Source organism: Panthera onca, chromosome A3 (genome assembly GCF_046562875.1).
Source record: "Panthera onca isolate mPanOnc1 chromosome A3, mPanOnc1 haplotype 2, whole genome shotgun sequence".
Lineage (NCBI taxonomy): Eukaryota > Metazoa > Chordata > Mammalia > Carnivora > Felidae > Panthera > Panthera onca.
In genome coordinates this window covers 39368450-39426785 of record NC_138341.1, presented here as the reverse complement: position 1 = coordinate 39426785, position 58336 = coordinate 39368450, and the positions used below count along the sequence as shown (strand labels likewise).

At 38.7% G+C, this 58336-nt stretch overlaps 1 protein-coding gene across 1 annotated transcript; it reads right to left on the bottom strand.

Annotated features, from left to right (window-relative positions):
- Positions 1-5615: 5615 nt before the first annotated feature.
- On the bottom strand, positions 5616-58135 carry CHMP3 (charged multivesicular body protein 3). The gene is made up of 6 exons (XM_060655883.3): positions 57950-58135; positions 38520-38580; positions 20963-21142; positions 10825-10946; positions 7572-7686; positions 5616-6209 (listed from the first exon to the last, which is right to left on the bottom strand). Exons 1-6 carry the CDS (start codon positions 57992-57994, stop codon positions 6067-6069), a joined length of 666 nt encoding a protein of 221 aa, XP_060511866.1. The 5' UTR covers positions 57995-58135; the 3' UTR covers positions 5616-6066.
- Positions 58136-58336: the final 201 nt, after the last annotated feature.

The window sequence follows — 58336 nt, the reverse complement described above, 5'->3', positions numbered from 1 at the left end:
TTGCTGAGCATGGAGCCTGATGTGGGGCTTGATCCCACAACTGTGAGATCATGACCTGAGCCAAAATCTAGAGTCATACACTTAATACACTTAACCAAATGAGTCACCAGGTGCCTTTCATCTTTTTAAAGTCTATTTTGTCAAATATAACACACTCCAAAATCAATATAAAAGAGCTCACTCTTCATTGTGTAACCTATTGCTTCTCTGTTGCCTCTTGTCAGGCTGTTCTGTCTTTAAGGGCTGGTACCCAACTATTATTCGCTCTCCCAGCTTGCCCCAGGCTGAGTTGGCTGACTTTTAAAGTCCCAAGTCACACTCCACAAACGCATGGAATTCAGCCCCTCTGGTTTTCAAGGCCGGATGTTATGGGGATTTGTTTTCCCTGTGTGGGCTCCTTGGTGCTTTCTCCTCTCCATGACTACAGTTCCCTCTGCGCTGGGGGCAACTCCCAACCATTTCTGCCCTTCCTAGCCTAATGCAGCTTCTTCTCTACATTTAGTTATGGAGTTTGTTCTGCCAGTCTTCGAATTGCTGTCTGGTTTACTGACTTGGATAGGTTGCACTTAGAATCCTCCATCTTCTTGGCACCTCCTCCGTTTCTTACTTCCAACCTTTTGTGCCTTTGTATCTAAAACGAGTCAGCATACAGGTGATGTTTTTTATCTGTCCTCCCAATCTCTGCCTTTTAGTTGGAGAATTTACATTTAATTACTCATAATGGACTTCTCCTGTTTATATGTTTTCTATATATGTAGTTCAATTCCTTTTTTCATAACTGAAATTTTGTACTGTACGATTTTTATTTCCTTTATATTTTTCTGTATTAGGTATATTCTTAGTAGTTATTTTTGCAATCACAGTATAACAATTGTGATTAAAACTAGATTGAAAAACTAGATTATAACAATCTAGCTTGAATAATACCTATTACATTTCAATAGTATACAAAAACTGCACTTCTGAATATATTTGTCCCTTTTTATATTGTTATTGTCACAGCTTACATCTCTATACATTGTGTGCCCATTAATATGGATTTATAATTACTTTGTACGTATTTGCCATGCAAAAAAAAAAAAAAGAGTCACAAACCAAAAGTATAATGCTGGCTTTTATTTTGAATGTGGTCACCTTTACTGGTGTTCTTTATTCATATGGCTTTAAGTTATTGTCTATTGTCCTTTCATTTCAGCCTGAAGGACTCCCAGTATCAGGGAATACCTTACTTTCTCTTTCATTCTCAAGGGATAGTTTTGCTGGATATATAATTCTTCATTGAGTTTTTTCTTTCAGTACCTTAAATAGGTCATCCCACTGCCTCTCACTTCCAGGGTTTGTGATGAGAAATTAGCTGTTAATTTTATTGAAGCGCCCCTTTTACATGAGGAGTTGCTTCTCTTCTGCTTTCATTATTATTGTCTCTACTGTTAAACAACTTGACTGTGTGTCTCAGTGTGAATCCCTTTATTGTGTTTGGAATTTGTTGAGCCTCTTGGATGTGTAGATTCATATATTTCAGATATGGAAGGAGTTTAGCCATTATTCCTTAAATATCGATTCTGTTCCTTTCTTTTTCTCTTCTTCTGGAACTCCCATAATCCATATGTTGGTGAGCTTGATGGTCTCACAAGTCCTTTAGGCTGTTCACTTTTCTTTCTGCTCTTCAAACTAGATTTCAACTATTCTATCTTCAAGTTCACCTTTTTTTCCCCCTGCCTACTCAAATCTGTTGAATCCCTCTGGTGTATTTTTGCACTTCGGTTACTATAATCTTCAGCCCCAGAATTTTTATGTGGTTCCTTTTTAATAATATCTTCTGATATTTTTGTTTTATTCATTGTCTTACTGGTTTTCTTTACCTCGAGTATATTTAAGGCAGCTGGTTTAGAGTCTCTAAGAAGTGCAGTGTCTGGACTTTCTTGGGATGGTTTCTATAAATTTAACTTTCTTTTGAATGGGCCATACTTTGCACTTTCTTTGTATGCTTTGTGATTTTTGTTGTTGAAAACTAAACATTTGAATATTCCAGCATAAATCTGGAAATCAGAATCTCCCTCTTCCCCAAGGTTTGTACTTCTTAATTATTGAAGACTTTGCTGTTTTCAGCCAGTATTTTAACAAAGATTTCTTTGAATGCCAGGACCTTTAAAAAACAAACAAAAAACACCTGTCCCAGTCTTTACGGACTGGCTCTGTGCTGGGACACTCTTAACACTTAGACTTTGACAATTCTGTCTCAGCCTTCACTTCCTGCTTGCACCCAAGTCTACAGACCAGCGAGTGGTGAAAGTGTGGGGTCTTCTCAGATCTTTTCTGATATTTCCTGTGCTAGGCATGCATGTGGCTTTCCACATGCTTTTGAATGCCCTAATATCCCAAAGAAACCCTCTCCCTCACTTTTCTTCCCAGGTTTTAAGCGATCTATTGTAGGTCTCAAGTGTAATCTGTTCCCCCATGTGGTCTCACTTTTTAAAAATTATCTCCTTAACATGTTTTCAAGCAATGCCTGCTGCTTCTCCACCCTAAGTTACAAAATAGGCAAACCAGAGATAAGCACCTTACATTGGTCCTTCAGGATGGCCCACACACAGGTAAGGGCAGACAGACAAACAGATAATTTGTGACTAAGTCTATTCTGTTCTCCCCCTGGAACTAGGGACCAGGGTCACACACAGAATGTGAGCTCCTGTCTTTAAGACTGCTGCCAAGTTAGGAGAAGGATTTTGCAAGGGCAAGTAAAATGCCACAATGTTTTCTTACTGTTTTTACATTTCTTTTTTCTTAATACAGTGTTCACTTGGTTGCTGTAAACTCTCATTTCCCAGTTCTGACAAAGTTAGTTCTGACAGTTTCTGGTACTTCTGAAAATCTGGAGGTGTGAGTGTGTGGAGCTGTCTACTCCACCGTTTTCCTGATGTCACTCTACATTTTTTAAAACTATCATTAATTATATGTAGAAGAGGGTTTCCTTAGCTTTAAAAAAAGGCATTTCCATGCTGTGATTTACACCTGCATTTCTGAAAAGATTTCAGTGATAAGGAAATATTCATTCTGGCATCTCAAAAGAAAACTGTCTTGGTCAAATAAATTTGGGAAAAGTATACGAAAAGCTCTGAAAAGTTGGAAAGGACCTTGCTTTTTATTTGAACCAAATATTTCCAGTTTTACTTAAGAGCCTTTCTTACTGATACTACAGATTAGCATCTGAAGAGCAGCTGTGTCACTATGGTAGGACAAGAAAAGTGGTCATAGTTCTTCAACTAGGTATTGGGTGTCAGGAAGAGGTGCAGAGAAAGGCATGACTAATACTCTTTGGGAACAAATATGAGTCAAAACCCCTTCTCTCCAGGAGTCCTGAGATAGATGAGGAAATACACGACAAGGAGGCCCCAGGTGATGTGAGCTGTATGAGTGGTACGTGCTCAGGAAGGCATGAAAGGCAACATGGGGAGTGTGGGGAGGGACAGAGTAAATGAGGTTACAACCTGTCTAGAGTGAAATGCTGGGTGATCACCACAAGCTGGATGGTGGTTTTTAGTGTGAGCTATATTTCCAAACAAAACAAATGGGTCAGTGTTGTGGGATGCCACTCTTGACATTGTTTGTTTGTTTGTTTGTTTAGGGCACCAAGTAGATTCAGTCTATGGTTGGGATGGAGAATGGGAGCTGGTGCTGCTAGTGCTGGACCTAAGCTGACAAGCTGAGGAAAAGAGGAAAACTTTTATTGCAGGTATTTACACCATCATTTCCCTTCCCAGATTGTGGACCCTTACAGAGCCAGGGTAGTAACTGACTCTCCTTATTTCCAATGATGCCTAGAAGAATACTGAGGGAAAATGGACTATATAACATGATAAGACAACAATGATATTTCCTTAACCTGAAAACAGGAATGGAGAAAAGAGGACCTCTTCAAACAATGAAAACAAACCAACCCTACATTTACATCATTTTATTTGAATGGGTGGAAGAGTGGTTGTAATTATTCTGTCCATCCATCCACCTGGATAAACTCTGATTATCCATATAAGACAAAAATGCTCAGGGATTCTGAGCATCCCTTAATTCCATTATCATTCTGTGAAGAAACTAGCCAGATAAATGCAATCATGAAAATATATCCTGTTAATGTCAGTTCTTCTCAAGTTAATTTATAGATTCAAAGTAATCCCAATCAAAATCACAGCTAGTTTGTAGATATTGACAAATGAGTTCTAAAGTTTATGTGGAGAGGCAAAAGGCCCAGAATAGCCAACACAACAGTGAAGAACAAAGCTTGATGGTATTATCTGACTTCAAGACTTACTATAAAGGTACAGCAATAAGACAGGGTGGTAATTAGTGAAGGAAAAGGCAAATACATCAATATAACATCAGTGAAACAGAACCGAGGGCCTGAAACAGACCCACACAAAAATGGCCAACTGATCTTTGAAAATGGAGTAAGGACAATATAATGCAGCAGAAATTGTCTTTTCAGCAAATTGTGCCAAAACTGGACATCAACATGCAAAAAAATAAATCTAGACACAGACCTTACACACGTCACAAAAATTAAATCAAAATGGATCAAAACCTAAATGTAAAACATTAAATTCCTGGAAGAATTTTGGAGAAAACCTAGGTGATCATGGGTATGATCATGACTTAAAATCTAACACCAAAGGCATGATCATGAAAGAAATCATTGGAAAGCTGGACTTCATTAAGACTGAAAACCACTCCGTGAAAGACAATGTGAAGGAGTGAGAAGACCAGCCTTAGACTGGGAGAAAATATCTATAAAAGACATATCTGAGATAGGACTGTTATGCAAAGAACTCTTCAAACTCAACAATGACAACCCAATTGAAAATGAGCAAAGACCTAAACACCTCACCCAAAAAGATACACAAATGGCAGAAAAGCACATGGAAAAATGTTTAACATCATAAATCACTAGGGAATTGCAAATTAAAACAACAGTGAGATAATACTACATACCTGATAGAATGGTCAAAATCCAAAACACTGACAACATCAACTACTCACGAGGATGTGGAGCACTAGGAACTCTCAGTCATGGCTGGTGGGAATGCAAAATGGTACAGCCAACTTTGGAAGACAGTTTGGCAGTTTCTTACAAAACCAGATATGGTCTTACCAGTGATCCAGCAATTGTGTTCCTTGGTATTTACCCAAATGAGTTGAACAACAAACAGCAGCAGCAGCAGCAGCAGCAGAGAAAAGCAGCAGAGAAAAGCAGCTGGACGGTGAAAGTCCTAATCTCACAGCTGTCTGCTCTGGGTCCAACGTGCATTGGGAAGGAAGGGAAGCAAACTACATATGCACACCTGTCAGGACATAATACAGCCATCCGGCCAACAGGACAAGGAGTCACAATTCTTGAGGATCCTTTTGGTTAAACAGATGACAAAGCAGAAGCGTCGCTCCCACACCACATCTGTGAAAGCTGGGGAGCAGCATCCACGGAGCAGAAGCCTCTTCTGCTGGGCTTCCATGTCCCATATGACTGGCTATAGCACCTTCTCTCTTTCCAAGGCCAACATATAATCTGAGACCGCAAACACCTTGAAAATTCACTGCACATGACAATCTACGATGAGACCAAGTGTTAAAGCAAAAATTTATTAAAATCCATTTTATATAGTGTTTAGAGACAAAAAAATGGAGAGTCCTCAACATTCAGGCCAACTCTATCCTCAGAAGTGCTTCGGGAGAAGACAGATTCCTTTGCCTTTCCCTCCAAAAGATACTTCTGTTTATGCTCCTGAAAATGATGCATCGCATGAAGTTCAGATTCCTTTGCCCTCCCCCCACAAAGGATGCTTCTATTTATACCCCTGAAAATGATGCATTTATAACCCCAACTCTCAAGGACAATCCCATTGAGATCCCCAAACCTCTGCAAAGTGAAGAGATATGAGCAGAGAACCTTCTCAGAATAAAAGTGCCTCAGAGGTGTAGTGCAAGAGATACATAACATGGTGACTGCTTCAGAGGAGTGTGCCCACTCCCAGTAGGTGGGCTGTGAAAGAGCCTGAGGGCCCAGCTGGGCAGCCACTAGCTGCGGAGTGTGGCCAGACGGGACTGCATGGCCTCCAGGGCCTCTTCTTCCTCCTCATCTTCTGATGCAGCCATGGCTCCTGAAGGTTCAGGCTCCGGAAGGGCGTCGGTCACTTTACTAGGTGCTTTGCCCAAGGCCCCTGAAAAGAAACAGCAAACAAATGAATAAATTATCATTTTAAAGAAGTGGTCCCTTATCCTCTCTGCCTTTCGTACCTGAAGAGCCTAACAAGAAACAGAAAAGGGGCAATAAAACAAGCTGTTCGCGGGCGGGTTTGCTCACTGTGACAAAAGTGCAAACGCCAACTTGTGATGATACCCAGGTCATAATAACGGAGGATTCGGGTTTTAAGAAATTTGGTACTGCCACTCTTGTTCTAAATTCCTAAACACTATTGAATACTTAAGTTTCAAGATTCATGAAGATGTTACATGTCTCTCAGTAAAACTAAACTGTTTTTAACCTTCCACAAAAGGTTTTCCTGGAGGAACTAGTCTTTCCCAACAATTTAAAAACAAATAATTAAATAATTTTAAAACAGATAAAAATTAAATCTCACAAATTTTTTTGTTAAACATAAAACCCAAACTCCAGAAGTAAAAATAAAGCTTAAAACTTCATTAACCATTTTTCACAGATGACTGTTTTTGTTCATCCTCTTTCCAGTCTTTTCTTATAGACATGTTTTTTACACACGAGCATATATTTCAATAACAAGGCTCTTCTCACACATTATATTGTGAATGTCTTTCCATGTCAATGAACGTATTTCCACACTATCACAGCTATAAAGTATTCCATTAAAACAGATGTAATTCAACCAGTATTCTATTAGTATCCATTTAGGTTATTTCAAACTTTTCAATATGATAAATAATGCTACAACAGACTTCCTTGAGTTAAATCTTTCAGCACATCCTTAATTACTAGTTTAAAATAAACTCCCAGAAATCAGTCTGTCAGGTTGATGGCTTTTGACAGCTACTGCCTAATTGCTTTCAAGAAAGTCTATAGAAATTTAAGCTCCCCTGGGGCGCCTGGGTGGCTCAGTCGGTTGAACGTCCGACTTCGGCTCAGGTCATGATCTCGCGGTCTGTGAGTTCGAGCCCTGCATCGGGCTCTGTGTTGATGGCTCAGAGCCTGGAGACTGCTTCGGATTCTGTGTCTCCCTCTCTCTCTGACCCTCCCCCGCTCATGCTCTGTCTCTGTCAAAAATAAATAAAACATTAAAAAAAAAAAAAAAGAAAGAAATTTAAGCTCCCAACAGCAGTGTTGTGAGAGCAGTTTCTCCTCACCATTCTGAAAACTTTAGGAATTTTTAAAACTCTTTGCATTTTTAAAAGATCTTGAAAAATAAGCACAATATCTATATAGCTAACTTGCATAAAGAGTCACTGCATTGCATTTAGAGTCATAAAGAAAAAGGTACTAGGTAATTTAGTGAATGCAAGAAGAATGACCATAAACGGAGGGGAGAAAGTCGAAGAGTCTCAGGACATACCTGCTGTGATTTCAAACAGAATTTTGTCAATTTCCATTTCTGCTGCTTCTTCCATTTCTTCCTGATCATCCATGCTTTCAAAAGTATCCTCTAACATTTCTTCTATGATGCCAGCCTAAACACAGAAAAAATCACATCACGTCCCTCAACTGGTAAAAATGTTCCTCACAGAAACATCTGTGGGTCCAGTTCCACCTGAGCTCTAGTGTCTGTAAGTCCAGACCACCCTTATGAGGGTGAACACTCAAGACAGATGGTCATGAGAAACAAGGATGCTGTCTGTCCTCTCTGAAGAAAGGCAACGGCCATAGGGAAACTTCCCAGATTCAGCACCAAGGTTGGACGGGGGCCTCTGTCAATGGAGCCTCTCACAGTAACCCAGACGGTAATGATGGCACTTGGGGAAAAACTTGTTGAAAGTGAGTGTGCCCTGAGCTGTCTTGGGAAGCATGAGCCCTAATGTTGTAAGCAGAGTCCGTGAGCACCGGACTTGAAACACAGTGTGAAAGCTGAGTGGAGTCTTAGTGGGCACTATGATAACAAGTACCAAGAGCAGAGTGGGGCTCCACGGAACCCTAAAAAGGCCTGAAGAGTACTTGAGCACGTCCAGGTCACAGCTGCTGGTGTAGGGCCAGTCCAGGGGGTCTGGCAAGGATCAATCAATTCACCAGAGCCTCATCCTCCATTCCTGACAGAATTGATCAGACAGCATTTCTGGACCCAACAAGGTAATGCCCAGACTCTACTGGAAGCCTTCTGCTTGGAAGCCTGAAGCCAGCCACTCAGCTTCCTTTGTCCTTGAGGTAGCAGGGCTCCAGTATGGCACACAAGAAAACTGTTCTCAGGGCGCCTGGCTGGCTTAGTTGGAAGAGTGTGCGACTCTTGATCTCTGGGTCGTGAGTTCGAGCCCCACACTTAAATAGATAAAACATTAAAAAAAAAAAAAAAAAAAGGAAACTGTTCTAGCTCTAGATCTTGCCAGACCAGCAGTCTTCCTTGCCAAGCACTGTCCTCAGCTCCCAACTAGGACCCTACTGACTGTTTTTTGTTTGGTTTTGAAGTAAAAGGTCAGAACAGCATCCTCCAATGTCAGAAAGAGGCCCCCTGGGGAGAAGAGGTGGGAAGGGACGGAGAGGCAGAAAGAAAGCAAGGGTTCAGGCTTCTGAGAAGCTGTCTATAGAGAAAAATCCTAACTGCTTTGCCACTTGCAACTGCTGAGCCCCTTGCTTTGTACCTAATCCAGTGATTCAAGGAGCAGAAGGTCACCTGTGACAGCTCCAGCCCTGGTTCCCTGCACTTGGCAGAGCATGACTCTCATTACCTACACTGATGCTATCAGATGTAAAAGCAAGCCCTCTCTCCTGCCTGCCTTTGTGCTGCCAGAACACTCAAGTGACTCCTAATAACATGAATCAGAATAACCATATTCTACCCATTCTCAGATCCTTTCCTCTCAACCAAAATGAATAAACAGATTCAATTCAGATTCAATTCAATGGCCTGAATGAATGGATGTCATCTCAGTGCTGGAGGCTACTACTGAAAAGAGGTGTAGTACATGCTGGTTAACTAGTTACACGAGCCTCCTGGAATCCTGACTGTAACAGCCTTCCACATCCTGGAGGCAGAAGCTGTTATTCATTCATTTATCCACCTATTCAATCAGCAACCATTCACAAAATACCTACTCTGTGCCACACAAAGGACAGGGGCTGGGACAAATGGAATAACTAATATCATGTCTTTGCCCTCGAGGAGCTGGGCCCCTACCACAGGCTTCAGTTTGTACTTGGGGATGTATATCCTGGAGTGACCTCAGTAACTATTATCTACTACATGCAGGCCTTCCTCCAAATCTATACTCCTTTCACTATTCAGAAACCACTGTGGAAAAGACCCCAGGTCCTTGAAGGGGCTTCCACTCAGATCCTAGTGGTCACAAATTTAGAATTTAGCGGGCCTAAAGTCATTCCAAGAATTACCCTGTTATCCTGTTCTAGACGGACAGTCATCACAACTTGGGAAAAAAGATCCATGTACCACTTTTAAAGGACACACACTCCTGACCCTGGTCCCTCCTTCCTACTACTGCCCAAGGATTTCTCATCCCAAAGACCTAGGTTCTGAGCTTTATATGTTGCTGTTCTATCAGTTTTCTCCAGTTCCTCTCCCCCATGCCTCAGAGTCCTGCATATAATTCAAGTTCATAAATGAAATTCCCTAGGAAGAAGAAACGCAATTTCTATGCACAAGCTGAGGTATACAATGTTGGCTCTTAGGTCACAAGTCAAAAGTGTGAAACACACCTGTCTGAGATACTTCCTACCACCATTTCTGAGGCAGCTCAAGCAGTAAGGTCAGACATCTGTGCTCCAAGCCCAGATCTGTCACTTACGACCAAGGCCACTTAGGTAAATTACCTGGCAATTTGAAGACTCAATTTCCTCCTGTGTAAAATAGGGTAAAAAAAATATCTCCCCCACAGGGTCACTGGGAGGACTCTATAGGACAGCACGTGTGACGTACCACTGGCTGGCAGGGAACTCAGTAACCGTGCTCTTCTGAGCCTTGTCCCTCCCTGTCTGAAGGCCACCGGTATAGGTCCTCTCCAGGCCCTGATCCTGGGGGTGGCAGGTACTTACTGCTTTCGGTTCTCAGTCTCTCCTCTTCTGGCCTAAAATAGGGGACATTAAACTGCACAGAGTGTGGGCCAAATCCAGTCCACTGCCTGTGTAAAGTTTTACTTTGACACAGTCATGCTCATTTGTTTATATTATCTATGGCTGCTTTTGTGCTACAAAGCAGAGTTGAGTAGTTACAACAGAAATGTATGGCCCATAAAATATAAAATACATTTTATTATCTAGCCCTTTATAGAAAAGGTTTGCCAATTCCTGGTCTGGAACGACTTCCCTCCCCAGCGTCACTAATACTCCCCTGAGGAAGACCCTGGTTTCTTTCGGTCTCCCTGCTCATGTTGGAGCCTGGAAACTCTAGCTCCCTGAATCTTCCACCTCCCCTTGAGCCTTGGGTATACTTTCACTTCTTCTAAGGAACACTGGCAATCTGACCCATCCTCTGCCATGCTCAGTTCAGACAGTTTCAACCAGTGCTAACAGCTGCTCCTCGGTCTTCAAAATCATTTCTGTCCAGCAACAGTGGTCCGTCCATTCCCACCCAGCCCCAGCCCCCTGCTCTGCTGGAAGTGACTGCTAACTGTTTGGAATAGGATGCAGAGTTGGCCCCAGGTCACCTTCATCATCTCTTTGGATAGCTCCCTCATAGTGGCCTGGATTTCTGGGATCTTCACAAGGCTCTGCATGGCCTTCATCACTTCTGTGCTCTTCTGTAGGGAACCGGCCACTCGCAAAACCGCTGAAAAGGAAAAGGAACAGGATCGTTCAACAGAATGTGACACAGGATTGGGAATAAAGCATGACAGTCAGGTGCGCCTAGGTAGCTCAGGTGGTTAAACATCTGAGTCTTGATCTCAGCTCAGGTCTTGATCTCACGGTCATGAGCTCAAGCCTCGCCCCACACTCTGTGGCAGGTGTGAAGCCTAATTAACAACAACAAAAAAAGAGTGATAGTCAAATTATAAGCTATTCTAATAAAAGAGAACAGTAGTAGGTAAACTCCCAAAACTATCTGTGAACCTACATTACTATGCTAGTTGACCAAGAGACTGACTTTTCTAAACCGTACACTTTAGCTACAACAGGTACAAACTCTGAGCATGCACACCATCCGGCTGATGTGGAAAGCAGCCTGAAGGCGTGCATCTGAGCTTTAGGGAAGGAAGCCCACTAGGAATGACTGTGATACCAGGACAAGTCACACGGGAGGAACAGCTCTAGATCTTGCCAGGGCCACACTGGAAAATACAACACTTTAGGCTATACACAACTAGTGTTCCCCATACACCAGCCTACGGATGGCTGCGGCTCTCTGAGGGCCCTGTCACTAGTCCTCAGGAAAATGAGAGAAATCAGGATGAGATACATAGTCTACGTGTTGCTGTATGGCGGTTACAGTTCCTTGCTACGGAAACATTTTCTGTAGTTTGATCATATACACACTTCTATATAAGAAATCATGGTAATAGCAAATGATCATCCCTCTGCCCTGCACCCTACCCACCACCACACACACATCTTTAACATGTCAAAGATATGGCAGCCTTCCAAATCTTTTTTGCAATATCATGAGACTTAAAGTTCTGAGCTGTCCAACAAAACTGGCACAGAGACCACCTGAGCACTGCAGTGCCTGGCTAAGCCACGAGTTACTAAAAATTTACCCATCTGAATCCAGACTCTAGGCAGCTCTCACATGTAAGGGAAAAGAAGAGGCAAGGAAACAAGAGTGACCAGGGAAATGTCTGGGTGACATACACACCAGTTTGCGATTTTTCTAAAGGAGTAAGGAAGTTTGTTAGTTGCAGAGAATTCTTCATTTCTCCTTAACATTGGAATGGGGAAGTGAAATACTGATCTATTAAGATTAAGATTAGTATATATAACAGCAGAAATATCAAGAATCTGTATGGATGAAATAAATTATATATGCCACTATAATGATACAAAAGTTTTAAAATATTAAAGTTACTATTGGTTATTGTAAAAAGGTAAGTGAGGGAAAGAAGGGCAAAAATAAAGTTTATTCCATATAGTTCTTTTTGAACTATAAAGTCTGATGTCTACACAGGCCCATGTTTTATCCTAATTTACATGCTGAGTTTCCCACAGAGAGTGCTTGAACATGACATGTGTTCAATAAACTTTTTTGAGTTGAATTAGTAAAAAAATAAAAATAAAAAGATGGGAGCTAAAGAAAAAAACTGGTGTGATAAGTATTAAATACTAAAACATTTGTACTTTGAAAAGGGTATGAATTTCTGATTGTTAAAAGAAACAAGAGAGGCGCCTGGGTGGCTCAGTTGGTTGGGCATCTTGACTCTTGATTTTGGCTTAGGTCATGATCTAATGGTTTGGGAGTTCGAGCTCTGCGTCTCCCTCTCTCTCTGCCCCTCTCCTGCTCTCTCTCTCTCTCTCTCTCTCAAAATAAACAAACAAAAAAAAAAGAAGAAGAAGAAGAAGAAAAGGAAGAGTATAGTGGGAAAAGAAGAAGCAAAAATAAACTTAGAAATAAAACTAATCCCAAAAGACTTTAATTTGATTGCCAATCAGGATTGGGGGAAGTAGATTTTTAAAAGGCCAATGCTACAATGGAAACTCAAAACAAAGAAGATGAATATACAGAGAAAAATAAAAGACTAAAAACTAAAATGTACTTTCTATGTTCCACAAGGAAAGAAGCATGTGAGGAAGATAAAAACTGTTTTATAATAAGTCACCCCTACAGCAGAATGAGAAGTAGGCCATAAGCTGGAAGAAAATATTTGCAAAAAACAAATGAGAAAGGAATGTTTATCCAATGTATGCAAAGAACTCTTAAAACTCAGTAAGAAAATGAACAATCCGATTAAAAATGGGCAAAGACCTAAACAGATACCTCACCAAAAAAGATGGCAAAAACCCCGCAAACCCTACACGAAAAGATGATCAACATATCATTAGGAAATTGCAAACTAAAACATGGAGATACCACTACACATCTATTAAAATGTCAAAATCCAAAACACTGACAACACTCAACGCTGGTGAGGATGTGGAGCAACAGCAACTGCTGGTGGGAATGCAAAATGGTACAGCCACTTTGGAAGACAATTTGGCAGTTTCTTACAAAATTAAACCTACTCTTATATATGTGCTCCTTGGTATTTACCCAAATGAGCTGAAACGTATGTCTACACAAAAACCTGCAGATTGACAGCTTTCTTCATTATTGCCCAAACTTAGAAGCAACCAAGATGTTGCTTGCAAATGAACAACAATAATGGAGCAAATAAAGCGTGGTATATACAAGGGAATATTCAATGTTAAAAAAAGCTCTCAAGCCATTAAAAAAATGAAGGTAACTGGGGCACCTGCGTGCTTCAATCAGTTGGGCATCCGACTTTGGCTCAGGTCATGATCTCACAGTTTTTGAGTTTGAGCCCTGCATGGGGCTCTGTGCTGACAGCTCGAAGCCTAGAGCCTGCTTTGGATTCTGTGTCTCCCTCTTTCTCTGCCTCTCCCCCACCGTGCTCTTTCTCTCAAATAAGTAAACCTTAAAAAAAAAATGAAGGAAATTTACTTACATGCATATTACTAAATGAAAGAAACAAATCTAAAAGGCTTACTTAACACATTGTATCAGTCCAACTATATGACATTCTGGAAAAGGCTACTACGGAGACAGTAAAAAGATCAATGGCTGCTTGGGGTGGGAGGAAGGAGTGAACAGGCAGAGCACAGAAGATTTTTTAGCTATACATATTTCACAATAAAAAAAGAATCTCCAAAAAGGTTAAAATGATACAGAAAACAAGAGGTTAGCATTATAAAAGCTACCTGACATTTAAAATTAGAAAGAGCAAAGTCACACGGGAAGGGATCATGACATGAGTCTCATTGCCTGGTTATAGCTCTTTCTGCTAGTCCCTCCCCAGCCCACCGCCAGACCTTCCTGCTGTTTTTCCAGCATTCCAGGCTCCTCCAGCTGCAAGGTCTCTGTATGCTCCTCCCTCAATATGCAGGGCAGGGCCCCACTAACAGCTCTAGAGAGTGGAGACCTAATGGATGGATTTCTTTTTTTAACAGTATGCTTCATGAATTTGCATACCATCCTTCTGCACAGACCACTGAATCTTCTCATTAAAGTCACCAAGAATGGTGATATGTGCTGCCCAAGAGAGGACAAGATATCTTTTTTATTTGGAGGTGGACTCATGATTTTATTCCCAGTGCCTTCCATTGTGCCTGACACAGCTGACTCTCAAATGCTGAATAAACCAATGAATGCATTTAGAAGACAACAAGCAAAACTATGATATTCAAACTGGATTTTAAAAAATGTTAAACATATTCACGTCTTAACAGCAAGCAACACTGAGGTGGTTAATAAAGACTCAAATGCCTCTACATATAGTGACATATTTAGATCAGAAATGTGTTATTCCTTTCTTGTACTGACCATAAAAATTCCAGAGCGTTTCTTTATGGAAATAAATAAAATCAACCAATTTCATATGGCAAAAAGAAGGGGAGGGACTTTAACAAATAGAAACTAGTTCTCCCCAAATTTTCAATTACATAGAATGATGGCACCTGGGGAACAACTTGTTGAAACTCTCAACTTCTCACTTCCCCTCCTTCCAACTCCTGGCAACCACCAGTGTACTTTCTGTCTCCGTGGATCTGACTATTCTAGGCACCTCATGTAAGTGGAATCATAGTTATCTGTCCTTTTGGGACAGGCCTATTTCACTTAGCATAATGCCTTCAAGGTTTATCCACATTGTAACAAAGTGTCAGCATTTCCTTCCTTCCTTCCTTTTTTTTTTTTTTTTTTTTTAAAGTTTGAGAGTGAGAGAGAGTGCGAGCAGGGGAGGAGCAAAGAGAGGGGGAGAGAGAATCCCAAGCTGGCTCTGCATTAACAGCACAGAGCCTGACAGGGTTCGATCCCACGAACCATGAGTTCATGACCTGATCAAAAATCAAGAGTTGCACACTCAACCAACTCAGCCACCCAGGGGCCCCATCATTTTTTTCCTTTTAAGGCTGAATAATATTGTGTGTATATATACCACATTTTATCTATTCATCCTTCAACGGATACTTGGGTTACCTTTACCTTTTGCCTATTGTCAATAATGTGACTATGAACATGGATGTACAAATATCTGTTTGAGTCCCTATTTTCAATTATTTTGGGTATATACCCAGAGACATTATTTCTGAATCATATGGTAATTCTATTTCCTGTCTCACCTTTGAAACTTTCTCTTAACTTACTCCCCCTTTTAAAGCATACTCATCATCTGTCTTATTCTGCAAGAAGCTGCTGTCAGAAAGCTATCACTTGGAAAGCATCTAATCATAACGTATTAATAGCTGACAAGGCTTAACATGTTACCCTTCCCAGGGATATCTGCATTTTAGCTGAAGATCTTGAGGAAAGTGACTTCATCAAATGGTGGCTTTTCAAAGCAACAACAGGCTAGGATAGAAGGGGGGCAGACATTGAGGGCAAGACCCAAATCTTAGGAACTCTCATTATAGTATTTCTAGTTTTCTCTTTTCTCATTCCAAAATACAGACTCCTCCCTCCTGCTCTGTCCTCAGTGCCACCCTTCTCTGCTGTATTTAATTTGCCAGCAGGAACATCCTACTATAAGGCCTCTCAACAACCTCCCCAGGGCTTCCTCCCACCAGCCTGGTGCTTAAGTACTTAGAAGCAGGGTGATGATCCTCCTGGAGTCAGTCTGGACAGCCCCACATAGAAGCTCTGTTCTCTCTTTAGGACCGCTTCCCTTCTCTCAGTTTCCAGTGTCTTTTAATGACCCTGCATTCTTTTCAGGTTCAAGGTCTTAAAGCATTTCCAGCTTATTGGTACCCTGACTACATCCATTTACTCTGCATCCAGACTAAAACTTCCCAGTGTCCTCTCTTCCATGCATCTCATTTGACTAAGCTACTCAGGTCCTGCCCATGGCCACTCAGGTCCCCCGCCTGCCATCCTGCTGTGCCAGTCCCTTGCTGCACCTACAGTTTGTGCTCACAATGTGCACGGCACTCTACTGCCTACAAAATGGAATGATAAGTCCTTGCTTAACTTACAAAACTGACTCCAAATTACCTTTGGAGCTCTACCTCCCACTGCCCCACTTAATGTGCTCTTGTCAAACTGAAACATGTACTCTTTGCTGAACACAGCCTGAAGTATTTCATCTGTGCCTTTGTGCACCCTAATCCATGAACTGAGATGCCTCTGATTCGCCCCAGAATACTTTTCCTCTGAACTCGTCCTGCAGTTTATCTGTGCCACCCCTACAGCGATCTCAATCTGAGCTTGTCTCTGAAAACCCTTGCTCTCCTGACGGCTGTAAAAACTGTCTTCCTCACCTCCCTGCTCAGCCTCTCCGGCCATCCCTCCTCCATGTTCTCCTGCACCCCAACCTCCAGGAACTTCCTAAATGTGCAGTTCTTCTTGGCCCCAGGGCTCTCCTACGAGCTGCCTGGCACTCAGGTTGGAGCACCCATGTCGTCCTTCAGTATTGTTGGTCCCTGAAAGGAGCCATTCTCCACTCCGGTTCCCTTTTCCAGTCTCCTGGTGCTTATCACAGTTTGCAAGAGAAGTATCACTTACTTGACTATTAAATTTATTATTTTTTAGGTATTTTTATTAAATTTACAGATTAGCTGCTTTCATCCCATACCTAAAGGGCAATGACTGTGCCTATAATGTTGACTATCCCTGGTGCCCAGCAATACATCTGCCACATAATAGGGGCTAAAAAATGGATTTATTAAAGAATTATCATTTCACTCTTGGTAGCTTTGTCTGCCCGAGAATACTGGGGAAGTTTCTCATGCTGCCTACACTTAATCCAGCCTCCCCACCATCCCCACCCTCTCCTTTTCTTTCTTAAAAAAGAAGAGAGATAGAGAAGAAGAGGGTGGTGAGAAGGAGCTCTGACAAACAGTTCAAGGAACACTAGAACATTTCAGAAAGAAGTGTTCATGAAATAAGAACAGGATGATTTCAAATTTTTTTTTTCAACGTTTTTTAATTTATTTTTGGGACAGAGAGAGACAGAGCATGAACGGGGGAGGGGCAGAGAGAGAGGGAGACACAGAATCAGAAACAGGCTCCAGGCTCCGAGCCATCAGCCCAGAGCCTGACGCGGGGCTCGAACTCACGGACTGCGAGATCGTGACCTGGCTGAAGTCAGACACTTAACCGACTGTGCCACCCAGGCGCCCCAGAACAGGATGATTTCAAAAAAAATCAGAGAACTCTTCTGTAAATTAAAATTCAGATAGCCAAAATGAAGAATTTGAGAGAAGAAATGGGAAATAAAGTTAAGGAAATTTCTCAGAAAGTGAAACACAACAACAAAATTGGTGACAGTGATCATATTTTGAGCTACATATAGAGCAATCACCACACACCAGGCGTTGCTTGATAAGCCTCACAACTACTCTATGAGGAAGGTGCTATTATTATTTTCAAAATGGAAAACAGGAAAGGTAAGAAAATTAAAGGATCAGTCTGGGAAGTCTAACAAAATCTTCTGCTTCCAGAAAGAAAGAGAAAATACAGTGGAAAGGAAATGATCTCATGAACACATCCAAGAACTAAAAGACCAGGGAACTGAAGGGACAGCACCCTTGTCTTTTAGGAATCCATGTGGAAATATTTACAGATGAAACTGTGTGGGGTCTTAGGTTCCCCAGGGGGAAATACAAGGGAGTAGATGCAGATACAGATGAAGTAGGACCAGACAAGATTTCTGTGCAGGTGTAGTAATTCTGACATAACCATTAAGATATAAGTGGAGATGCCACCCACACCCTAGGTGACAAAGTCAGGTGTGAAGATAAAAATGTGGAAAGCAGTATTTTGAGGCATGACATTAGATAAGGCCACCTGGGGGAAGAGAGTGAATATGGAAAACAGCAGAGGATCTAGAACGGAGTCTTAGGGCACTCTGACTCATTTAAAGACCAAACAGGGGGCGCCTGGCTAGCGTGGTTGGTTGAGCATCCAACTCTTGATTTCAGCTCAGATCATGATCCTGGGGTCGTGGGACAGAGCTCCAAGTTGGGCTGTGCATGGAATGCAGAGCCTGCTAGGATTCTCTCTACCTCTGCCCCTCTCCCCCACTTGTGCACGTGTGCTCTAATTTAAAAAAAAAAACAACCAGCAAATATTTTACTTTCCAGTTGAGAAAACCACAAATAATATGTATCTGAAACAAACAAAATATATTGTTATGGGTGTATATTTAAAGGATAACAAGCTCTGACTTCTGTGCAGTACATTCAAGAGCTTCTGTTTACTACTGAAAGTACATGCTACAGGAGAAGAGATTTTTCATGTGGATGATTACCTATGAGCTCTACCTGCTTGAAAAGGTCTTTAGGAATCAGTACACCAGAAAGAAAAGCTAAACAGAAGACAGTGATCAAGTACACTAGTTCCCAGAGAAATGTTATCTGCTGTAATAAGGTAACATTTCTTCTCAAACATTACAAAGTCTGACAAGGGTTGGTGAAAAGGTATGGAAAAAGGAACTCTCATCCACTGCTTGTGGGAATGTAAATTAGTAAAGCCTCTTTGGAGAACAATTTTGCAATTGTAGCAAATTTCAGCCCACTTATTTTTAACCCAGCAATTCTACTTCTGAGTATAAAATTGTTCTAGAGAAACCTTTACACATGGGCAAAAGAGAAAAGACATTCACAGCAGCACTGTAATAGCAAAATATTGAAAACAGCCTAAATGTCCATCAGTGGAGGAAAAGTAAAATGTGATACATCCATCTGATGAAACACCATCCACTAGTTAAAAAAAATATGTCATTATGGGTATGCTTCAAAAACACAATGATAAATGGAAAACAACAAGGCAGAATGGTATATATGGAATACCATTTCTACCAACATCAAGATTCATAACAGTGATTAATTATGGGGTGGTTGAGAGAGAAGGGAACTGGGAAGACGTATTAAAGGAGCTTCAACTTTAGTAATACTGTTTCTTCTAGAATATAAAACTGAAGCAAATACAACAAAATGTCAAATTGTATTCATTCCGGGTGACAGGTACTTAAACATCTACATTATCCTGTGTACTTTCATCTTTGCAATTGGGGAAACAAAAACGGCTGTGCATACAGAGCTTTATGGGGGGTGTGGGGAGAATAAGCCAGATGTTTTCTAATGTTCACTCAGAAAAGGAAATACCGAAAAAATTTTAAATAAACTCATCAGGGTCACAGCACAGAGCCCGACGCGGGCCTCAAACCCACAAACCGTGAGATCATGACCTGAGCCGAAGTCGATCACTTAACTGACTGAGCCACCCAGGAGCCCCTGAAAATGTTCGTTAGTGTAAAATTTCTCTGTAATTTCTGAGTCCACACTCAAGTCTAAATATCTAACAGTCATTTGGTGCCATTCTCAAGGAACTATAATTCTGAGTTAGGACTTCTTAATTTAACAGAAATTAAGTTAAAAAACAGAAACTAGGGGTGCTTGAGTAGCTCAGATGGTTAAGCGTCTGACTTTGGCCCAAGTCCTGATCTTGCGGTCCATGAGTCTGAGCCCAGAATAGAGCTCTGTGCTTGACAGTTTGGAGCCTGGAGCCTGCTTCAGATTCTGTGTCTCCCTCTCTCTCTCCCCCTCCCTCACTCACACTGACTCTGTCTCCCTCAAAAATGAATAAACATAAAAAAAATTTAAAAAACAGAAAACAACTGGATGTAAATTTAACCTATGACTCAAGCTGTCACTGGCCTAGAGACAGATGCATGTGAAAGATCACAACAGTATTACACTGGACAATAAAAGAAAACTAAATTATGTTTATTTTTATTTTAAATATTATAATACATTTTTAGAAATTAAACTGATAGCTCACATGTGTGAATACCCATTACAAGTTTGCAGATTCCTAAGATGTAAGGAAGCATTAGGTAGAGAGCCAGAGATAAGACAGAAAAGGAGGTGGGGTTAAAGCCAAAGATAAACTTGGATTGAGTGATTATCTATCTATCTATCTATCTATCTATCTATCTAAAGTAGGCTTCATACTCCGTACAGGGCTTGAACTCACGACCCTGAGATCAAGAACTGAGCTGGGATCAAGAATTAGATGCTTAGGGGTGCCTGGGTGGCTCAGTCAGTTATTAAGCATCTGACTCTTGATCTCGGCTCAGGTCATGATCTCATGGTTTATGAGTTCGAGCCCTGGAATTCTGTTTCTCCCTCTCTCTGATCCTCCCCTACTCATGCTTTCCCTCTCTCTGTCTCAAAATAAACATAAACTTGAAAAAAAAAGAACTGAATGGTTAACTAACTGAGCCACTCAGGAGCCCCAGACCTGGACTATTTTAACATTCTGCCTTGGGTGACTCTGCTCTCGGAACAGAGAAAATTCTCTTCTTATTCCTCCAATGCACAGGCTCACTTCTTACTCCTCCGACTCAACTCTCAGGTCACTTTATAACACTGTTCACATGAGGCAGAATATTCTAAGCAAAGAAGATTTATATGCTTATTTTGCCATTATTGCAACAACACTGCAAAAGAAAATTAATCATAAAATAATGATAGTAATAATTATATTTTGCATTTGTGTAACACTCCAACCAAGACAATATAAAGAATAAAAACCAGAGTGAAGTCTGTTCTTCCCATTCAAGAAATCCAGCCAGTACTAATAAAAGTAGCAAGAGCCATCAGCATTAATGAGGAGGCTGCAGATAATGGCCATCTTACCCAGCTGGTTCTTCATCCCCATGAGCACAGAGTTCATGTGAGCTTTGGAAGCATAGAGCTTGCTCACAGCCTTCCTTGACCTGATCATCTCCTTGGCCAAAACTACACAGACGTCTTTCTGGCCCTTCTTGGCAGCATCTTTCACTGACCGTTTTACTTTTTCTTCTTCTCTTTGGATATCTAAATTTAGAACATAAGACAAAACACCAAAAAATTAAGGGTAAACCAGATTTATTGGCATTCAAATCCATTCTTATGGTGATCTAAATGGGTCTATTAAAAGGAAAACAGAGGTGCCTGGGTAGCTCAGTCAGTGGAGGGTACAACTCTCAATTTTGAGGGTTTTTTTTTTTTTGTTTTGTTTTTTAATTTTTTTTTTTTCAACGTTTTTTATTTATTTTTGGGACAGAGAGAGACAGAGCATGAATGGGGGAGGGGCAGAGAGAGAGGGGGACACAGAATCGGAAACAGGCTCCAGGCTCCGAGCCATCAGCCCAGAGCCTGACGCGGGGCTCGAACTCACAGACCGCGAGATCGTGACCTGGCTGAAGTCGGACGCTTAACCGACTGCGCCACCCAGGCGCCCCATCAATTTTGAGGTTTTGAGTTCAAGCCCCATGTTGGGTGTAGAGATTACTTAAAAATAAACATTAAAAAAAAATTTTTTTTGAGAGAGAGAGACAGAGCACGAGTGGGGGAGGAGTAGACGGAGAGGGAGACACAGAATCCGAAGCAGGCTCCAGGCTCTGAGCTGTCAGCACAGAGCCAACATGGGGCTTGAATACATTTACTATGAGATCATGACCTAAGCCAAAGTCAGACACTTAACTGACTGAGTCAACCAGGTGCCCCTTAAAAATAAAATCTTAAAAAAAAACTAAAAAGAAAAACAGAGAGGATGATTTAAACAAAATTAAAACAATTAATGTGATAGGTTTTCATTATTTCCAGAAACAACATTAAAGTAACTTAAGAGTAAACAGGTAAGTAAATCCTATTACATTAGGCAAAATTTCAAAACTGCCTTTCCAAGGCCATTCTCACATTCATTGGTACTGTACTAAGGAACTTTAAACATACTATAAATGAGCTTTCTCTAATAATCAATAATGTTTCTACAATTATGGGAGTATAATCTCTGTACATTTATTAATGATTTATAAAAACCTGCAACTTGAGGAAAACCCAAACATATTAAAGTCTCAAAACATCATCAACCAGAGGTAAGATACGTCTGTATTATATGCTTTATGAACAGCAGAGATACTTTTATTGTGGTAAAACACACATAACATAAATTTGCCATCTTAACCATTATTTTAAGTGTACAGCTAAGTGGTATTAAGCACATTCATTTTGTTGTGAACCATCACCACCATCCATCTCCAAAATTCTTTATAACTTTCAAAACTGAAACTCAGGCTGTGTGCCCAGGGTCATGGGGATCTGTCTCTTGCTTTAACAATGTACGTAGACAGAAAGGCCCCATACCATTTTTCTTTTTTTTTTTCTTTTTTTTTTTAAATTTTTTTTCAATGTTTTTTATTTATTTTTGGGACAGAGAGAGACAGAGCATGAACGGGGGAGGGGCAGAGAGAGAGGGAGACACAGAATCAGAAACAGGCTCCAGGCTCCGAGCCATCAGCCCAGAGCCTGACGCGGGGCTCGAACTCACGGACCGCGAGATCGTGACCTGGCTGAAGTCGGACGCTTAACCGACTGCGCCACCCAGGCGCCCCCCATTTTTCTAGTTGCAATTGTTGGAATCATCTTCTCTGCCATCCTCCACCTGTGGGATCAGCCAATACCACATTTCCAGCTTAACTCCTTACTGCTATTAAACACAAGTGCCCAGATTCATCTGAAGTATTCCACTGAGGTTCTGAGATTCCTAAGAATCATTCCACCTTCAACTTCCTGGTCAACATTTACCTGTGTACCTCCTATACCTGCCTCTCCTGGGCTTCTATTTCAACTGCTAGAATGTGACTCAGCAGGGCCTGGGCCACTTCCTTCATAAGTGGGCACCTCGCATCTCTTGAAGATGAAAAATCAGCTCCCTCTTCCAGGAGGTGCAGAAGCCGCCTCAAGATCAGTGGGGTAAAAACTCCAGGGTTCTAGACAAGAACCTGAAGCAGGCCCCTTGGGATCTGAAAGCCAGGGTTCTGCCCACGCAGACCCCCCATGTCTGAGACTTTTTGGAGAACCATTTCCTGGATGAGGAGGGGAAACTCAGGAGGATGGTGACCACCTGACTTGCCTGCGCAGGTTGGCCAGCCACCAGGCTGGGCAAAGGTCTCTTTGAAAGGCTCACTCCTCAAGCAAGACTAAGTCTGCATAGCCCGGCAGCCTCTGAAGGGATCCCTCTGGCACCCCCTTGGTGTCTGGGCTTCTGCCTGAGCCTCCCTGTGCAGCCACGAGGCAGCTTTCAACCACCCAAGAGCCCCACCCTGACCATGTACCAAATGGAAACAATAATGCTTTTTGCAGCAAAAACAACAAAAAACCTCAAACTCAAACCCATTAAACAATGACATCCCATTCCCTCCTCCCATCACCCCCCCAGTAACCATCATTCAACTTTCTCCCTTTACGAATTTGACTACTCTAAGCACCTTATATAAATGGAATCATAGAGTATTTGTCTTTTTGTGGACTAGCTTATTTCACTTAGCATAACATCCTTAAAGTTCATCTGTGTTGTAGCATGTATCAGAATTTCTTTTTAAGGCTTTCCACTGCATGTATATGCCAATTTTGTTCATTCATGTATCAACAGGCATCTGGGTTGCTTTTAACTCTTAGCTATTGTAATAATGACACTATGAACATAAGCATGCAAATATCTCTACAAGACCCTTTTCAAATTTTTTGTGTATATACCTATATTACCATAGACTGGGTGGCTTAAAAATCATAGATTTATTTCTCACAATTCTGGAGGCTGGAAAGTCCAAGATCAAGGTGCCAACAACCAATTTGGTTCCTGCTGAGAGCCTACTTCCTGGTTTGCAGACAGTTAGCTTTTTGCTGTATCCTGACATGGCCAAGAGACACAAAAATTCAGTCCACAGCATTCTGCTCTGCCCCCTCCCCCCGCCCCAAATTTATGTCCTTCTCACATGCAAAATGCACTCATTCCATCCCAACCACCTCAAGTGTCTTAACTCGTTCCAGCATCAACTTTAACTTCTCAAGTCCAAAGTCTCATCTAACGCCTAAAACTAATGTAACATGTAAGCCAACTATATTAAAAAATAAATTATATATAAAATATACAATCTAAATTTTTTTTAACGTTTATTCATCTTTGAGAGAGACAACAGAGCATGAGCAGGGAGGGGCAGACAGCGAGGGAGACACAAAATTCAAAGCAGGGTCCAGACTCTGAGCTGTCAGCACAGAGCCTGATGCAGGGCTCGAATTCATGAACCATGAGATTGCATGACCTGAGCCAAAGCCGGATGTCACCCAAGTGCCATATATATACACAATCTAAATCAGATATGGGTGAGACTCAAGGTATGATTGATCCTGAGGCAAAATTATTCTCCAGTTATGAACATGCAACAGGCATTCCAAAAGGGAGAAATAGGGAAGGAAGGGGTGACAGTCCCAAGCAATTCCAAAACCTAGCAAGGCAAACTCTAGAAGACCTTAAAAGTCAAGAATAATCTTCTTTGACTGAGTGCTCTGACTTCCAGACCCACTGAGGTGGCAATATCACCCTCATACTTTAGTGGGGTACCACCATGCTGTGACTTTCTGTAAAGGCTCCATCCAACCTAAGGCTCTGCTGGGTGGGGGGGAAGGGGGGGAGGGGAGGGCATACCACCAGGGGTCTACTAGAAGTCTTTCCCTACAGCTTTGATTAGAAGCAGTGTGGGTTACTAGAACCAAGATAGTAGCTCTGATGATCTCTGAATCAGCTTTTGAGACATTCTTTCCTTGAAGAACAGTGCAAGTTTGAAGCCTAATGGTCTGTTTTATTGTCCTGTCCTGCAGAATCTAAGTCTGACAGCCTTCGTTCATTCTGACCTGTATCTATCTCCTTCAGTCCAAATTGGCAGTAATCTTGCTGGGGTCACTGAAGAAGTCCATGGTTAACACACATTCTAATCTCTTTATCAAATGGTTGGTCAGTCATACCCTTGTGTCTTCTTCTAAACATGCTTTCTCATTTTTTGCAATATGTACAGATTGAGACTATTCTAAATCTTTAAGTTCTGTTTCCTTTTTGTTTAACAATTCCTTCTTTGAAATAATAAGTGAAGTCAGCAAGGTTGCCTGATAAAATACACAGAAATCAGCTACATTTATATACATTGATAACAAAGTGGCAGAAAGATGAATTAGGAAAACAATTCCATTTACAACTGCACCAAAAAGAATAAAATGCCTAGGAATGAACTTTACCCAGGAAGTGAAAGACCTGTACTCTGAAAACTATTAAAACAATGATAAAAACAATGAAGATGATACAAACAAATGAAAATATATTCATTCCATGCTTGTGGACTGGAAGAATATTAAAATGTCTATACAATACAAAGCAATCTGCAGATTCAATGCAATCCTTATTAAAGTACCAACAGCATTTTTCACAGAACTAGAACAAATAATACTAAAATTTGTATGCAACCACATAAGACCCTAAAAAGCCAAAGCAACCCTGAGAAAAAAGAATAAAGCTGGAAGTATCATAATCCCAGGTTTCAAGATATAGTACAAAGCTATAGTAATCAAAACCCTATGCTACTGGCACGTGCGCACGCACACGCGCACACACACACACACACACACACGACATATAAACAAATGGAACAGAATACAGAGCCGAGAAATAAACCCAAACTTATATGGTCAGTATATGACAAAGGAGGCAAGAATATACAATGGGGAAGACACTGTTTTTAGTAAATGGTGCTGGGAAAATTGGACAGCTACTTGCAAAAAAATGAGACGATACCACTTTCTAACATCATACACAAAAATAAAGTGGACTAAAGAACTAAACATGAGACCTGAAACCATAAAATTCCTAGAAGAAAACATAGATAGTAATTTTTTTTTACCATGGCCTTAGCAACATTTTTCTAGATAAGACTACTCAGGCAAGGGAAACAAAAGCAAAAATAAGTTATTAAGGCTACATCAAAATGAAAGCTTTTGCAAAGGAAGGAAATTGTCAACAAAAAAGCAACCTGCTAAATGGGAGAAGATCTTTGCAAATAATATATCTGATAGGGGTGAATATCCAAAGTATATAAAGAACTTAAACAACATATCAACACTAAAAACACCCCAAAAAACAAAAAACCCACCCCAAACAAACCAATTAAAAAATGGGCAGTAGACCTGAACAGACATTTCTCTGAAGATCACCAACAAACACACAAAAAGATGCTCAACATTACTAATCATCAGGGAAATGCCAACCAAAACCACAATGAGATATCACCTTACACCTGTCAGAATGGCTAGAATCAAAACAACAAGAAATAACAAGTGTTGAAGAGGATGTGGAGAAAAGAGAACCCTCATGCACTGTTGGTGGGAATGTAAATTGGTGCAGCCACTGTGGAAAAGAGTATGGTGGTTCCTCAAAAAATTAAAAACAGAAATACTATTTGATCCAGTAATTCCACTACTGGGTATTTACCCAAAAACAACAAAAATACTAATGTGAAAAGACATATGCACCCCTCTGTTTATTGCAGCATTTACACTAGCCAAGATAAAGACAGAATAGAAAGATGTAGATAATAGAAAGATAAAGATAATAGAAAGATATCTCTTCTGATAAAGGCACTAAATCCCATTCATAAAGGATCCACCTTCATGGCCTAATTACTTCCCAAAGCCCCACTTCCTCCAAATACTATCACACTGGGGATGAAGGCTTGAACATACGAATTTTGGGAGCAAAACAAACATTGAGTCCATAGTAATACTCAAAAGCAGAATTGTGGAATCACATGGTAATTCTATTTTTAACTTTTTGAGGAATAGTCATACTGTTTTCCACAGCTGTTGTGCCATTTTACATTCCCACCAACAGTGACCACTGGCTTAAATTTCTCTACATCGTTGCCAACACTTGTTTCCCATTTTGTTTAATTGATAGCAGCCATCCTAATGGGTGTGAGGTGTTATCTCTTTGTGGTTTTGATGTGCATTTCCCTAATGATCTGTGATTTTGAACACTTTTTCATGTGCTTATTGACCACTTGTGCATTTTCTATGGAGAAATATTCTAAAAGCCTGAAAGTCTATTCAAAACCTTTACAAATTTTTGGATAGGGCTATTTTTTAGTTGTTGACTTTTAAGGGCTTTATATATATATTCTGGATATTAATCCCTTATCAGATATATGATTTATAAATATTTTCTACCATTTGGTGGGTTACCTTTTTACTGTTACTGTTTCTACTATGTATTTTGAGTCACAAAAATCTTTGATCTCCATAAAGTCCAGTTTGTTATATATTTTTTTTGTTGCCTGTAGTTTTGGGGTCAAATCTAAAAAATCACTGCCAAATCTAGTATCATGACGCTTTTGCCCTATGTTTTCTTCTAGGGATTTCAGTTTTAGCTTTTACATGTAGGTCTTAATTTTGAGTTAATTTTTGTATATGGTATTAAGTAGGGGTCCAACTTCATTATTTTGCATGTGGATGTCCAGTTCTCCCAGCCCCATCTGCTGAAAAGACTCTTTTCCCCAGTGAATGGTCTTGGCACCCTTGTCAAAAATCATTTGGCCATATATGTAAGGATTTATTTCTGGGCTCTCAATTCTATTTCATTGGTCTTTATGACTGTCTTCATGCAGGTACTACACTGTTTATTTATAGTTTTGTAGTAAGTTTTGAAATGAGAGAGTGTGAGTCCTCTAAATTTGTTCTTTTTCAAGATTGTTTTAGCTCTTCCCTGCGATTCTATATGAATTTTAAAGTGGATTTTTCTATTTCCGAAAAAAAGTCTTTGGGATTTTGAAAGGGTTTACATTGAATCTGTAGATCACATTGGGTGCTATTGATATCTTAACAATGCTAAGTATTCCAATCCATGGACACAGAATGTCTTTCCATTTACTTAGATATTTAATTTCTTTCAGTAATGTTTTTATAGTTTTCTTTGTACAAGTTTTCCACCTCCTTGGCTAATTCCTAAGTATTTCACTCTTTTTGTTGCTACTGTAAATACGACTGGTTTTTAAATTTTTTTTTTAATGTTTATTTATTTTTGAGACAGAGAGAGACAGAGCATGAATGGAGGAAGGTCAGAGAGAGAGGGAGACACAGAATTTGAAGCAGGCTCCAGGCTCTGAGCTGTCAGCACAGAGCCCGACGCGGGGCTTGAACTCACGGACCGTGAGATCATGACCTGAGACGAAGTTGGACGCTTAACCGACTGAGCCACCCAGGCGCCCCAATAGGACGGTTTTCTTAATTTCTTTTTCAGACTATTCACTGTTAGTGTATAGAAATGCAGTTAATTTTTTTATGTTTTATATCCTAATTTGCTGAATTAACTTATTAGTTCTAACAGTTTTGTTGTAGAATCTTTAGGGTTTTATACACATTAAGATAGTATTATCTGAAAAGAGATAATTTTACTTCTTCCTTTTCAGTTTGGATGCCTTTTCTTTCTTTTACTTAATTGCTCTGTTTAGAGATTCCAGTACTCTGTTGAGGAGAGGTAGCAAAGTCAGGCAATTGTTGCGGTGTTTCTAATGGTACAGAAAAAGCTTTCTTTCACCACTGAGTGTAATGTTTGCTGTGGATTTTTCACATATGGCTTTTATTATGTTGAGGTAATTTCCTTCTATTCCTATCAATGTTACCATAAAAGGGTGTCAAATTCTGTCAAATGTTTTTTCCATCAACTGAGATGATCATGTATTTTTTCCTTTATTTTATTGATGTGCTATATTACATTGGTTGATTTACATATATTAAACTATCCTTGCATTCCAGGAATCCAATTTTGCCATGGTGAATAATCCTCTTGAATTTTGTCTGCTAGTTTTTTTTTTTCTTTGCTTTTCTTTTTTGGTTATTTCTGCATCAGTGTCCATAAGAGATATTGGTCTGTAGTTTTCTTTTCCTGTAGTGTCATCTGGCTTTGGTATCAGGGAAATGATGGCCTTATAAAAGAACTTAAGTGTTTTCTTCTCAATTTTTTGGAAAAGTTTGATAAGAGCTGGGGTTAGTTCTTACAATGTTTGGTAGAAATCACCAGGGAATATATCAGATCTAGGACTTTTCTTTCTCAGGAGATTTTTGCTTACAGATTCAATCTCCTTACTAGTTACATCTGTTCAGATTTTCTCTTCATGTTTCAGTCTTGGTAGGTTTTGTGATTCTAGGAATTTGTCCATTTCATCTACATTATCCAATTCATTGATGTACAACTGTTCATAGTACCCCTATAATATATATTGTCAATTTTTTTTAGAATCGTAGTAGCACTCCCACTTTCATTTCCAATTTTAGGCATTTGAGTCTTCTTTCTCTCTCTTTTGTCCTTTTAGTCAGTGTAGCAAAGATTTGTCAATTTTATTGGTGTTTTCGAAGAACTCACTTTTGATTTCTTATTCTCTATTGTTTTTCTATTCTCCATTTTATTTATCTCTGCTCTAATCCTATTACTTCTTTCATTCTGCTATTTTTAGGTTAAGTTTCTTCTTTTTCTAATTCTGTAAGATGTAAAGTTAGGTTGTTGATTTGAGTTCTCCTTTTTTAATGTAAGCATTTTTACAGCTATAATTTCCCTCTGAGTACTGCTTTTGCTACATACCGTAAGTTTTGATATACTGTATTGTGATTTTCACTGATCTATAAATACTTTCTAGTTTCCCTTATGGTGTGTATCTATCTATCTATCTATCTATCTATCTATCTATCTATCTATCTATCTATCTATGATACAGATATAGATGTACATATCGTATATATACATATAGGCCCATATACTGTTTTGAGTGTGTTGGGGTACCTGGGTGACTCGGTCAGTTAAGCATCTGACTTCGGCTCAAGTCATGATCTCACTGTTTGTGAGTTCAAGCCCCACATCAGGCTCTGTGCTGACAGCTCAGAGCCTGGAGCCAGCTTCAGATTGTGTGTCTCCCTCTCTCTCTGCCCCTCCCTCGCTCACACTCTCTCTCTCTCAAAAATAAACATTAAAAAAAGAGTGTGTTAATTTCCCAATATTTGTGAATTTTCCAGTGTTCCATCTTCTGACTTCTACTCAACCTTGTGGTCAGAGAAGACACATTATATAACTATATTTTAAATTGATTGAGACTTGATTTTTGAACTAACATATAGTCTATTCTGAAGAATGTCCCATGAGCACTTGAGAAAAATATGTATTCTGTTGTTGGGTATTCTGTATAGGTCTATTAGATCTAATTGATTTATTATGTTATTCAAGTATTCTTATTTCCTTATTATTTTTTTAAGTTTATTTATTTATTTTGAGAGAGACAGAGACAGCACAAGCAAGGGAGGAGCAGAGAGAGAGGGAGACAGAGAATCCCAAGCAGGCTCCACATTGCCAGCATAGAGCCCAACATGGGGCTCAAACTCACAAAACTACAAGATCATGACCTGAGCAAAACCAAGAGTCAGATGCTCAACTGACTGAGCCACCCAGGCACCCCCCTTATTTACCTTATCTGGTTGTTCTATTCACTTTTGAGAGTAGGTTATTAAAGTCTCCAACTATTATTGTAGAATTACTTCCCCCTTTAGTTTTGTCAATTTTTGCTTCATATATTTTGACAATCTTTTCAGGGGCATAGATGTGTATAATTAATTGTTATATCCTCTTATTCTACTGAAACTGTTAATAACATATAATGTCCTTCTTTGACTCTTCTAATCTTTTTTATTTAAAGTTTGTTTTGTGTAAATATAGCAACCTCCACTCTCTTTTGGTTACCATTTCCATGGATTATCTTTTTTTGTCCTTTCACTTTCAACCTATTTGTACTTTTGGATCTAAAGTGATTAAGTCTCAGGGTCACCTAAGTGGATCACTCAGTTGAGCATCTCTTGATTTTGGCTCAGGTCATGATTCCAGGTTCATGGGCTCCAGTCCCCTGTTGGGCTCCATATTGAGTGTGGAGCCTGCTTAAAATTCTGTCTCTCCCTCTGCCCCTCTCCCTTATTCACACTCTCTCTCTAAAGTAAAAGAAAATAAAGTAAGTCTTTTGCAGACAGCATAGAGTAGAATCATTTTTTAAAAATTCCATTCTGCCAGGGTGCCTGGGTGGCTCAGTCAGTTAAGCGTCCGACTTCAGCTCAGGTCATGATCTCGCAGCCCATGAGTTCAAGCCCCGTGTCTGGCTCTGTGCTGACAGCTCAGAACCTGGAGCCTGCTTTGCATTCTGAGTCTCCCTCTTTCTGTCCCTTCCCTCCTCTTGCTCTCTCTCTCTCAAAAATAAAAATAAATAAACATTAAAAAAAATACATTCTGCCAAGCTCTGTCTTTCAACTAAAGATTTAATCCATTTACATTTAATTACTGATATGAAGGGGCCTACTTTTGCCACTTGTTGTATTTTTCTGTAGGCCTTACAGCTTTTTCTTTAATTTCCTGCATTAATGTCTTCTTTTGTGTTTACTCATTTCTTTTTTCATAATGGAACTTTTCAAATCCCTTTTCATTGGCTTTTTGGTATAATGTATAGCTATTTTCTTTGTGATTACCATGGATATTACACTTAATATCCTAAAGTTATAACACTAACTTGAATTCATATGAGCTTAACTTCAATAGTATACAAAAACATTACTTGTATACAGCTCTGTCCCTACCCCCATTCAGTTACTGATGTCACTGAAGTACATTTTCTGTACTGTGAGTTCAAACACATATTTTTTTTTAATGCTCAAGTCTCCTAAATCATGTAGAAAACAAAAACAGATATACAATCAATGTTACAAAAATGCTAGCTTTTATAACTGTCCATGTATTTACCTTTAACAGAAATATCTATTTTTTCACATGGCTTTAAGTTGCTGTCCTATTTTAATTTCAACCGAAAGGACACCCTATAGCACTTACTGCTAGGTTGGTCTAGTGGTTAACAAATTCCCTCAGTTTTTGTTTATCTATGAATATCTTGATTTCTCCCTCATTTTGCTGGATATAGGATTCTTGGCTGATAGTTCTTTCAGCATTTGAATATATCGACCCACTGCCTTCTGGGCCTCAACACTTCTGGTGAGAAATCTGCTGAAAATCTCACTGAGGATCCCTTCTATATGGTGAGTCATTTCTCCCTACTTTAAACATCATCTTTCTAAAATTTGATTATAATGTGCTTTGGCATGAGTCTGTTGGAATATACATCATTTGGGGTATGTGGCACTTATTGGATTATATTCATGTCTTTCATAAAATTAGGGAAGTTTTTGTCAATATTTCTTTAAATCATTTCCCTGCCCCTTTTCTCTACTTTGCTTCTGGGACTCCCACAGGGTGTATGCTGGCCTACTTCATGGTGTCCTACAGATCCCTTGGGCTCAGTTTACTTCAATTTTTTTCCCTTCTTCTCAGACTTGATAATTCCAACTATACTATTTTCAAGTTCACTGATTCTTCTGCCTGCTCATATCTGCTTTCAAATAACGCTGGCAAATTTTTCATTTCAGTTACTGTACTTTTCAGCAGAATTTCTTCTTTGTTTTTCATGCTTTCTCTTTACTGATGTTTCCATTTTGTTCATGAACATTTGTTCATGGTTCTGTCATTTTCTTGACCTTGTCCACATCTTACCTTAGCTCTCTGCACACCTTTAAAACAACTGTTTGAAAATATTTGTTGAGTAAATCAGTCATCTGGTCTTTCTCAGGGACATTTTTTGTTCATTTATTTTCTTTTGGATGGACCATATTTTCCTGTTTGTACATCTTGTGATTTTTTTGTTATTGTTGAAAATGAGTCTTTGAATCTTATAACTCTGGAAATCAGACTCTCCCACTTCCCCAGGGTTTGCTGTTTTTTATTGATGTAGGGTACCTCTGTGCTGGGCACCAACCTGCTGCACTGTAAAGTTAAAGTCTTCTCAGATCTTTTCAGAGCTGCATTTTCCCCTCAGTGTGCATGGTGACCTTTTATATTCCCTCATATATATGGTTGTTTTTGGATGTCTTAGCTGTTGATATTAGGAATGTAAAATAGTGGAGTGCTCTGGAAAGCACTATGGTGTTTCCTCAAAAATTAAATATAGAATTACCATTTGATCCAGCAATTCCACTATAGGGTATATACATACCAAAAAAAAAAAAAAAAAAAAAAAATGACATCAGGGCTTTGATGAGATATTTGTACACTCATGTTCATAACAGCATGATTCACAATAGCCCAAAGGTGGAAACAACCCAAATGTCTATCACAAGATGAATATAATGAAGTACTACTCAGTCTTAAAAAGGAAGTTAAATCGGTAGGGTTAGGAAAAGAAAAAAAAAAAAGGAAGTTAATTCTGATTCATGCTATATAACATGGATGAATGTTGAAAACATTATCATGATAAGTAAAATAAGTCAGGCACAAAGGGACAGATATTGTTTGATTCCACTTATATGAGGTACCTAGAATAGTCAAATTATACATAGAAACAGAAAGTAGAACAATGGTTACTAGGGAATTTGGTATCCATCGTGGGGGGAAAGAAAGTTATTGTTTAATGTGTACAGAGTTTCAGTATGGGAAAAAGGAAACGTTTTGAAAATGGATAGTGGTAAAGGGTTCCACAGCAGTATGAAAGTACTTAATGTCACTGAACGGTATACTTAAAACTAGTTTTGTATTAGGTATACTTGACTTTATAAGAAATAAATCAATACAACATCAACAGGAAAAGTATGATCCATTCATAAATAAGTATTTTTGTACAAATACAAGTACAGATATAAGTTTCAGATATATCTGAAAGGATGATCACCAAAATATTTGTGGTATTATGTGTGGGTGGTAGAATTTCAGGGTGGTTTTAACTTTCCTATTTATACTTTTCTGCATCGATATGTATATTATTACTTTTATACTCATGGGGAGAGATATAGAAACCAAACTATTTTCATTTGAGAAGGGGGCAATGTATATGGTCTAAATTCATTCTAGTATTGTCTATGATGAGTACTCTAAGTGTATTAAACATCTAACTGAAAGCTAAAACTCTGGACTACATGAGTTCTCCATAAGAAGATGAGAACTACTTGTACTTATACTTTGCTTTATTGAGGTTACTATTGTTTTTCTCTTTAAACTTTTTTTTCAAGTAGATCATACACACAGAAAAGCATACATTACTGTAGAGATATACAAATTTTCACAAATTAAACACACCTATGTAACCACCATATCAAGAAACAAAGTATTACAAAAGTCTCTTTATGTCTGCCTTAATGCACCATGCCCCCAAGGGTAACCAGTACTCTGACTTCAAGATCATAGCTTAATTTTGCAGATTCTAGGTTTTGCACTGGTATTTTTTACAAAATCTATTCACCTTGACTGCTAATATAAAACCAAATGAAAGACAAGTCTTTCTATGATAAATTTTTATAAGCAAGTAACATTTATTTTATTAATGTTTATTTTGAGGGGGGCGGGTGGAGAGAATCCCAAGCAGGCTCCTGGCTCAGTGCAGAGCCTGACTTGGGGCTTGATCTCCATCCCATGAACTCTGAGATCATGACCTGAGCCAAAATCAAGAGTTAAGCATAACAGACTGAGCCACTCAGGCATGAAAATTCAGTAATTTTTAAAAGAAATTTTAAAAAGAAAAAACTTATATTTACTTACATATTTAATATTTCCAGCATGCTTCATGCCTCTGGGTAGATCCCAGTTTGTATCTTGTATAATTTTCCTTCAGCTCACGACTTCCTTTAACATGGCTTGTACTGTAGATTTCCTGGCAGCAAATTCTCTTGGCTTTTGTATAAAAATGGCTTTGTTTCACCTCCACTTCAGAATGCTATTTTAACTGGATATAGAATTCTAGGATAATGTTGAGTTCTTTTCTTTCTTTCAGCACATTAAAGATGTTTTGGTTTGGGGTGCCTGGGTAGCTCAGCTGGTTGAGCATCTGACTACTGATTTCATTTCAGTTCAGGTCACGACCCCAGAGCCTGGGAGAGCCCTGAGTTGGGCTCCAAACTCAGTGTGGGGCCTGCTTAAGAATCTCTCCCTCTCTCTGCCCCTCTCCCCTGCTCGTTCTCTGTCTCTAAAAATAATTAAAATAATTTAAGAAACAGGAAAAAAAGATGTTTTGGTTTGCATTGTTTCTGAAAGAAAATTTTAATCATCCTTATCGTTTTGTTTTTTAATGTGATTTTTTTCTCGGACTGTCTTCTCTCTTCATTGTTAACTTTTAGTAATTTGAATATGACATGCTGTGGTATGTTTTTGTTTGTATTATCCTTGACACATGACACCACTTGATATTGTTCCACAGGTCACTGATGCTGTGTTCATACATATTTTCCTTTACTTTTTTTCCCTCTGTATTATAGTTTAGATAGTTTGTACTACTTACTTTCACTGATCTTATTTTTTATACTGTCTTATGTGCTTCTTTAACTCATGCAGTGAAGTTTTCATTTTATTTCAATTTATTTCTAAATCCTAGAAGTTCCATTTTATTCTTTTCTGTATCTTCTATTTATCCCATTATATCCATGTTTTCCTTTAAATTCCTTAACATATTTATAATAGCTGTTTAAATGCTTGTCTGCTTTTTCAATCACCCCTTTTTTTCTGGGTCTATTTGTATCACCTGATTTTTTTTCCTGATTCTGGGTCACACTTTACTGCTTCTTTCTAGTCATTTTTCATGGGATGTTGGGCACTCTAAATGTTTCATTTTAAGTGTCTGAATTTTTTGGTCTTTCTTTAAAGAGCATTCACCTTTATTGGCATTTAAGCTGTCTGCAGATCAGCTTTCAAGAACTTTTTTTCTGGTTTACTTTTGAGAGAAAGAGAGCGAGAGAGAGAGCAAGCGCACACATGAGCGGGGGAGGGCCCCAGAGAGAGGGAGACAGAGAATCCAAAACAGGCACCGTGCCATCAGCGCAAAACCTGACATAGGGCATGAACCCATGAACCAAGAGTTCATGAGATCATGCCCTGAACCAAAGTCGGATGCTCAACCAACTGAGCCACTCAGGTTTAGGCCCTAAGAACTGTTTTTAAGCTTTGCTGGTGAGGACTTATGGTTGCCTTTAATCTAGGCCTGCCTTAGCCTTAATATTAAAACGTGATCTTTCTGGGTTCTCTACTGAATGTCCTAGATGTTCAACAAAGTCTCTTTCCTGTGTCTTATCAGAACTCTACCATCTCTCAATTTTGTTAGCTCTAAGAATTGTTTAGCTTATAGTGTATTTGTTTTGTCCCCAGTAATTGTTCTTTGCCTAGCCTCTTGAAATCTCATTCTAAGTATGCAGAGCTTAGAATTCAGCCAAAGACTCAATGGTACACTGTGTAGGCATTTAGAGCTTTCTCTGGGTACTGCCCCTCTCTCTGATATTTTGCCCCACAAATTCCAGTCACTACAGCCTCCCTGAACCCTGACCTCTGCCTCCTCAACCCCAAGACCACCATGCTCTGCTTAGAATTTCCTTCCATATGCTATGATCAGAAAGTTTCTCCAGGCTGAAAATTAGGACCATATTAAGACTCTCTTTGTGGGGCACCTGGGTGGCTCAGTCGGTTGAGCATCTGACTCTTGATTTCAACTCAAGTTATGATCTCATGGTTCGTGCAATTGAGCCCCATGTTGGACTCTATGCTGACAGCATGGACCCTACTTAGGATTTTCTCTCTCCCTCTGCCTCTCCCCCCTGACCCAACTCTCTCTCAAAATAAATAAACTTAAAAAAAAAAAAAAAGACTCTCTTTGTTTCCCTCTTCCTGGGGGGGAAAAAAATCCTTTGCTGTCAGTTGTCCAAGGTTTGAAAACCGAAGTTTCACAGAATTTGTCCAGTTTTTTTTCTTTATTTATGATGGAAGCGCAAATCTAAAATCATTACTCCATCATGGCTGGGAATAGAATTTCCTGTTCCAATTCCTTTCTTGAGGAAGTGATATACTGGAATACCCTGCTGGTATTTTCTCTAATTATGAAAGTGTTAAAAATCATAAAAGTTTTAAATATTACTATCTCTTTGCAAGTCACTTTAATTTTAAGTTGTACTTTACAACAACATTTAGAAATATATTTTCCTTGTGGGGCACCTGGGTGGCTTAGTAGGTTAGGTGTCTAACTTGGGCTCAGGTCATGATCTCATGGTTCAGGAGTTCAAGCCCCACATCAGGCTCTCTATTGTCAGCACAGAGCCTGCTTCAGATCCTCTGTCCCCCTCTCTCTAACTCTCCCCTACTGGTTCTCTCTCTCTTTCAAAATAAATAAGTACACTTTAAAAATATATTTTTAAAAAGAAAGAAATATATTTTCCTCGGGGTGCCCAAGCCTGGGTTGTTCAGTCAGTTGAGCATCCGACTCTTGATTTTAGCTCAGGTCAAACTCACAGTTTGTGAGTTCGAGCCCCACATCTGGCTCTCTGTTGTCAGCACAGAGCCTGCTTCAGATACTGTCTCCTGCTCTCTCTGCCCCTCCACTCCCACCCCGCCCCCTCAAAAATAAACAAACATTAAAAAACTTTTTTTAATGTATTTTCCTCAATTTATAGCTATGCTAAGATAAACAAAAGAGTGATGAAAATGGAATTGCACTGCATTCCTTACCCACAATTTAACATGAATTTCATAAGATCATTTCTTCATAGGTAAGACGAGGTTTCTTTACTTCCTTTTTGCAATGGCTTAAAACACAACTGTTTCTTTTACAATTCTAGTGGCCAAAATTCTAAAATTAAAGTGTTGGAAGGACTGTGTTCTTCTGGAAGCTTCAAGGAATAATCAATTTCCTTGCCTTCTCTAGCTTCTAGAGGACAACTGCATGGCTCATGACCTCCTTCTCCATCTTCAAAGGACATTACCTTAACATCTGGTTCCATGGCCACATCTCCTTTTTTCTCACTTTTTCTCAACATCTTATTTCCTTCTTGTAAGGCTCCTTGTGATTACACTGGACCCACCCAGACACCCAGGATAATCTCTCCACCTGATGATCCCTAATTTGATCACATCTGCAAAGTCCCTTTTGTCACATAAATGACATATTTACAGATTCTTGAGATTCGAAAGTAGACATCTTTGGAAGGTCTTTATTCTATCCATCACAGTATGTGAGCACCAGCTTTATTTCCAACACTAACCTAATCTCTAGGAAGTCAGAGATAATGAACATAGCCCCTTGAATAGCTGAATTGAAGGCCAGAGGAAAGACTTAGCTCTTATAAAACGTATATGCTTTTCTTACAATGATTAGAAAGCAAAATGATTAGGACAGCTATAAACAATTCATATAAGAATAAACTATGTCTTACAATAGGTAGAGTCAGTTTATTTTTATGAACTAATACAAAATACACCAAAAGGGTAAGGAATAGGAGACATAAAATTATAATTTACCTCGTATTTGCCTGTCAACAACTCTCATTTCCTTTCTTATCTTCAATGACCATTCATTGACCTGGGAAAAATTTTAGAAAAGGAATTAAAACAAAAGCCAAAACTCCTAATTCACCAAATTTTAAAGAATTTTGTGTTCACTCTACATTTATTCCAGACACAATCCAGACACAAAATCAGTAAATCCGTTTTCAAACAAAAGCTTTAGGGCCAAATTCTATTTTTCTTCCATGTTTTTATTCACAGTACATAGAAGTCCCAAGGTATTTAAAGATTCTTATCTGAATGCAGGCAGTAAGAAGCACTTTACAGAAGACCTCAGAGAGAGTTCAACACCCTGCAGGTACATCAACATTTTTCAAAAGGTGCACAGGCATAAATAGATAGATTTTAAGGGCATCAGAAGATTTTCAACATCTAAACGTAACTATTTCAAAACTTGCTCTGCCTGTGTCACCTTTTCCTTCCCCTTTCTAACAATGTTTTTTTTTTTCATTTTACAAACAACAGAAATTCCTCTGACCTATGTCTCTTATTACCATGATATATTTCCCTCAGAGGCAAAAACCTCTAAAGCACTAAACATAGGGCCAGATGGAAATACTAGTGTAGGTATTGAGGAAACACTAAACTACTCTAATGACTATCAAATTCTTAAGCAACTGAAGTGTTTTCTAATTCTTCAGTTGCAAAAAAAATACGAAGGAAAATCTGAGTTGTCAGCTGATGAACCATTAAAACTAAATTTACATTACATCACTTTACGCTCTTTGGCATACAATAATTTCAAAGAACTCGGGAACAATGAAATAATAAAACTTCCATTACCATCTATTTATATTAACAATGTTTCTCAACATTAGAGTCTAATGAAACATAAAATAGGGCTTTCTTCCGGTTGTGGCACCTTGTGATGAGGCTCTCTTGGCCATACCCGTAGCCAGTGCCGTCCACAGGCTCTCTGCAGTTGGCACAGGTCTTTGGAGGCAGGAGGATGGTCACAAGTGTGGCACACTGCAATTGGGGCACCAGCCTCATTAGGTGAATGGGCGATCCCTGGAGATGTCCAACTAGGCATGCTGCAATACAAGCTACTGAAACCTGCCCTGCTTCGGGCAAGGAGCGATTCGCTGGCATGCACCTCTGTGTCTGTACAGAGGGTGGTGGTCACATGGCACAGATTCACACATTCGGTCCACCTCCAAGCCATGGTGGCCTAGTACTAAAAATAGGTGATTAGGCTTCCAAGGAAAGACATCCTCATCTGGTGTGACTGGCCTCTACTGGTAGCTGACCTCCATCTCTGCCAATCCAAAAAGTTTGCCTGTGATCACTACCAGAAATCCAACCAATAAGCCCATGATAAGCATCAGGTTTCACCTTTATAATAAACAATGGCTGTGGGATTTTAAATTAAAAATAATAAATAAAATGGGAATAGAAATGATGCTTAACCTTGTAGTATTCATCCATGGGCACATGAACTAAATGGCATTAAAAAATTCTATACAATTAAAAGAAGATGTAGTTCCAATAAATTTCACTTTTTAATGATTTCATTAAAATCATTATTTAACAAAATCTGTACAAAATTTATTTTGCAACAACTATAATAACTCCAACCAAGAAGAAGAAAGTAAACAGTAAAGGACTTAAAACCATATGGATATAAACTTTTTAAAATTTTAACAGGTTTATAGGCATTTTTTAGGTAAAATTCACATTACAATTAGTCATTTCAAAATACACAATTCAGTGACACTTAGTGCCTTCACAGTGTTTTGCAATCAACTCTCTCCAGTTTCAAAATTTCTTTAACATGTCAGAAGAATACACCATACCCTTTAAATGATCTCTCCCTATGTCCTCCTTCCCCATTCCCTGGCAACCACTAATTTGCTCTCTTTTGATCTGCTTATTTTTACTATTTCATATAAAAGGGATCACACAATATGTAGTCCTTTGTGCCTGGCTTCTTTCATTTAGTACAGTGTTTGGGGGTTTGAAGTATCAATACTTCAGTACTTTTCATGGCTGAGTAATATTCATCGTATGTATACACCACAACTTGTTCACTCATACATCCTTTGATGGATATCTAGGTTGTTTCTGTCTCTTAGTTACTATGCTGCCATGAACATTCGTATACAAGTATTTATGAGAATTCCTATTTTCAGTTCTTTGGAATATAGATCTAGGAGTAGAATTGCTGCATCATATGGTGATTCTATGTTTATCTTTTTTAGAAACTCCCCAACTATTTTAGAAAGAAGCTTCACCATTTTACATTCACTCCAGCAATGTTCAAGGGTTATTTCTCCACGTCCTTACCAACACTTGTTACCCTCCATTTTTTTTTATTACTGCCAATCTGTTGGACCTGCGGAAACAGTATCTCATTGTGGTTTTGATTTGCATTTCTTTAATGACCAGTGAAGTTAAATATCTTTTCATGTGCTTGTTGGCCATTTTGGTATCTTCTTTGGAGAAACACCTATTCATGTCTTCTTTCCATTTTTTTAAGTTTTGCTGTCTTGTTGTTGCTGGTTGTATGAGTTCTTTTACATTCTGACAGTAGAACCTTATCAGATATGTCATTTACAAATATATTCTCCCATCCTATAGCTTACCTTTTCACTTTCTTGATAATGTCCTTTGATGCATGAAAGCTTTTAATTTTGATGAATTTCAATTTGTCTATTTTTGCTTTTGGTGCTTGTGCTTCTGGTGTCATAGCTGAAAATCCATTGCCAGATATAAGGTCATGAAGATTTATCCCTATGTTTTTATCTAAGAATTTTATGGTTTTCTAAGAGCTTTAACTTAATTTCTATATATGGAATGATGTATGAGTCCAGCTTCATTTCTCTACTTGTGAATATCCATTTGTCCCAGCACCATTTGTTGAAAAGACTACCCACTATTAAATGGTCTTAGCACCCTTGCAGAAAATCAACTGGCCGTACATGTATGGGCCTATGTGTCTATCCTTATACCAATACCACCCTGTTTACATTACTATAGCTTCATAGTAACTTCTGAAATCAGAAACTGAATTCTCCAAATTTGTTTTTCTTTTTCAGTATTGTTTTGGCTATTCAGGGCCTGTTGTATTACATATGAAATTTGAGAATCAACTTTTCCTTTTGAAATTTTGATAGGTATTGTATTGAACCTGCAGATTGCTTTGGGTGGTCCTGCCATCTTAACAGCATTAAGTCTTGCAATCCATGATTCTGAAATTTCTTCCAGCAATATTTTGTAGTTTTCAGTGTATAAATATTTTGCTTCGTTGGTTAAACTTATTCCTCAATATTTTGTTCTTTTAGATACCTTTGTAAACAAATGTTTTTCTGTATTTCCTTTTAAGAGTTTTCATTGCAGGTGTAAAAACTACAACTAATTATTTTATAATTGTCTTGAAACCTGAAAATTTGCTGAATTCACTTAATAAGTATCTTGTACATGAGGATTCTTTGGGAGTTTTCTATGTATGGAACCATGCCATCTGCAAATATAGTTTTACTTCTTCCTTTTCAATGTGGATATCTTTTATTTATTTTTCTTGCCTAAGTACTCTAGCTAAAACTTCTAGTACAATATTGAACAGTAGTGGCAAAAGCAGGTATCTTTGTCTTGCTCCTAATCTTAGAAAAAAAGCTTTCAGTCTTTCACAATTTACTACATAGTTAGCTGTAGTTTTCCATAAATGCCCTTTATTTATCATGTTAAGAAAGCTCTCTTCTATTCCTAGTTTGCTGAGCATTTTTCTCATAAGAGGTATGTATGTATTTTATTACAAGTATAATAGGATGACTTAAATTATTTCAAGCATAGAAGTATCACATTAGGAGAAATTCATGTGGTGAAAGTAGAATGGAAACAAATTGCAATTCTCTTTTGAAGAAAGAGAATAATTAAAAAATGCCTGACTATAAATAAGAATGTGTGCATGTATGTTTCAAATGAATACTGATGGGGATCAAATTGTGTGATGCTTTTAAAAGAGTGATGTAACAATTTTACGGTATTTACAATATGCCAAAAATTACATCCTGTGCAACTTTACTTAAAATTGTAACAAATATTAAATATTGATTTATAACTGTCCAAAAGGGTACACAAGTTGTCAAAATTATTTTAAGAGATATAGGAAGAAATTTGAAGACACTCTTATAATCTAACCAGAACTTCAGAACCAGCAGGAAAGGAAACCCAAGACTCGTACATTCATTCAAACGTTTACTGAGTACCTGCTCAATGTGCTAGCGATATAGCAGGAGACAACGACTCCACCTTATGAACTTACATTCTAATAAGGAAAAAGACAGTAAGCAAATAAACAAGTAAATACTCTGTCACAAAACGAGTGCTACGGAGAAAATGAAGCAAGGAAAATAGGATGAGAGCAGTGGCGGGGGAGGTTTGCTATTTTTTATAGGGTGATTGAAGAGAGCTCAACTACTAAGGTGACTTTTGAGCAGAGACCTCAAAAAGTTTGTAAGGGAACCACGTGACTATCCACTATGGTGGACTGGGGAGGAGGTGAGGAGAAAGGGGCTGTAACATTTTACTCAGCAAAAACAAAAACCACTAAAGGACCTAGGCAAAACAGTGTCCTTTTCTATAGACTAAGGGGATGGAGTACAAAAATAAATGTGGCTAAATAATGTTTGTCTGAACTGGCAACATTGATGGGTAAAGCTATTTGATTCAAGTTGTAAGAAAAAAACATTTACGTCTATTATATTATAGCAATGAGTTTTGTAAGGCAGCAAGTTATTCCTAATCTGGTATTATAAAGCTAAACATAAATTTTAGATTTTTATTTTCATGGGCCAAAATATTGATTAGTTCCTATTATTTCTGCTTTCAACTGCTAATCCCTGAGGATAGCCAATCAAGTGGAAGCAATGCACCCATGAAGAGTACCAACTTGTAGCAGTTACTAAAATTCCAGGAACCACACCTAGAATAAGTTTCACAATTCAAATTTAAGCCTTAAAATGAGGCAGAATGAACCAGTGCAGTGATTCTTAAACTTGTTTTTAGAGCAAAATCTTTCAAATAAATCTTTCAAATACATAAACATATAACTTCACAAATACAAGAAGTATTATGCCAACACACACTTATCATATAGGATCACATTCAAAATTTGTACTACTATGAAGTAAGTAAATGAGAACAGCCTATCTGTATTGATGAAAGACAAACCTTTAAATTAGTTGTTACAGTGTTATAACAACCTTAGCATCCAGTTTATTTCCAGATTTTGCTTACATGTCCAGTATCGAGAAAAAAAATTTTTTAACGTTTACTTATTTTTGAGACACACACACACACACACACACACACACACACACACACACACAGTGTGAGCAGGGGAGGGGCAGAGAGAGAGGGAGACAGAATCCGACGCAGGCTCCAGGCTTTGAGCTGTCAGCACAGAGCCCAACATGGGGCTTGAACCCACGAACCATGAGATCATGACCTGAGCCAAACTTGGGACACTTAAACCACTGAGCCACCGAGGTGTCCCAGAGAAAGTTCTAATTCAAAAAGATAAGAAGCTATCAACTTATTACTACAGCTATTTACAGTTTATCTTTCAACTGAAGCTTATCCATTGCTTAAATAAATCCAGAAGCTTAAAATAAAAGTCATTAAAAACTGGTTGTTTCAAAGTTTCTCATTATATAAATGTTTAACTGCTCATATTCCTTAAGGGGTGAGTACTCAAATCTAATACAATACATGGCAATGGTGAAATATCTTTTGTAAAAATCCATTGTTACATTGTTTATAGTAGGCAAAAGACTAGAAATATCTAAATGTATATCAAAAGAACACTAGTTAGTTCTATTAGTTAAAGAATTTCCATGAATGGACATTATGTCCTAACTAAACAGAAAAAGGCAATGCAATGAGGACTACCCATGCAATTAATTCTCAAAATATAATGAAAACAGAAAAGTAAAGGACATTTATAGTATGACATTATATACGTTAGAGAGAGAAATAAGGGTAAAGAGAGGGAGAGGAGAAAGGAGAATGAAGGAACAGAGAAGGGGAAGAAAAGAGAGAGAGAAAAGGAGAGGATAGAAATATTTATATGTCCATACATTACAGAATAGCAACGGGAGAATCCATAATAAATTAGACTGCTGTTTCAAAGATGGAAACCGAACAATTTGCTGCCTTTTGAATTTTTTATTATGTACAAATATAACCTATTTCAAGAAATATTTTTTAAAAACAAAAGATAAAAAAAGAATTGTGAAAAACATCAAGTTCTGAATGGGAAGAATACTGTTAAAATGTCCATACTACCCAAAGCAATCTGCACATTCAGTGCAATCCCTATAGAAATACCAACAGCATTTTTCACAGAACTAGAATAACTAATACTAAAATTTGTATGCAACCACAGAAGACCCTGAATAGCCAAAGCAAACTTGAGAAAGAAGAAAGCTGGAGGTATCATGATCCCAGATTTCAAGACATACCACAAAGCTATAGTAACAAAACAGTATGGGAACTGGTAGAAAAACAGACACATAGATCAGTAGAACAAAAGTGAGAGACCAAAAACAAACCCATACATATATCATCAGTTAATCTATGACAAAGGAGACAAGAATAGACAATGGAGAAAAGACAGTCTCTTCAATAAATGGTGTTGGGGAAAACAGACAGCTACACACCAAAGAATGAAGCCAGACCACTTCTTTACACCTTACACAAAAATAAACCCAAAATGGATTCAAGACCTAAATGTGAGACCTAAAGTCATAAAACTCCTAAAAGAAAATTTTAGGCAGTAATCTGTTGAACATCAAATATCACAATGTTCTTCTCAGGCAAGTGAAACAGAAGCAAAAATAAACAATTAGGACTATATGGAACTAAAAAGCTTTTGCACGATGAAGGAAACCATCAATAAGACAGAAAGGCAACAAACAGAGGGAGAAAATATTTGCAAAAGATATATCCAATAAGGGGTTAGTATTCAAAATATATAAGGAACTCCCATAACTCAACACCAGAAAATCAATCTGATTAACAGATGGGCAGATGACCTAAATATCTTCCAAAGAAGATACACAGACAGCCAACAGACACATGAAAAGATGCTCAACATGACTAATCATTAGGGAAATGCAAACCAAAAACCACAGTAAGCTATCACCTCACACTAGTCAGACTGGCTAACATCAAAAAGACAAGAAATAAGTGTTGGTGAGGATGTGGAGAAAAGGAAGTCCTCATGCATTCTGGTGGGAATGTAAATTGGTGCAACCCCTAGGGAAAACAGTATGGAGGTTCCTCAAAAAATTAAAAATTAAGCTACCATACGATCCAGTAATTCTACTTCTGGATATTTACACAAAGAAAACAAAAACCCTAATTCAGAAAGATATATACACCCCATGTTTATTGCAGCTCTCTTTACAACAGTGAAAACATGGAAGCAACCTAAGTGTCCATCTATAGATAAATGGATAAAGGTGGGGCACATATACACAAATGGAATGTTACTCAGCTGTAAAGAGGAATGAAATCTTGCCATTTGTGGCCACATGGATGGACCTAGAGCATATTCTGCTAAATAAAATAAGCCAAAGAAAAGCAAACACCACAAGATTTCATTTCTATGCAGAATCTAAAAAATGAAACAAACAAAAAAAGACAGAAACAGATTCATAGAGTACTGGTGGTTGCCAAACAGGAGACGAATGGAAGAAGGATGGGCAAATTAGGTGAAGGGGATTAAGAGGTACGTACTTCTGGTTATAAAATAAATCATGGAGATGAAAAGTTTGACATAGACAATTTAGTCAATAATACTGTAATACATTTATCATGAATATTCATAATGTATATGATCACTGAATCTTTATGTTGTATACCTGAAATTAATTTAATATTCTATGTCAACTTTATTTCAATTAAAATTTTAAAATGTAAGACTATTTTATGAATTTTTTAAAAACCCAGTTTATAAGTGCTTCAAATCATCTTTGGAAGAAGTATTTTTAAATCCTTTTTATTTTTTAATTTTAGAGACAGAGCACACAAGTAGGGGAGGGGGACAGAGGGAGAGAGAGAGAGTCTTTAAGCAGGCTCCACACTCAGTGCAGAGCCCAACACAGGGCTCTAATCCCACAACCCTGGGATCATGACCTGAAATCTAGAGTTGGATGCTCAAGTAACTGAGCCACACAGGCACCCCAGAAATACTTTTAAATTCTATCTCATAATATTAGGAACACTTATTGAGTATTTTTTTAATTGTTTTATTTTATTTTTTTAAAGATTTTATTTTTAAGTAATCTCTACACCCAACGTGGGACTCAAACTTACAACCCCAAGATCAAGAGTCTCATGCTCCATTGACTGAGCCAGTCGGCACCCCTTTTTAATTGTTTTAGATGCCACACTCCCTTCTCTGTTATACAATCACCCAAAACTTAAAAATAGTTACAAAAACCCAGATTTTGTTTCAGTTTCATAACTGACATTTAATCAGCATCTTCTAAAGTAAATGAAAAATGCATGGCAAATGATTACTGAAAACTAAAGTCAATCTGTCTTCATTACAGGAAAAATAGTAACTAATGAATTACCTATACTTATTTCCAAACCAGAGTAAATTAAAGTCACAAGTTTTTTAACAGCAAAAATACATATTCATCTCTCAAAAAGGCTTCAATATCATAAGTCATACATTCCACTGTAAGGACCAATATATAGCATATTTAGGGTAGTAACAGGAAAACAATACCACAAAAGAAAAATGTGCAAATGGATGCAAAATAGAGAAGGATATAATATACACTGGTTGAAAAAAAATGTACACAAAGGCACTTAAGAAATGGGTCTAATTTAATGGGGGCACTTTCCACAAAGAATTTGAGACTTCCATCTCTGCTGAGATACTGAAAGCTGGGAAGACTCTCAATAAGACAGTAAGACAAAGCTGGATGAACTACAAAATAACTTTTCCTGAACTTGCCAAAAAATAGGTTACAAGGTAACAAAGTAATATGAAATATAAACAAAGTCACTTCCAAGAAAAGAGGCAGCACTGAACACTAAACTAGCTGTGACACAGCATGGGATGGCAGGTACTTTACGAGCAATTAAGGAAAACCTGGTTAAAGTTTTTAATAAATTGATGAAGTCCCAGAATGGGTTAGTGGCGAGCACAGAACCTCAGGAACCACAGGCACAATGGGCGCTCACATCCACTTTCAGTCTCAATTAAATATGGTAGAAAAATGTTGAAACATATACAAAGAATGTCTTCACTGGCTCATCAAACACAGCCGAGGAAAGAATCAACAAACCTAAAGTCAATAAAAGTTACCCAAACTAAAAAACAGAATAAAATAAGACAAAGTACTCAGGAACTACGAGACATAACAAATGGTCTAACAGATGTATAATTGGTATTCCAGCAGGAAGTGAGAAGGAAAACAAAGTATTTAAGGACAGAATGGCTGAAATTTTTCCAAAAAGAATGAAAAGTATCAAACCACAGATCTAAGAAGCTTAGAGAACCCAAAGCTATGGAGACACCAAAAACAAACAAAATAACAGAATGTAACACTACACCGCACACCTAAACACATTATATTTAAATTTTTTTTTGTTTATTTATTCTTGAGAGATAGAGAGAGACAGAACATGAGCAGGGGAGAGGGAGAGGGAGGGGGAGACACAGAATTCGAAGCAGGCTCCAGGCTCTGAGCTGTCAGCACAGAGCCTGACGCAGGGCTCAAACCCATGAACCATGGGATCATGACCTGAGCCGAAGCTGGACACGTGACCAACTGAGCCACCCAGGTGCCCCTAAACACATTATATTTAAAATGCTGAAAATCAGAGATAAATATCTTAAAACCAGCTATGGAGAAAAAATACACATTAATCATAATCACAAAGGACCAAAAATAACAATTACATCAGACTTCTCAAAAGAAACTATGCAAATCAGAAGACAATGGGGCATCTTTAAATGCTGAAAGAAAAAATTATCTCAATCCCAAATTCTATGAGCGAAAAGTAGCACTTAAAAGTGGAGAAAAATTTCAGATTCAGCTCTGACTGAATATATAAAGAGCTCAGAAGTCATCTTGTCCTGTAACAACAACAACAAAAAAAAAGTGAAAAGAAAAGAAAATTAAAGGAAAGAAAAGAAAAGAGAAGAAAAAAAATTTACAGGGCAAACTATTAACCAAACTACAGGGCAAATGTGGAAAAAGAAAGGTGAATACAGAAAATCACAGCTGAGACATGCTTACCTGGAACACTGGAAGGAACATTTAAATGGTAATTTTGACTAGTTGCTGCAGGATGGGTATAAAGTATCATGAGAATGAAACTCCTAGGGGACATCACTATTGCATGGGTTTTACCTCCAGAAGCTTTTCATTTTGAAAAGGCAAGAAAGATCCCCCCTTGTGTTTCTGACAGAGGAAGGAGGAAAGTAACCACTCTGAAATATGCACAGACTGTCTTCCATAACAAAGGCCTATTCTTCGATAAAATAAACCTTCCTAGAGCCTTGTTCCACTTTGGGAAAGGGCATGTACCAGACTGATCTTTTTTAAATCTTCTTTTGTCACCAGAAGTGGGCAAAAAATTAAGAAATACTTGCAAATGTCATAGTCCAGGGACACAGGCCACAAAAACACTTAATAAGATTATAGAATGCTCCAGTCCCCCACATTTTACCATCACACCAATAGGGCTCCAGTAGAACTAGAGCTAAAAGAGATGCAAGGTAAGTTTTACCTATGTATCTAAGGAGGAGTTTTTTTGGATGTCCAAAATAACAAGGAGATAAAAACAGGCACACTAGAATAACTTTAAGCCTATGGCACCTATAGCTCCAGAAAAATATTAACAAAGCCAAACTCCTAGCCTAATTAACATAAAACCTCATACTGAAGACCAATTCACCCTAGTTCTTAATACCTCATGTATCATGTCCAGTTTTCAACATAAAATTACAAGGCATTCTAAACGGCAAGAAAAAGCAGTCTGAAGAGATCAAGCAAGAATCAGAACCAGGACTAGATATGACATAAAGATTGACATGTTTGTTGGGGCGCCTGGGTGGCTCATTCGGTTAAGCGTCCGACTTCGGCTCAGATCATGATCTCACAGTTCCTGAGTTCGAGCCCCGCATTGGGCTCTGTGCTGACAGCTCAGAGCCTGGAGCCTACTTCACATTCTGTGTCTCCCTCTCTCTCTGCCCCTTCCCTGCACATGCTCTGTCTCTCTCTGTCTCAAAAATAAATAAACATTAAAAAAAAAAATTAAAAAAAAATATTGACATGTTTTGGCTCTTGTAAAAAAAAAAAAAGTAGACATTATCCAAGAAGAGACGAATAATGTAAGCAAGTACAGGGAATGGAAACACTAAGAATCAAAAGGAAATGCTAGAAATATAAAACATAATATTCTAACAGAATGAAAAATACCTTTGATAGGTCTATCAGTAGACAGGACATGGCCAAGGAATGAATCAATGAATTTGAGCCACTGAATAGAAACTTCCCAAATTGAAATTTAAAAAGAAAAAGATGAAAACAAAAAGAAAAAAAATGACTAAGAACTATGGGATGGTTTCAAAAGATGTTAACATACACATAACTGGAATACCTGAAAGAGATAAAAGAGGAAACCGAACAGAAAAAATACTGGAAATAATTATTATTGAGAACTTTCCAAAATTAATGACAGACACCAAACCAAAGATCCAGGAAGTAAAGGGAACAAAAAGTAGAATAACAATCCAAAAAATGACAACTAGTGATATCATATTCAAACTGTAGACACCAAAGCAAAGAGAAAATCTTGGAAGAAGATAGAGCAAAAAAGCACTTTACCTACAGGGGAACAAGGGTATGAACTACAAATGACTTCTTGTTAGAAACTATGCAAGCACTAACAGAGTGGACATATTTAAAGTGTTGGGGAAAAAAATCACCAACCTAGAATTCTATGTCCAACAAAATTATCTATCAAAAGAGGAGAAATAAAGACTCTCAAACAAAATTGAGGGAATTCATCACAGCAGATCTGGCCTACCAGAAATGTTTAAACAAAGTTCCTCAGGGAGAATAAAAATTATATAGTTAGAAACTTGCATCTATATAAAGAGTATCAGAGAAAAAAATAAGTGAAGCCAAAATTTTTACTTTTCTTATTCTTAAATGATTTAAAAGATAACTGTTCAATAATAGCAAATGTGGGGGCGCCTGGGTGGCTCAGTTGGTTAAGTGTCTGACTCCAGCTCAGGTCATGATCTCGCGGTTTGTGAGTTCAGGCCCCACATCAGGCTCTGTGCTGACAGCTCAGAGCCTGGAGCCTGCTTCAGATTCTGTGTCTCCCTCTCTCTCTGCCCCTCCTCTGCTCATGCTCTATTTCTCTGTCAAAAATAAGTAAACATTTAAAAATTAAAAACAATAATAGCAAATGTGTATTGGATGAAGATAGCATATGGATAAGTGAAATGAGTGAGAACAATGTCATATTGGACAGGAGAGAGGAACTGGGAATACAGTTAGAAAGTTACCTGCATTACATATGAAACAGTATGTTATTAGAAGTTAAGTTAGTTTGGGGCGCCTAGGTGGCTCAGTGAGTTAAGCATCCCACTTCAGCTCAGGTCATGATCTCACAGTTTGTGAGTTCGAGGCCCATATCAGGCTCTGTGCTGACAGCTCAGAGCCTGGAGCCTACTTCAGATTCTGTGTTTCCCTCTCTCTCTCTGCCTGTGCCCTGTTCACACTCTGTATGTCTCTCTCTCAAAAATAAATAAACATTAAAAAAAAAAAAGTTAAGCTAGTTAATCACAAATGTATATTTCAAATCTGGGATAACCACTAAAATGTTTTTAAAAATTTGTAATTGATATGCAAAAATATGAGGTAAAATGAATCATATAAAATCCTCAATTAAAATCACACAAGACAAAAAAAAATTTTTTTAAGATGGGAAAAAAAATAACAAAGAAGTATGACAGACACCAGTTACAACACTGTAGACATTAATGCAGCTATATCAATCATCATTTTAAATGTGAATGGTCAAGGGGCACCAAGGGTCTAGGTGGCTCAGTCAGTTAAAAACACCTGATTCTTGATCTCAGCTCAGGTCTTGATCTCAGGGTTGTGAGTTCAAGCCCTGCACTGGGCTTCACTTAAAAAAAAAAAAAAAATGTGAATGGTCTAAATAAACCAACTAAAAGACAGCATGTGGTGGTGGGGTGGGGAGAGATAAAAAGCAAGACTCAACTGGGGCACCTGGGTGGCTCAATTGGTTAAGCAGCCGACTTTGGCTCAGGTCATGGTCTCACAGTTCCTGAGTTCAAGCCTCGCATCAGGCTCTGTACTGACAGCTCAGAGCCTGGAACCTGCTTTAGATTATGTATCTCCCTCTCTCCCTGCCTCTCCCCTTCTCACATTCTCTTTCTCTAAAATAAATAAATATTAAAAAAAAAAAAAAGGAAGACTCAACTGTATGTTGCCTACCAAAAACCCACTTAAATATAAAGACTAAGAGTAAAGGTAAAGGCATACAGAGATATATCATGCAAACATGATTTCTTCTTTCAAAAGAAAGCACTACTCCTACCTCCAGCATATAACACAAATCAAAGACTTAGCTATAGGTTATAAATCTGTTAAAACTCTTGAAAGTATCAGATTTGGCAATGGATAATTAGAAATGTCCTAAAAGAATGAACAAATAGAGAAAAATACATAAACTGAACCTCATCAAAATTAAAAACAACTGTGCATCAAAGGATATTATCAAGAAAGTAAAAAAAAAAAAAAATAACCTATAAAATGAGAGAAAATATTTGCAAATCCTGTACCTGATAAGGGCTTACTATAAGTATATAATGAACTCATACAACTCAACAACAAAAAGTCAGCCCAATTAAAAATGTGCAAAGGACATAAACAGGCATTTCTCCAAAGGAGATATACAAATGGCCAACAAGCACATGAAAAGATACTCAACTTCATTGGTCATTAAGGCAATACAAATAAAAACAATGAGATACCACTTTGCACCCAGCAGATTGGCTATCAAAAAAATTTTTTTAATTGTTGGGAAGGATGCAGAGAAACAGTACACTTGTACATTGCTGATGGGAATGTAAAATGGTGAAGCCACCGTGAAAACAAAAACAAAAAAAACAGTTTTGGAGTTTCTCAAAAAGGTAAATAAAGAATTACCATATGACCCAACAATTCTACTCCTAGGTATATAGCCCCCTCCCAAAACAAACCCCTGAAAATAGGTACTCAAACATTTAAGGAAGAAATGAAAACAATTTTCAAGAATAAAATCTTCAAGAAAACATACGAGGGAACACTTCTTAACTCATTCTATGACAGCATTAATCTAATACCAAACCCAGATAAAGACATTACTAGGAAGGAAAACTACAGAGCAGTAGCTCTCATGAACACACATGCAAAAGCCCTGTATAAAATGTTAGCAAATTGAATGCAAAAATATATGAAAAGAATTATAAACCATGACCAACTGGAATTTATTCCAGATATGGAAGGCTGGTTCAAGATTCAACAATCGATTACTGTAACTCACCACATCAGTAAGCTAAATAAGAAAAATCATGTGAATCAACACAGAAAACACATTTGACAAGATCCAATACCTACTCACCATAAAAACTCTCAGCAAACCTGAATAAAGAAAGGGAAACTCTTAACATTTTTTTAAAAATCTGCAACCTCCCCCCCCCACTATACCTAAAATCATAATTAATGGTAAGAATTTAGAAGCTTTCATGCGAAGATTGGGAACACAGCAAGGATATCTCTCTCTACTCCTACTCAATACTGTAATGAAGTCCTAGCTAATACGACATGAAAAAAGGTATACAGAACGGGAAGAAAGCAATTAAACTGTGTGTGTGTGTGTGTGTGTGTGTGTGTGCGCACACACACACAGAGGACATGATTTTTTTCTATGTTAAAAACAAAAAAATCCCAAAGAATCAATTAAAAAAATCTCCTGGTACTAACAAGCAAGTATAGCAAAGTTGTAAGACAGAATGTTAACATACAAAAGTTAACTGCTTTCTCATATACCAGTAATAACTGGAATCTGAAATTTGAAAAAAAAACTTTTACAGTAGCACCAAAAAAAACAAAAAACAAAAAAAAAACCCAAGTATAAATCAAATAATATGTATTAGATCTACTGGAAAACTACAAACCACTGATGAAAGAAATCAAAGAAGATATAAATAAATGGAGAGATAGTCCAAGTTCATGGATTGGAAGACAACATTAAAAGACATCAATTCTTTACCCAAGGGATACAGCAGTACTGATGCATAGGGGCACTTGTACCCCAATGTTTATAGCAGCACTCTCAACAATAGCCAAATTGTGGGAAGAGCCTAAATGTCCATCAACTGATGAATGGATAAAGAAATTGTGGTTTATATACACAATGGAGTACTACGTGGCAATGAGAAAGAATGAAATATGGACCTTTGTAGCAACGTGGATGAACTGGAGAGTGTGATGCTAAGTGAAATAAGCCATACAGAGAAAGACAGATACCATATGTGTTCACTCTTATGTGGATCCTGAGAAACTTAACAGAAACCCATGGGGGAGGGGAAGGAAAAAAAAAAAAAGAGGTTATAGTGGGAGAGAGCCAAAGCATAAGAGACTCTTAAAAACTGAGAACAAACTGAGGGTTGATGGGGGGTGGGAGGGAGAGGAGGGTAGGTGATGGGCATTGAAGAGGGCATCTTTTGGGATGAGCACTGGGTGTTGTATGGAAACCAATCTGACAATAAATTTCATATATTAAAAAAAAAAGTTAAAAAACAAAATAAAATAAAATATAGTTTAAAACTGAAAAAAAAACCAACAAAAAAAGACATCTACTCTTCTTAACTTCTTCTGTAGATTCAATGCAACCCCAATCAAAATCACCAAAATCTATAATTGTAGATATCAACAAATTGAATCTAAAATGTGTACGTAGGAGCACCTGGGTAGCTCAGTCAGCTGAGCATCCGACTCTTGATTTTGGCTCGCCTCATGATCTCACAGTTCATGAGTTCAAGCCCCACATCTGACAGTACAGAGCGTGCTTGGGATTCTTTCTCCCCCTCTCTCTCTCTGCCTCTCCCGTGACTGCTCTTTCTCTCTCTCTCTCAAAATAAATAAGCTTAAAATTTTTAATTAATTAATTAATTAATTAATTAAAATGTATATGTGAAGGCAAATGCCCCAGAATAGCCAACATAACAGTGAAGAAAAACAGGGCTGGGAGATTCCCCACTATCCAATTTCAAGACAATATAAAGCTACAGTACTCAAGACAGAGTAGTATCAACCAAAGAATAGACACATAAATCAATGGAAGCGAAAACAGAGCCTAGAATTTGGCCCACACAAGTATACTCAACTTTATATATGAAAATAGATATTTTTCCTATAATTAATTGAAGCAAACTAGTTTTCAAAAGGCCTCACTTCAAATCTTCAGGATAATGCTGACTAAGCTCAATATCCATTTGTTAACATCTTAAAATGACAAATTATACCTTATGTTTATACTTGTTAAAGTATTTCTATAATTAGAAGCACTGAGACATGAATTGGAGCAATTTAATAACTATGTAGAAGGTGGCAACTGATAGAATTGATAGAACACTTTCTCATGACTACCAGAAAGTATTTCTTTCCCCAAATGTTAGCAATAGTCAAGAAAATAGTTAAAGAACATGTTTTCTGAACTTGTTCTTCAAGTCTCAGCTTTAAGGTTACTTTGAGGAGGTCTTGCTTGACTCCAAGGACAGGTTAAACCCCTTGCAGCGTAATTACACACAATGCTATACCTCCTTCCTTTTGTAAACCACACTGTACTTATAATTACTTATAGACTGTCCACTCCAGAAGGTTAAAGATCTTTTATTTATTCACTTAGCCCATATACAACATCTGGCACAAAACAGATGCTCAATAACTTATGTTGAATTCAACTGCACAGAATATGTGCTCCTTGGAGAAATGGCTGATTCCAGGACTCAGGTTGGGATACACTAATCACACTGCTATAGACAGTTTGTATGTCTAAATGTTTGTGCCACCCCGCCAAATTTATATTTTAAACATAATCCCCAATGGGACAGTATTTGAATGTGGTGCCTTGGTCATGAGTGCAGAGCCGTCATGAATGAGTTGAGTGACCTTACAAAAGAGACCCAGAAAGCTTGATTCCCCCTTCTGCCATGTGAGGACACAGTGAAAAGATAGCCATCTATACCTAGGAATAAGGTCCTCACCAGACACTGAATCTGTGGGTGCGCTGATCTTAGACTTCCCAGCCTCCAAAACTGTGAGAAATAAATTTCTGTTATGTATAAGATACCTAGTCTATAGTATTTTGTTACAGCAGCCTGAGCAGACTAAAACAGGGATATAGTGAAAACTAAGCTCCCTTCCCACTTTTGACCCTCAGCTACTTAGCACCTTTCCCTAATTATAAAATTATTTATTCCCTAAATAAGTTATATCTCTGTAAACTGGGGTTTTGTGTATCCTTCAAGATTTAAAACATACATATAAGTAGAAATTTACCAAAAGGAACAAATATAACTTAACTTAGGTCAAATTTTGCATACTCTGATCACTGTCAGATGGATATACAAGAGACAAGTAGGCTGTTCTCTCAATGTGGAGCTGTTCTCTCACCATCTCTACTTTTGTTCATCAAGCAAATATTTGATAAGCACCTTACTCTTGCTAAGGGAGTTCAACACTATGCTGATCCAGTGAATGATAAAGAAAAACATGATCCTTGCTCTCAAGAAGCTTACATTTTTGTTGAGGGGACAAGGTTCGTGAGAGTTCAAGCTCCGAGACGGGTTCTCTGCTGACAGTTCAGAACCTGGAGTCTGCTTCAGATTCCGTGTCTCCCTCTGTCTCTGCCTCTCCCCCACTCACACTGTGTCCCTCTCTCTCTCAAAAATAAACTTAAAAAAAATTTTTTTTAAACTTGCCCACAAAAGCTGAACAGGTGAGATCATTTATTAAAGGATTTCAGGGTTTGTTTGTTTCCATTATGGATAAATCTGTACTGGATACTGTAAAGCAATGCTTCTCAAACCTTAATATTCACACAAATCCCTGATTAACCTGTTAGAATTCAAATTAGGATTAAATAGGTCTTGGGTAGGGCTCCCGATTTCTAAAAACCTCCCAAGTGATGCTGACACTGGTCTGCACTTAAGTGTCAAGGTTGTAGAATATATAAGGAATTAACCCAGGGGTGTCTGGGTGGCTTAGTCGGGTAAGTGACCAACTCTCGATGTCGGTTCAGGTCATGATCTCATGGTTCATGGGATGGAGCCCAAGTCCAGCTCTGTGCTGACAGCACTGAGCCTGCTTGGGATTCTCTCTCTCCCTTTCTCTCTGCCTCTTCCCTACTTGAGCTTACTCTCTCTCTCTCAAAATAAATAAACTTAAAAAAAAAACCCATATATTTAAAAAAAAAAAGAATTAACCCTAACTAGCACTACTAGCCAAAACTTTACAGCCTTTCATTTTCCACGACTCTGAAGTGAAACTATTATCATTCCCAGTTAATAGACAAGACTAAGTAAGGCACAGAGAAATGAACTTTCCCTAGATCACAATGCTTGGTCTGTGGAAAACCAGGGTTCAAATTTAGGAAGACGGACTCTGCAGGACCCTCTTAACCGCTACACATTATCCCGACATTATCTCCGTTAACAGGTAGACCCAGAATTCTAAGCCAGGTCCAGAGTTCTCCTCGGTACCATTCGCACGAGTTGGGTGCCTACTACAATTCATATATGTCTGCAGTCAACATAACGCTGTAGGGCAGGGAAGGAGGAAACAGAGCTCCCACTCAACGCAGCGGGACAGGTGGAAGGGGCGGCAGGTCCCTCCTCTTCCCGCAGCTGTGGCTGGGCTCCGCGAGGACCACTCTGCGGGTAACGGCAGGGCGGCCGATGGCCGGAGGCGGGCATTAGGGGCGGGGCGTCGGCAGGGAAAGGTTCCGGGCTGGATGTACCAACGCGGGCAGGGGAAGGGGTTTCCAGGGGCCAGGACCGCCTTGCTACCTCCGAGCCCTGTGCCGAGGCTGAGAAATTCTTTATCTAGTCCCAGGCTGCCTTGTGGAGTGCTGAGGTAGCAGGGCTCTTTTTAGCCACGGCCGCCTCCTTAGAGACTCTTCCTCTGGCACCTCGGTCGAGTGGAAGGCCCCGGAAATGGGGGCCGAGTGGCACCTGGCCAGAGCTGCGAGGGAGAGGGGCCAGCCGCTTACCAACTCCACTACGCCCCACGCAAATCCCCCGACTCTTCTGCCGCCGCCGTAGCCCTTACCAGCTCTTTGGGCGGCTTCTCCTGGGTTTTCCCAAACAGCCCCATGGCGAATTGAACTCGTCTTGCCCCTTCTGGCTTTCCGTTCCCCGCGCCCAGGCAGGTCACGGATAGCCGCCTGGGCGGGGCGGGCGTGAGGAAAGGAGCCCAGACTCCCAGAGAAGGCAGCGGCCGCGAGAAAGGTGATGCGCATGCGTCCGGCTCATGCGCAGAATTGGGCCAGGCGCAGTTTCGTCAGAGAGATTGTTGCAATTGCGCTCCTTCTGGGCGGGGATTTGTAGTTGGTAGTGACGAATTAGGCGTGTTTTTGTGGGGTGTGGAAGTGATTTCTTTGGAAGATACGAACTTACTAACTACATGTGGTGATTACAGCTGCTTCTGATACTTCTC

Bases quoted from the DNA above. Each gene is read 5' to 3' on its own strand.
- CHMP3 (XM_060655883.3), bottom strand. From the start codon at position 57,994: ATGGGGCTGTTTGGGAAAACCCAGGAGAAGCCGCCCAAAGAGCTG. The intron at 10,947-20,962 runs GTAAGATGGCCA...TTTCCTTTTCAG, and splicing joins GGGGATGAAGAACCAGCTGG to CGGTTTTGCGAGTGGCCGGT. The intron at 7,687-10,824 runs GTGACCTGGGGC...TTCTGTGTTTAG, and splicing joins TATCCAAAGAGATGATGAAG to GCTGGCATCATAGAAGAAAT.